This window comes from Tupaia chinensis, unplaced genomic scaffold (assembly GCF_000334495.1).
Source record: "Tupaia chinensis unplaced genomic scaffold, TupChi_1.0 Scaffold000051_1, whole genome shotgun sequence".
In the NCBI taxonomy this organism is placed as follows: domain Eukaryota; kingdom Metazoa; phylum Chordata; class Mammalia; order Scandentia; family Tupaiidae; genus Tupaia; species Tupaia belangeri.
Genome location: NW_006159509.1, coordinates 914,321 through 986,409, shown reverse-complemented (window position 1 = coordinate 986,409; position 72,089 = coordinate 914,321). Strand labels below are relative to the sequence as shown.

Sequence of the window (72,089 nt, the reverse complement as noted above, 5' to 3'; positions counted from 1 at the left end):
TTCCAGAAGTTTTACTATGATATATTGAGCTGTCAGAAAAGTTATGATGTGTTTTTCTATGCAAAATGCGTCATGACTTTTCCGAGGACCCAGTATCTTAGGATGGATATGTTTAGGTTTATACTGCTTTGAATTTACTGAGATTCTTGAAATCATAGGTTTATATCTTTGGCCAAGTTTGCTACCAGTATTTATCAGAGTACTTTTCAGCCCTGCCTTCTTTGGTCTCTCATTCCAGGATTTCAATGACACAGATGTTAGATATTTTGTTATGGTCTCAAAGTTTCTAAGGCTCTATCCCATTTTATTTGGTACTTCTGTTGTTTATATTGGGTATTTCTGTTGTTCCATAGTCCAGTTCCATAATTCTTTCATCAGTCTATACAATTCTGCTGTTCAACCTATTAAGTGTTTAATTTTTAAAAATTTCAGCTAGTATATTTTTAGTGCTAAAATTTGTTTGATTGTTGTTTTTTTTTTTTTTTTTTTTTGGAGGTTTTTGCTATATGGGGGGGAACATCACGAGGTTTTCGCTATAGGGCGTGTACACTCACCAGACAGACAGAGAGACAGAAAGCGAGAAATCACCTCCCAGGGGGGATGGCCACGCCGCAATCTCTTCTCCTCCATTCTCCTCTCGGGATCTTGGGCACACATGCACACGCACCCAGCGTGAGTTTTAAGCCACCGGGTCCGGGACGCGAACCACAGTCAACTACGTGGGAGTCCAGTGACATAGCCATTACGCTAACTGTTGGTCCCTGTTTGATTGTTCTTTATGCCTTCTATTGTTTTTCTGAGACTTTTCCTTTCTTCGCAGTGACTTTTTTGAGAGATTTTTGCTATAGGATAGAGAGAGAAAAAAAATCACCCCCTGGGAGGATGGCCATGCCACAGTTCCTTCGCTATTATCCTCTTGGAATTTTGGACATGCACACACACCCATCCGGTGTGATGTTCAAACCTCTGGGTCCAGGACTCAAAGCTCAGTTGCCTCTATGGGAGTCCAGCACCTTAACTACTGTGCCACCTGCTGGCCCCATGATTTTATTATTTATTTATTTATTTATTTATTTTTCATGTTGCAAGGGCATTCATAATTTCTCTCTAAAGTTTTAAGCCACCAGATATGGGACTCGAATCGTGGTCAGCCACGTTGGAGTCCAGCAATGTAATCGTTGCATCATCTGCTGACCCCAACTAGGAGCTTTTTAATGATCACTTTAAAATCTTTGTCCAATAGCGCTAAGATTTTTGTCTCCTTAGCATTGCATCTATTGATTGCCTTTTTCCATTCAGTTTGAGATCTTCCTGGTTCCTGGGATGATGAGTAAATTTAAACTAAAACCTTGACATTTGGGGCCAGCAGGTGGCTTAGTGTTTGAGGCACTAGACTTTCACATGGCCAACCATGGTTTAAGTCCTGAGCCCAGTGGCTTGAAATTCTCACCAGCTGTGTGTGTGTGTGTGTGTGTGTGTGTGTGTGTGTGTGTGTGTGTACGCGTGCATCCCCAAAATCCCAAGAGAAGAATGGAGGAAAAGGAACTATGGCATTGTCATCTCCTGCCAGGTCGGTAATTTCTTGCTTTTTGTCTCTCAGTCTTTCTCTTTCTCTCTAGCAGGTGCACGTACCCTATAGCAAAAATCTCTCTGAAAACAAAACAAAGCAAACTGGACATTTAGAGTACCACATTACAAGATTGAATTTATTTAAACTTCTGTTTTAGCAGATTGCCACTGGCACCACCCTGGTAAGTGAAGGAGAGGATATCGGTAGTTTCCGGCAAGGAAAGAGGGGAAATCTGTTTCCAACATAATCTCTATTGACAACCACAGAATGGAAGCTTCTCATCAGGTAGAGGGGGTAATTTCAACTATCCACAAGGTCTTCACTGATAACTCAAAGACGGTTAGGGGTACCTCATTAGTTCTCCACACAGTCTCTACTGATGACACAAGGGAGAGTTTTCTGGTTACTACTGGATTGTGGTGAAAGTCCTGACTTCTGCTATACAATACTACTCTAGACAGGAGAAGGGCTGCCTCACTACTGCTCATTCGGGGTAGAAGTCCAAGATTCCAGTGTAGTCTAAGGATCATGCTGTGGGGAAGCCAGCCTCTCCTCCCTCCTTTGCTGTCCCTAATGCCACTCCAGCAGATGTGCTAGGACACCTCCTTTCCATCAGATGTGCTAGGACACCTCCTTTCTATCAGATGCACTAAGACACCTCCTTTCAGGTTGGTGAGATGGCAGTCTAGGCTGCTCTCTTGATCTTTATTGACATGGATGGGGGTGGGAATGCAGATTTTATTTCTTATTCCTTTGGTGTTTACTAGAGCAGAGTGATTATTGCCTAGAAGTGCACATTTTTATTTAAAGAGAGTTTTTTTGTTATAGGGGGTTCACTTGTTGGAGAGAGAGAGAGAGAAATCATCCCCTGTGAAGACAGCCATGCTGAAATCCCTTCTCTTCCATTCTCCTGTCAGGGATTTGGGCACACACACCCAACATTGAGTTTCAAGCTTCTGAGTCTGGGACTCAGACTCCGGTGAGCCATGTCAAAGTCCAGCACCTTAACCACCACACCACCTCCTGGCTCCTATAATACATATTTTATATGAAAATTTTGAAGGCTTTGTGTATAAGTCAAAAAAGAAGACTGAGAAAACTAACCACCAGGTCCTTCCTGAGGTCCCTAGCTGATCCGTATGATTCTCTCCACTCCTCGGTCTTCTTACATTTGCTGTAGTGTATATATATATATTTTTTTCAGGATTTTTAGTTGTATTTTTGTTATATTCCAGAACAAACAGTTCTGGAATTTTAAATATTAAATACTCATCACCACCTCATTCAACTAACAGAATGCACAATGCCATATGCTATATACAAATTTCATAACATATTCTATAGTCTAGACAACCAAAACAGTTTTAGTAAATGTTGTATTCAGTTATTCCTTCTGCATATTCTTTTCCCTTGCTGAAGTCCTTTCCCAAACATGTGACATGAGTTTTTTCTATATTTTTCGTAAGCTTTGAGTGATTATAAAACTATATTATATATTCTATGTCAGCTTTTTTTTTTCAGAAAATGGGCTATTCTTTCTCCTCTCTTTCTTGTATAGAAAAAAAAAGGCAGACAAATTCAAAATAGAAGTCATATATGCTATGAAAATTCATCTTAAAAAATTACATAGAGGTCACTGACCCCTCATGGCATAAATGGCAATATAAAGAGAGCAATTTAACAGATCTGAGACAGAGAGAAATCCTTCTTCAAAAGGAGCTCAAAAACATTATAGGAGATAGCCCAGATTTAATTGGCAAGTGCTTAAGGGCTGCTCTTTGAGATACTCTTTCCTTCAGCTCTGATAAGAAGTGGGAGTATTGGCAAGAAACCACTTTGAAAAATATGATGTTAAGATTAGGGAGCAAAACTATTCAATGGCTTTCCTTTGTTATGCCCTGCTAGCTCATAAAGAGTTGAAAGAGTGAACCTAGAAAGCAGGTGACCCTACAGGATATCCCTAGGAGTGAGATCAGGACACAGCGAGTGAGTACACCCAAAAAATGAGGAACATGCAGTAATTGAAGAAAATAAGAGCTTCACAGAGCTGGAATAGTTCTTGGAGTGAGCTTGTACTGATAAAAGAGAGAGAGAGAGAGAGGCATTTTAAGGCGGCTTTTTGGGTTATTTCTACTTTTAAAGATGAAAGGTGCCATATATAATAATCAGTGATCGAGCTCCTGAAGAGGGGAATTCTTGATTTGAAGACATTCTTGATCCTTTTTAAACAGAACTGGAGTGCACCTATATAAAAATGAATTAAAGCCCAAAGGCAATAAAACCTGAACAATAGCTGCTTAAAAAGCTACTCTGGAAGACAGATCACATAAACTTTGCAATAACAAATGTAAGATTATTTCAAGGCAGAGTTCAAATCTAGTCCATTAGAAAGGAAAACTGAATAAAATAAGATCCAACATGCAAGTGCATGAAAACTGTTTGAAGATGTTACACATCTTGAAGATGTCTGACAAAACAGACAGGAAAAAAAATAGCAATAATTTAAACTCAATAAAAAATATATACTCTATTAACTAAAAGAAATAAAAGAATTGGGCCAGCAGGTGGCGTGGTGGTTAAGGATGCTGGACTCCCACATAGCCACTGTTGGTGGAGTCCAGGATCTGGTGGCTTGCTTTCTCACTTTCCCACTCTCTCTCTCTCTCTGTGTCCCTCTCTGGTCAAGTTAAAATAAATAGATGATAGATAGATAGATAGATAGATAGATAGATAGATAGATAGATAGATAATAGATAGACAGATAGATAGATAGATAGATAGATAGATAGATAGATGATTGATAGATAGATAGATGATAGATAGAGTTAAATAAAATAATTCTTTAAAAAGAAACAAGGAATGGATCAACTGTGCTAAACCTACCAAACTTGAAATTCTTTTAAAGTTTAATTATTTTTATTTCTTCAGTGCAAATCAGAGGGGCAGTGAGGCAGCATCTGCAAAAGGATCTTGCCATATTGCAATGCTCCATCCCCTTCCTCAGCCTTCCAGGCTCAGTCAGGATCACCTCAGGGGCACCAGTTTAGGGTTTACTCAGAATCCTAACCATGGTCTTTCCTGTGGCCCCAGCACTGCAGATCAGTGCCCTACCACCTGTACTATTGCAGCTAGGCATGGGATTTTAAGAAGCAAAAAATATTAATAGATCTTGAAACAATGCTTAGAGTAACAAGAGTTCATTTTTTTCCAAAAGAGAGATTTTTGCTATAGGGTGCATGCACTTATCAGAGAGAGAGAAAGATGGAGAGACAAAAGGTAAGAAATAACCCTCCCCCTCTTCACCAGGGGATAGCCATGCCATTATTCCTTCTCCTATATTTTCCTCTTGGGATTTTTAAGTCACCAGGTCCAGGACTCAAAACATGGTCAACTACATGGAAGTCCAGCCACATAGCCATTATCCCATCTGCTGGTCCCAACTAACAAGAGTTCTGTACGCCATAATAGTAAGCTGTAAGTGAGGTCATCTTCACACATTATTCATATTAAGCAGTGCAATTATTTAAAAATTTGAACACTGTAGATTCGATAAGAACTATGTGGAATTTTTAAAATAATAATAAATAATTAATTAATATAATAAATAATTAATGACCAGAATACATTCTAAGAAATGCAGCATTGGGAGATCTTGTAGTTTTGTACACATTGAGTGCATCAACAAAAACCTAGATGGCAGAGACTATCCATACCTGGGCTATATGGTTTAGTCCATCACTGCTAGGCTACCAAAGTGCATGGCATGTTACTGTACTGAATACTGTGCACAGTTGTAACACAGTGCTATTTCCATATGTAAATAGTAAATACTGTAAGAGACAGGAAAAAATATGGCATAAATATGGACTGTCTTGGTATGCCCCAATCACTTTTTTTGCTTTATTATTATTATCTGGTTATCAGAAAAGTCATCGTTCATTTTTTTATAGAAAAACATACACAAAACATACACTTTTCTGACACCCAATATTTATTTTATAATTTCTTATTTACATTTCATTGTTGGATGTAATATGGATAGAATAGGGCTTTATAAAGCATGCAGGTATTGTGTGATAATCAAATCAAGGATATTATCATATTTATCATCATTTAATCAACATAATAATTATACATGCTGATGGGGTACAGTGTGATTCTTTTTCAGTACATAAACACTAAGTAATGCTCAAATAAGGGTAACTAGAATATATATCATCTTAAACATTTGTATTACTCTGTATAGGACACATTTAGCATTCTCCCTTTTAGCTAATCTGAAGTATAAATTGTTGCTAACTATAGTTATGCTACTGTGCATAGAATACATTCCTCTTATCTAACTGTAATTTCATACCTGTTAGCTAGCATTTCTCATTTCCCCATTCTTCCTAATCACTATTCTATTTCTCTAAGGTGAACATTTTTAGCTGTCACATATGATTGAGAACATTTGCTTTCTCTCTTTCTGTGCCTGAGTTACTTCACTTATAACATCCTCCAGGCTCATCCATGTCACCTCAGATGACAGTATTTCATTCTTTTTAATGGCTGAATAGTATTCCATATTTTATACATACTCATACTACATTTCTTCATTTATTCATTTATTGATGATACTTAGGTTAATTTCATTTCATATCTTGGCTGCTGTGAATATGCTGCAATAAACAATGGAGTACAGATTTCTCTACAACGTACTGGTTCCTTTCCTTTGAATACATGCCTAATAGTGGGATCGCTGGAATTCTATTTCTAGTTTTTTGAGAATCCTCTCTACTGTTTTAAATAATGATTGTACTAATTTGCATTCCCACTAACAATGCAAAACAGTACTCCTGCTTCTCCACATCCTCTCCAGCATTTGCTTTTTTTTTTTGTCTTTTTTAATTATAGCCATTCTAACTAGGATGAGATGATGCTTCATCATAGTTTAATTTACATGTCCCTAATTATTTGTAATTTTGAGCCTTTTTTCATATACTCATTGGTCATTTATGTGTGTTCATTTGATAAATATCTATTGAGATAGTTAATTTTTAATCAACTTTTTAATACTGAATTGATGAATTCCCTGTGCATTTTGGTTATTAATCCCTTGTCACGATTAATAGTTTTCAAATATTTTCTCTCATTTGTAGGTTGTCCCTTCATTCTGTTGGTTGTTTATTTTGCTGTGCAGAAGCTTGTTAGTTTGATACAATCTCATTTATCTATATTTTTTTCTTTTTAATTTTCTTCATGTACTGTTGAGATCTTATCCAAATACTCTTGCCCAGGTCAATATTCTAAAGTATTTAATAATAATAATAATAATAATAATAATAACCTGTTTTCATTGTCTATAACAACCTATGAAGTAAGTACTATTACTATTCATTAACTGGTAAGAAAATCAAGGCAAAGAGAAATTACAATAATTTGTTTAAAGTTCCATAGCTAGTAACTAACAGAGCTAGAATGTAAATCCATAAATCTGTCTCTAGACCCTGGGTTCTGAACTGATGTAAGATACTATACTTCTCAGTACTACTAGAAGTAAAGTTAGTAAACACTATATATGATAACAATAGAAAATAAACTTTTCTAATTAAAAAAAATATTGCCAGAAAGCATGTACAATCACAAGAAACAGAAAAACAGAAAGAAAAAAAAGAGAGGAAAAAAGTGCCCTCTAATGAGATGTGATTAAATCACAATCTCCTATATTTCTCCATCCTGTCAGGATTCTAGGCACACAGCCTACATGAACCCAGCAGGTCTGTCAGCCACCATGGCCTGGATTCAACTTTTGGGTTGTCAGAAAAGTTATAATGTATTTTTGCACAGAAAAAAATACATCATGACTTTTTCTACAACTCAGTACATGATTAGCCATGTGGGATTTGGTTTTCTTAACCACCAGGCCATGGGGCTGGCCTTCATTTTTATTAATAAATTATATGAAGGTATTTCCGTGATCTAAAACTAACTAAACAAATCAAGTACTAGCTGATAAAGCATGAATGAAAATTCAATGTCCCTTTAGAAGAGGTTAAGTAGAAAACTAGGTAGGATGGCTAGGATAGTTTATTTTATCTTTTAGATCTCAATGAGAGTAGGCAAAATTTCACACAAACCAATCCTATTGTTCATCTATTTACATTGTTTTCTTGTCTTCCCCATTTTTCCATACCCATTCCTCTCCTTCACTATATACTACCATTCTAACGTGCTTAATATGCACTTTTTGTTTATATATGTTCTTGAAAAAAGTTAAGCTTTATTTTATAAAAGTGTAGAATCAATTGAAGTAAACAGTGTTATTAAATAGAGCACTCTTTTTCACTCGGTGATTTATTTTGAGATCCATTCATACTATTATAGATTTATCTATTAAGAGTTAGTTGCTTCTAACCACTAAAGATTACCCTGTGCTTAAAAACCCACCAGATTTAACCTAACTTGCCCACTGATGGGCAGGCTGACTGCCTCTAAAACTGACCCCTCGATTTTATCATAATGAATATCCTCTTGCTAGTTCCTTTATGGTCCTGTAAAACAATTTGTTTGGGAAATAGGTCCAGGAGATGATTTGCTGCATCTTGTAAGACATAATTAATCTGGCTAAATTCTGTTAAATTTATCTCTAGGATGGGTGGAGCCCTCCATTTCTGGCAACTATGGATGAAAACCTTGTATCTGCACATCCGTTCCAGAACTTCACTTCATCCAGGCTCTCTACTAAAATATAACTTGGTTTCGGGTAGCCATTTTGATCTGTATTTCTCTAATTATTAATGAATATTTAAGATTCCTCCTCTGATCCTTACCTTTTCATACCTTCCATGTATTTTTCCACCAAAGTTTCTATTTATTCTTTGGTGACATTTGGAAGCAAGGCAAAGCAGCCATGACTCAGATTAATCAAAAGAATGACAGGATAAACCTAGGGTACTCTAAGGATGGCATAGCTTACAAATGGTATACAGAGTCTTCATGAGTAATTGTACTTTAAATACCGATATATTATTTCCATTCACAAAAGGAATGGTCTTAAATAGCTTAAAGTCAAACTTTCTATAGAACTGCATAGATATTCTGGAGGCACCTGTTAAAGGAAAGAGAGATAGGGGCCAGCAAGTGGTATAATGGTTAATACGCTGGACTCCCATATGGCCAACTGTGGATTGAATCCAGGACCTGGCAGCTTGAAAGTCACACCAGGTATGTGTGCAAGAAGAGATGGGATTGTGGCCATCTTCCCTGGGAGATGATTTCTTGCTTTCTGTCTCTCTAGTAAACATACATGCCCTATAGCAAAAATCTCTTAAAAAAAAAAAAAAAAAACAACCTGTGACGTATATTAACCTGGAACTACCTCCCCAGCAAAGCTCAGGAAACCTTTATCACTTACTTCAATTAAAAGTGACAGCCTCTATTGGAAGAGCAGGAAGAACTAAAGTATAACTGATGCTCCTTCATTAGTATGGGAATGGATGAGAGGCCTTAGATGATGCTTTCTGCTTTTCTTGCTCTGATTTGGTGTGGCAAGCCTGATCACAGAATAAAGCTCTTCTCACTTTCCCACTGTCATCTCTTAAATACTCATGGGCAGAGGTTATTTTGCCTGCCATATTCAGTTATTTTAAAAATTCCTTTTAAAAACTACCAATTACATGGGTAATTTAGGAAAGTCTTCCAAACCAGTTACTATATGATGTCCACCACTCTAAGTAGGAAAGATAAGATAAAATAACTATCAGGAGAGTGGAGTTCTGGTTCCTATATCCACTGCAGAGAAAACTGGGCTATCTGGGGCCCACGGACTTTGAATTCCAGAGGCAAGACTTAAATTATTTCTTCTCTAGTAATAGTTTATTCTCAGCAAGGTGCATTGCACATGGGGTGCTGTATCATTTTCAGAAAGTTGAACAGATAGATTACAAATGATGGAAAGGACATTTGAGGTGGAGGCAGCTCTTTATCAGCTTATAAATTAATTTTATGAGCTCATTTGATGAGTTTTAATTTCCTCTTTACAGGGTCTTATCTAGAGAAACTATTTAATTCATGTTGGCCTTTGATAATTGTATTAGGTTTTCTGTTCTCACTGATAAATACGTATTCTATCATTTGACATTTATATGGAAATAGATCATGCTTTCTTATTTCTGAAATTGAACATAATGTAGTGAAATTTTAGTTAAAAGTTTGTTTTTGTTTTAAAGTCCATGAAATATGATACGGAAATTCATTATCTTTAAAAAAAAAAAACAGTGAGTTTCTAGAAACTAAAACATCCTATTTTAATAGATTAATTTTTGTGTATTTATACACTGTGCTTCCTTTAATATGTATAAAGATCAGATTTACAAGCACAGAAAAAATTATATCCCTAAACCCACAGGATAGTCTTAGCCTTATGTTTGAGAATGCTAAAAATTCGTCACCATTGCTCTCTTTATCTATTTAATTTGACTGCATGTTATATATGTTCAAGTCCTCCATCCACTGAATATTGATTATGTATGTCTGGCAGGTTACAGGTTTTAGATGTCTAAAAGACAAGTTTATTTCACTGTGATTGATCTAGTGAGGCAGAGAGGACTAGTATTGTTATTACCTAATTTAACTTCTCTTTTAATTCCCTCATTTGCAAAATGAGGTTAATTATGACATGGGTTACTTACTACCAAGACCATTGATAATAAGAATTTCAAAATATTAATTGTAGCATTGTGTTAAAAGTTACTTAATCATATATAGCTATTTGTGTTCTGTGTAAGACTACTAAACAATCTTGGAGAATTTATACTCACACTGCAGGGCTAAAACCATGGCCCCACCACGTAACAGCTGTATGAGCTTTGGTGGTTTACATAATCACTTTCTGATTCAGTCTTCATATTGTTCATTTTTATATGAACATATCACTCATAAATTAATCATGGAGCTTTTGTAAAAATTAAATGAATCGATCCCCCTCAAGTGCCCACAAATGCTCACAACAGTCTTGATATACACTGAGTACACTCAGTATATATATGCCAGTTTTCATTATTATTAGTAGTGTGTCACTATTTATACAGTTAGGTTTCTGTTTTAAAAGAATTATTTTATTTCACTTTATTTATTTATTTATTTTGTGTTTTAAAGTCCACGAAATATGATACGAAATTCATTATCTTTTAAACGTTATTTATTTATTTATTTATTTATTTATTTATTTATTTAAATCAGAGAGAGAGAGAGAGAGTGTGTGTGTAAGAAAGCAAGCCACCTGGTCCAGGACTCAAACCGTAGTCGGCCATGTGGGAGTGCAACACCCCTAACCAACATACACCTTCTGGCACCTATATAGTTAGGTTTCTAAGAATGAAAAGATTACTTTTTTTTTTTTTTTTGAAGCTTTTGCTATTGGGTGCATGCGCTCACCAGAAAGACAGAGAGAGACAGAGAGACAGAAAGTGAGAAATCACCCCCCAGGGTGGGTGGCTACACCGCAATCCCTTCTCCTCCATTCTCCTCTTGGGATCTTGAGCATGCATGTACACACGCCCGGCATGAGTTTAAGCACCAGGTCTGGGACTCAAACTATGGTCAACTACGTGGGAGTCCAGCAACATAGCCATTATGCTACCTGCTGGTCCCTGAAAAGATTACTTTTACAAACTCATATACATCATAAGCAGAACGATAATATGAAATGATGTCTATAGCTTGATCTAGTATAATTTAGATAATTCAGTGTCCAGAAGCGTATAAGTCCTCAAATTTTTCCTGATATGTAATTCTACCTTTTAAAACAGAGATATCTGCAATTCAAATAGGCCATGCCATTTTCTAAGAATCTTACCAGATTCTTCTTGGCTTAAATTCCAATCTAAAACTCTAGGTGGGGGTTGGGGCCGGGGTGGAGGTGGGGAACACCTCTCCTTTAAGCATGCTGAACACAATCCACTCAGGTGAATATATTCAGAGAATGGAAATTCAATGATCTGTGTTCAGTAGTTGATACATTATTATAATAAAATTACTCACAAAAAGCTCTTAGTCTCTCAAAAATGCTCAAGGACTATTTTAGGATGTTAGTACAAGCTCTATAAAATGTGTCCTTTTCTGTAAGAATAACTAATCAACCTAGTTCTGTTGAACAGGGACAGTATCTTTCATATCCACTACTTTATTCCCAAGTCCTAATTTAATATCTGAAAATTATCTGAGATCAACATCTGCTTTTAATAAATAAGTCCACTCTCATGGCAGCTATTATTCACTGCTTTCTTTTCATAAATTGGTCATTTGTCCTTTTTTTTTTTTTTAAGAGGTTTTTGCTAGACAGAGAGAGACATAGAGACAGAAAGCGAGAAATCACCCCCCAGGGGGGATGGTCACGCCACAATCCCTTCTCCATTCTCCTCTCGGGATCTTGGGCACGCATGCACACGCACTCGGCTTGAGTTCTAAGCCACCGAGTCCGGGACGCGAACCACGGTCGACTACGTGGGAATCCAGCGACATAGCCATTACGCTAACTGCTGGTTCCTAGTCCTTTGTCTTTTAACCAAGGTTTGCTGACTATGGCATGTGATAATAGACACGCTGTTTCAACTCCCCTTTTCTAATTCTGACAACCGATTGACACTGGAAAAGAAACTTACATAGGACCAGCCAGTTTGAACTCAAAACTAATCAAGTTCTTATTCTAATAAATTTAATTAGGAAACACAAAGATGCAAACAGAGAGTCTTATACCCAAAATGGTAGAGTGCAGACACAGGGACCAATGAGGAGTCACCTGAAGAAGCCTGTAAAGAGTGAGAGGACGAAGCAGGTAAACCAGAGGAAAGCAAGAAAAGTACAAAGAGAGAAATTGTGTCTTCTAATGAAAGTAGAGAGATGTCTTGGTTACTGGTAGTCCAGTTCTGGCCTCTAAAACACATGGAGTAACTTCATTTTCTATCACGAAGCAGATACATTTTTGTTTCCTTGGGCTTTTCAGGGGAGTGCGTAGGTAGTTTAGTCAAAGTCTCAGGATATCGCAATCCTCCCGCCTCAGCCTTCCATGTAGCTGGGACTGAAGGTGTGCACCACTGGGATTGACTTTTTAGGTGAGCTAGGATTGAACCTCTGCCTCCTATGTTGGTACTGCCTGCTACCAACCACAACCAGTGAGCATTACTCAAGTATTTCAAAAGATTATCAAGTGTAAAAGGTTGGAAGGCGCTTTCTATTTGATAGCCCTTAAGGAGGCATTATATTTTGTTCTGGTAAATCAGGAAACTGTAAATTCTAAACAGAATGCCAAGGTCACTTGAGCTACTTTTAAAATCACGTTCATCTTTTTTAGAAACCAAAAAGGATTGTTGAAAATGTTAATACTTTGGGCCAGCAAGTGGCATGATGGTTAAAGTGCTGGACCCCCAGATGGATGACTATGGTTCAAGTCCCGGACCTGATGGCTTGCTTTCTCGTTTTCATTTTTTCTCTCTCAACCTCTCTTTCTATTATAAATGATCTATAACAAAGTAAAATAATAATAATAATAAATTAAATAATTCTGAAAGAAAAATTATGAATTTTTACCTTAAAAAATGTCAATACCATATCACTTTATATAATCATTTTGTTCCATTTATTTAGTTCTACTCTATATTTTGTTCCAATTGAAGTATCCTTTTCCTATTGGCCCATTTTCTATTTCTTTTTATTTCTATTTTTAGAGTCCTTTTCAAGTTTTTCATACTACCAATAAATCACCAAGCTAAAATTGAACACCTAATAAAACGAACACATTCTTTCTCTTGCAAACAGTCTTCTCTTGAGTTCCCTTTCTTCTAATTAAATTTATTTTTGATATATTATTTTTAGAAGGTTTTCTGGTAGGGAAAAGAGTTGTATGTTTCATGCTGGAAGTGATATTTCTATTTCTTAGACGATTATTTAAAATTTCCTGTATCTAGATTATCCATATTTGCTATTTGATCACTTTCTACCTCACTTCAAGGAAGCTAACTTTGCTGACCTCCTATTTTCTCAATTTATCTTTTGATCAAGTAGATTCTCCTACACTTAAATCTCATTATATTTATAATTCTATTTCACCAAGTCTGTCACCCACTTGACAGTATTCTTGTACTATATATATTTAATGAACATAATATAGATAGTCTTAGATCTAAGTTTTTAATTACAACAAATAAAACAATGCCAACACCAAAAGTGCTTACTGAATTTTGTTATTCCCTCATATTTAAATTATAAGCCTTTTCTATTTTGTTTTCTTGTCACTCACTTCTGGTTTATCCTAAGTGCTCTTTGATCCAAACCACATTTCTACAATGTTCAGATAAACATCCTCGGATATAGAAACTTTTACCCTCAATAAGGTGAAATCGCATTACTTTCTGTACCTTGTCCCCTATCTTCTAGAGCAATCACATTCATATAAATGCTAGTTTAAGTTGACAGAACGGGACACTTGGATGAGTTATTGCAATAATAGGTAATGTACTCACAAGTAAAAAAGACTGCTTTTTACTCTTGTGAAGTCTTTTTCCTCAGGCATGCTCTATATTTGCCCTTTTCTAGGCTTTGGGAATTACTCTCATCTTTACTAAACTCTCTGAAGTAATGGATAAAGCTCTTTAGAGACTACAAGCAATTTCTCAAGTGTGTCAAGGCATTAGCACATGTATGATAGACTACCTCTAATTTGTGAACACAACCTTCAGACAACCCCATCTGTTTAACAATGGCCACTTGGTCACTCCTGCCAGATACTTCCTGCAGTAGCTAGCAGACTATAGGTGACCTTGTAAGGGAAGTCAAGAGCTTTTAAAGAAGTTTGTTTTTACATTTACTCACCTATTTCTTTCATTGAATAAGAGAGAGAGGCAGAAAGAGGGCAAGAGACAGCACTCTTAACAGTGTCATGACATCACAATCCACCCCATTTCAACTAGCCCCAGATCATGGGCACACACATGCACAGGGTACTCAGAGAGGTCTCTAGATGCAAACCCAGAACCTTCCCACATGGGTCAACATTGCATTTTATACAATCATCTGGCCCCTAAAGAAATTTTTTAAAGGTCTTTTCCTAATTAGCTGGAAACAAATTCCCTTTTCCATCATTCTTTTTAAGAATCTGATTTAGCTTAACCGTGTGATTAAACACATTTGTATATACCTTTATTCCATATATAAGCTGCATCCCACTTTGTGTGTCTATACAGCTATTCAAAGTATTCCATTAAAACTTTAACAGAAGGTGCTAAATTTCTCTTGTATAAAATGATGAATAAGGAATTAAGATATTTAATAGTATACACCACCCATTTTTCTAGATATTAACTTTGATTACATCTAATAAATCTATTTACTAAGGCAAATATTATATGCTACAAAAAATACTCTCACTTTGAGAGTCAGCTGTACAATAAACACAGAAGAATCATAGATTTTTCTTAATTGTCCCAGTTAGTTGATGTCTCTGTCCTCAGGTTAGCATGGATACAAATTTTTGAACATATGCAAAAGATTTAAGAAGATAAGGGACAAATCCCTAATTTTGCTTGCCAAAGCAACCCACTAAACCATTATTTTTTTTTTTACTAAGAAGTCTTTCCTTATAACAAATTCTATGAGAACCCACTCAAAAACAGGTTTTTCTAAATTTATTTTTGTAAAGAAAATATAGTAAGCAGAATAGTTTGAATGCTATCAAAGATGGTGCTTTAATTTCAATATGTTATAGTGACAAATAGCCTGCAACAAAGTAAAGACATACAATTTATCTTGTAACTATTCCCTTGCCCATTAGCTTGGCTAAACAGAGAAATAAAAAACAATTGGATCAGGAATAAAAAAAATACATATTGATTTAACTTATATTTTTAAAGATTAAGTCTAGTGAAAAGAGTAGACTACTGACATTGTTTTAAATGGCATACAATTTCTACTTAAAATATTCTCTATAAATGTGTATACATTTTCTACTTAATCTATAACCTAGCACACTATACAGCAAACAAATTATTCATTAAAGTATATATACAGGATAGCTCCATTTTAGTACTCCAAAAACTTGAACTTCTGGTAAATGTCTACACATAAAGATACTTTCAAAGTATTTTTAAATTGAACTTGCTCACATTTTTTTTCTGAAAATGTGTGTACATGCAATAAAAAGGAAAAAAATCATAAAATAAATGTATTTTCCCCATTTGGACACAAAACAAAAGAACAAATCAGAAACTAATGATATTGATTACCTTCCAGGGTGAGTGGGAATAGGGTGGAAACATAGACAGAATTTGTGGGAAATAACATATCCCTAACTATATAGCTTTTAAAATAGTTCTACAACTTTCGGAACTATCTAAATGTTTCATGTACTTAGAAACAAGAAAATAGAAAAAATTAAGAGTGAAATTCTAAAATAAAAACAAATGAACTGGAACTGTATTTTAAATTACAAAGTAACCAGGCCATACTAAAGGAGTAGTAGAGAGGGGAAGAGGAAAAGAAGTAACAGTGTCGACTTTTGAACATAATATTTAAGCTATGTATCCTCACAATAAAGAAATGACATAACTCTAAATGCTGAACTCTAACTCAAAAAATAATTTTTCATAGAAGCATAGATTAGCAATTCAATAATTATTTGTTATTGATGTTTTAGAAAATTAAACATCACTGCACCATTTGTTTTGGCCAATTCTGAAAATACAAAATGATCCCAGAGAAGTAATTTTCATTTCAAAATCAACATATGGAAAAGCTAACAAGCTTTTTCTCTTATTTTCCATACTTCCCAGCTAGGAATAAAACACGAGATTCCTGAGTTCCCTTCGGTTTCAAGTGATACACATAAACTTTTATAATTGTATTATTGACACTCTTTTCTGACAGGTTTGAAGAGAGGGCTGGTATATAAATTCTTCCTCCCTGTATGACTGATCCAGGATACCTATCCAGTGGAAAGTAAATTAGTGTATCATAAAGGTATCTGAATCCTACTGCTTATTATAGCACTATTCACAATCACCAAGATAGGAAATCAACCTGTGTCCATGACGAGATAAATGAGTAATGAAAATGTGATATCTATCTATCTATCTATCTATCTATCTATATATCTACATAGATATAGATATACACATGCACACACACATATATACATTTATATATAAATACTATACATAAGCACAATGGAATACTATTCAGTCATTTAAAAAAATGAAATTCTGTCATTTGTGGTTAAATGCACGAGTCTAGAGGGCGTCATGTTTAGTGAAATAAGCCAGGCACAGAAACAGAAATACTCCATGTTCTCCTTCACATGTGAAAAATGAAAAAAAAAAAAAAAAGACCTCATCAATCTGACTACATAAGGCTGGGAAGGATGGCAGTGGTAGTGTAGGGAGGGATTAGAGGGATACTGTCAATGAAAATAAAATTACAGATAGATAAGAGAAATAATATCTAGTGCTATAATTTACAGTAGGAAGAATGTGGTTAACACTAACTTACTATATGTCTCAAAGTAGCTAAAAAGGAGGATTTTGAATACTACCATCATAAAAAGGAGGATTTTGAATATTCCCATCATAAAGTAAGGATAAATGATGAGATGTTGGATATACTAATTATCATGGTTATATCACTGTATTGCATGCAGGTATTGAAAAATCACATTATACTCATATAAATATGTACAAATATTATACATTATTTAAAAATAGAACTATTTTAAAATATCAAATTTAAGAATTTTATATTCAACACAAAATCAAGATGTAAGGTATCTGTGTGTTTGTAGCAACTTAACAACATGGCATTTCCTACTTGTTCTTAGATCATTTCAATAGCCCTACCAATCCCAAATCTCCTACCCAGAGTGACCAAAAATTTAAGTCACTCTCACTCTCCTGATATTAAAATGTCTAAAGAACACACGCTGAACTGATTTCTTCTACAGAGCTCAAGGGTCACAGCCAAGGTCATGAGGTTATTTCAGTCCATTATCAATTTGGTTTCCGGTTCTATGGGTTACTCTGCAGTGATGCTTTAGAAACTATTAATTACTGGCAACCTCTAATCAAAGTGATTGTATTTTTAAACTTAACTCAAATTCATGTTGACTCTTAAGCAAAATGAGAAGTAGTATTTCAGCCTGAGATTTTGAGTCCTAATAAGAATAAGGTATGATTGGCGGTAGAATCTGTGGACATTGGATCTTAAGTAAAATGGCCTGTCTGTACATTCTACTAGTGTTCTTAGGTAAATAAAATAGTATAGCCATAGAATGTAGTAACATTTTCCACTAGTTTTAATGACAGACAATCCAATCTGTAATCAGATATATAGAAGGTTATATAAAATTAATCCTTAACAGGAACAGCAGATGGCATGGCGGTTACATTGCTGGACTCCAACATGGCCGACTGTGGTTTGGGTCCCAGACCTGGTGGCTTCAAAATCATGCCAGGCATGTGTGCATGCATGCCCAAGACACCAGAAGGAGAATAGAGAAGGGATTGAGGTGTGGCCATCCCTGCTGGTGGGTGATTTCTCACTTTCCCTCTCACCATGTCTGTGTGTCTGTCATGTCTGTCTGCACATCTCTGTCTCTCTGTCCCTCTCTCTCCCCTCAACAAATGCACGTGCCTTATGGCAAAAATCTCTAAAATAAATCAATAATTAATTAATTAACTCTTCCTAATCCACTACAGTTTTATTTCTTATTCTCAAATAATTTGGGGGCAAAGAGAAATCTAAGAATGATCAAAGAAATTATTCATGCCTTTTTGCATCCACAAGGAGTATATCTCAGCTATATGAAACCACTGCCAATGTTTTTCAAAAATAACCTGGTACACAGAGCAGTGTGAAGAAGAGGTGAGATTCCTGGACCAATCGAAGCCTGCACACTGTTGTACTCCCTGCATCTAGTGTTTACATCCCACTTCTGTCTCCACCATACCCAAGAAAAGTGCTGACAGGGATGCTAAAGGAGATAAACCCAAGGTGATGGATAAACCACAAACAAGATCTGCAAGATCTGCGCAATGTGCTCCTCCAAAGCCAGAGCCCAAGCCTATATAGGCCCCTGCAAAAGAGAGAGAGAGAAGGTGCCCAAAGAAAAAAAGGGAAAAGCTGAGACTGGCAAGCATGGGAAAAGCTGAAGGTGCCAGAGATGCCGAGTACAATGTGCTCATTTTTTGCTAACTGTATACTTCTTGTGACTGTACAGTTGGTCAAGGTTTATAAATATTCAGAATTTTGTTTAACTATGTTTGTATATTTATAGTGCTAGAACATATTTAGAACACTTTATTGTTGTCTTGGGAGGCAGGGACAATTGTTACTAATAGAAGCTGTATTGATGTGGGGGACAGCTTTTTCTTCTAGGTTTTCTTTCTTTCTTTTTTTTTTTTTTTGGAGAGTTTTTTTGCTAAAGGGTGCATGCACTCACCAGGAAGACAGAGAGAGACAAAGAGACAGAAAGACAGAGAGAGACAGAGAGATGGAAAGAGAGATATAACCGCCCAGGGGTGATGGCCACACTGCAATCCCTTCTCCTCCATTCTCCTCTCGGGATCTTGGGCACACACGCACATGCGTCCAGCATGAGTTTAAGCCACCGGGTCTGGGACTCGAACTGTGATCAACTACATCGTAGTCCAGCGACATAGCCATTATGCTAACTGCTGGTCCCTTTTCCTTTTATCTTTGAGAGACTCCTCTTAGAACCCAGGAGAAGGGATTTCCTGATGTTGACGCACACAGCCACCTTGGCACAGATGCCTTGTAGTGTGGGAAACTTAACATCTGTTTTTATGTCCTCTCCTTCTCTGCCTTTAGCATAGAGCTAACTCTCTTAAACCAGAGACCTGTTGGGACCTGACCTCAAACTACTGGTTATTAGTATATCAGTCAATGTGAACTTGTCAATGACATTGAAATGGTACCCCTCAAAAGAGCAGCAATCCATTTTCTATCTTCGGGTTGATAATTCTGCCATTTTTGTTTCCCAGAAGTCAGGGTCAGCTCGTGAAAAGTTGTTAAACACTCTCAATGTGAAATATCAACCCTCACTCTGAATTTTCCCTGTTGAGAGTATCAGATGAAGACTTCGTTGGTTTTTTTTTTTTTTTTTTTGAGAGGTTTTTTTTTCACTATAGGGCGCGTGCGCTCGCCAGACAGACAGAAAGAGACATAGAGACAGAAAGCGAGAAATCACCCCCCAGGGGGGATGGTCACGCCGCAATCCCTTCTCCTCCATTCTCCTCCTAGGATCTTGGGCACGCACCCACACGCGCCCGGCGTGAGTTTTAAGCCACCGGGTCCGGGACGCGAACCACGGTCGACTATGTGGGAGTCCAGCAACATAGCCATTACGCTAACTGCTGGTTCCCGACTTCGTTGGGTTTTAGGGCGGCTTTTTGAATTTGGTAGTCTATTGAAGAAGGCAGTTGGAAAGTCATCGTGTACTGTCAGTGATTGTCTACCCATGTCCTACCTGAAGTTCATGAATGTTGATGAAAAGTACCTTTAATAAAGCTGGATACAGTTTTGCTTTGAAGAAAAATACAGTAAATACATTTAAAAACTTAATGATATTTATTTTTAATGAATTATTTCTATAATTTTGCCTAGAACTTAACTTTTTTCCATATTTCTTATCCTCTCTTCTTTTTTGCAAATACTGTCATTTTTACTAGTAGTAAATAGGATAATCATTTATTAAAACATAAGATCTGAGAACAGCTGATGGCATAATGGTTACATTGCTGGACTCCAACATGGTCAATTGCAGTTCAAATCCTGGACTTGATGGCTTCAAACTTGCATTGGGGGCATGTGCTAACATGCATGCCCAAAATCCTAAGAGGAGGAGGGAGAAGGGATTGCAGTGTGGCCATCCCCCCTGGGGGTGATCTCTCTCTTTCTGTCTCTCTGTCTCTCTCTGTCTCTCCCTCCCTCCCTCTCTCTCTCTCTCTCTCTCTCCGGGGAGCACATGAACCCATGCACCCTATAGCAACAATCTCTCTCTTAAGAAAACAACAACAAAAAACACACACTAAAGAGTTTGGCAAAAAAACTCAAGAACAATTTTAAAAAGTTGTACTGTTACTTAAACAGAATTAAAATAAACAAATTTCAATTATATAAAACTACAGTATTACAAAAAAGACTATTCCAATTATTATAATCTCATTTCAAAATATTCAAACAATATTATGATGTAATTTCAGGTATTTATACTACGGAGCTTTCATATTATGAACACATTAAGAGATTTTTGTTTCCTTTCTTTTGCTCCTACAGTAATTTCTTTGCAAAACTGTTGCAGTTTTCATGCCTCAAAGTTATGAGACTTCTCTTGAGGAAGAAACACTCACTGTAGATTCCATACAGATTAAAAGTTCTTGTATTTTCCTGGGAAAAACTGATAAAAAAATAAGTTTAAATTTTAGAAGTCTGAGAAATATTTCTTTGAATTCATTCACAATTGAGGAGTCATGTGTTTACATGTATGTAGGTGCCAGTGCTACCAAGTTGATTTAAATGTGTATTCATAGATTAAATAAAATAATCTCAAATGTTCTCAAGTTTATATGGCTTGGGTCAAATCTTTCATGAGTAAAACTAGTTTAAGCTGTTGATAAAATAATGTTTTGCAAACTGTTGGCATGTAAATTAAGGACCCTAATGAATGGGTTCTGTCCTTCATAGTGCCTCAGGGTGCCATGTGAGCACTGAGGACACAGCACTAGAGAAATACTGGGAAACTTCTGTGTACAGTAGCTCAGAGTCCTTAGCCCAGATGAGACTAGCTAATGTCAGGCTACCTTGATTTTGCTTTTTCAAAGGAAAATAATAATGGCTTCAATAACCTACCTTAATTTCCATATGCAACTCAAGTATAATGTAATGGTTAGGAACAAGTGGATTGGGTGGATGAGTGTGGGATAAATGTTTATTATTGATATTGATAAAATGTCTTACTCATGTCTCAGTATTGAAACATTAATTACTAAATACAGATTTGAGTCTATGTACCTTGGTATCTTGTTTTTATATGGAATAGCAAAGCTAAATATATTTGAATCTGTTGAGAATGTGTTATGAGAAAAGTATGATCCTAGATATTATAAAAATGGTGATTATATTCTGACTGGTATATGGAAACTAAAAAAAAATTTAAAATTCTATATCCAAAGTGTACAAAAATGTAAGATATGTTTTGGTAAATGAAAGATTATAAAGAGGGTGTGAAAGTAATTTTTTATTTGTTCAAGAGAATAATTTTGAATAGTTTAAATATATTTAAAGATTATTTCAGAGTGAATGGATAGGAAAAGGAATGCTACAGGTATAACTAAAGGAATATTAAAAAGCTGGGGAAAATCTCATAACCTTTCATATTTGACAGACTTCCCAGATCAAATTTCAGGTTTTAAGTTTGGGTTTTTTAACCTCAGATTGAAAATTTCTGAAAGTACTCAAATATCCAAGATAGACAAATTAGACTCAGCTGGTATGTTAAAATTATCTGGAAAACATTGTCAGGTATGAGATGGTATTTGACTTTGAGTTATATTTGTATAAACATGTTAGTAATGTGTGTTCTTAAATTTTTGATAAGTCTTTATATATTGTTAGTCATAATAATAAGGTTCAAATTTGTCTATTGTGGATTAGGATAAACTCTCATTATATCATATCTTTTAATCATGGCTATTTTAAGTTCTGTCATCCATAGCTAATTGCTTTTCTGATGTTCCTTCTAAAAACATTTTGTAATTAGCTATACTCCAAAAATTTCCTCTTTAAGGAAATGTATGAAAAACTCCCTGAAAAATACTCTTGAAAACATGCTTCTGAAAAATTTGAGATGACTTTTAATTGACATAATATTCAATGCTTCGTTTTCCAGATTTAAGGAAAGTTATGTATAGCTTCAGCAATTTGTTTTGTTATTTTTGAAAACAGAATTGAAACATGTACTTTTCTCCCTTTCTGATTCCTCTAGAATTTATAAGGTATTCGTGAGTACTCTCATTTTGAGGCAATGTAGTTGTTTGTATAAATTCAATCATAGCTGTTGTTTTACTACAGGAGTTGGAGACACTGGTTATTTCCAGGGCTTTGGCTGGAATATCATATGTTTATATATGACCAAACAGCTAGAGAACTAAGGTTAAGTTTATGAGAGCCATAAAAGCCCCTGAAAAGTTCGCCTGGTACCTTGGAAAAAAATGAACAATTCTGCCTTGCAGGTAAGTAAAGAATGTTACTTCTTAAGAGGCTCAGAAACTTTTAAGCACAGATACTTAAAGGCATGGTCTGATGGTGAATTCAGGACTTGGCTTTCTAAGCCTTAAAGGGTGTTTTAAAGGGTGTAATCTGAAGTTCCTTATAAAAAGTTTCAACAAAGTCAGTTTATTCTGTATTCTGTTGAGCTTTGGGCAGATAACAAAGTGAAATTGAGACTAAACTTATTTAGAAGTAAGTTTTATTAACTTGCTTCTCTTTGGTAAAAGGGGGTAATGGAGAGAGAGAATATGTTTCAGAAGAAAACTATAGTGTAACCTGTTATTAAATTTTAACTGTGCATTATTTTGAGTTTTTATAATTTACCAACAGTTTGGGTTGAATCCTGAATTGTCTCCTGATTGAGCAGGAAAGACTCTGCCTAGTAACAAATACTTCATATTACACATGTATAAATGAATCCTCAGATGCAGAAAATCATCCAAGTAAAATAAGACTATACCAGGTCTAGGCACTTGGAGATGTAAATAAAGGTATACTGATCTCCCTCCTCTAGCCCCCACCCTTAATAGTGATTCTGTTGGATATGTGGGTTTCTCCCTTTCAGGGAACTGACTGAAAATGACTCTTTGATGCATGATGTTGACACTACTCTTAAAGACTCTACCATTATAGTGTTCCCTAGTGCCCTGAAATCTCAAGTGTTTGAGACTGGTTAAAGGACAAGAATCTCTCCCCAAAAGACCTGCATTGAAACAAATGTGTACGTTATATCAAAAAAAGGAGATAAAGGGCTACACTTAATGCCAGAAAATATCTGGTACATGAGTGGAAGGAAGGAACTGATTATGAGATGAAAACGTGTGAGTGACTCCCACAGTGGGGGCCTTGGCTTCCCCCTGGGATGGCTTGGTCCAAGTACCTTAGGTTTTTGCATGGATACAGGAGACATGGACAGAAGCTATACTCAATCCAGCCAACTATCTCCACCTACTACACTGGTGGACCAGGTCTCTCCATTGGACTTCCTCCTGGTTCAGGTCAGATATGACTGGTGAAAAAAACTGCTAATAGTTCCTGCTGTTATTACAATATTAGGAGTTTTTCTTTGTTCCCTGATGTTCTGTTGCTGCAGCATATGCATCAGTTGTCAGGAGCATCTCACCCAAAGATGGCTGAGTGCACCTCCAGCATTGTGATCCAAACAACACCGTGGCTAAGACCTCTCTTGAAATAATTCATAAATATTTTAATTTGCAAATTATGAAGTTTCATTCCTCAACCCCTAATGTTGCTTCCATATATCAATAAGAAGTAGCTAGAATGAGCAACATTCCTTTCCTTACAGATTGAGGAAGGATCAAAAGAAAAAGGAGGAATTGTTATCAGCCAAACTAGCCTGAGACCAGATGCTAACTACTGTTTTGTGAGTTTGCTTGTAGGGGGAAAGCAGAGGGAAGGGTAAGTGACCTAAGGTTAACACTCACCCACACCCAGTGCAGCAAAGAAATGTAGATGCTAGGGAAAGCAGTGACCAATCAGAACAGTGCCAGTTTCAATAAAGAGCCAATGGAACAGCTGCTTGAATTGACCAATCAGAGCAGCACAAGTTTCAATGCTTTACTTGCACACATGGGACTTAACTGAAAACTTAGGTGAGATTTATTTCCCTATAAAAGTTCATATACACTCAGGAAGGCAGACTTTTGAGCAAGATGGCTTCCTGTATCCAGAATGTTGTTACCCCAAATAAAGCCTTCCTCCTAGATAAGTCTCATGGATCAGAGTTTGGTTTTTCTGGCAGCCAGTGACTGATTACTAGTCCATACCTAGTTTGGTTTGGCAATGGAAATAGTAAAGCTTATGTATGATATTCCATTTCTTTGATATTGAAGATCTTTTCCAAGACCAATGATCTTTCTAAATTGAAGTCTGAAAGGTTGACTTAAAATTTCTTAAAAGCTGTATCAAAAGTTGGGACAAGCAGATGGCATAATGGTTATGTCACTAGACTCATGTAGTTGAATGTAGTTCAAGTCCCAGACCCAATGGCGTAAAACTCATGCCACGTGTGTGTGCATGTGTGCCCAAAATCCTGAGAGGAGAATGGAGGAGGAAGGACTGCAACATGGCCATCCCCCTTTGGGGGTGATATCTCACAGTTTGTTTCTCTGTCTATTCAGCAAGCACACAAACCCTATAGCAAAAATCTCTCTTAAATAAAAGAAAAATGTTATATCAAAAGCATCTAGGTCATGTCATTCTTCAAATCTGTTGTATACTATATTCTATTTGTCTTGCAAAAGCAGTACTGCAATTTTTCTGTTTTTTTAATAATTATTTTATTTAACTTTATTTGTTCATTTGTTTATTTCAATTTGACCAGGGAGAGAGAGACAAGGTAAGAAAGCAAGTCGCCAGGTCCAGGACTCAAACCGCAGTCGGTCATGTGGGAATCCAGCGTCTTTAACCAACATGCCACCTGCTGGCCCCACTGCTGCAGTTTCTAGTAAATCATGGTCAGTACAATTGGTTGTATCTAAAGTATCACATGAAAGCTTGAATGCTGGAACTCAAAACCTAGTAAAATTAAGAAAGCTCAGAGCTAGAGAAAGTAAGAAAATGTATGATTCATGTCCTCCAAATTCTGGAGTGTTTGTTTCTAGAAAGCAAGGCAAGCAAAGTCCTGTGACTTGCCTCATGATCTTAAGAACTGTAGCTATTCAGATGGTCCAGCCTCCCGCTGTCCTCTTCCCATCAACTCACTGTGGTTCCTTTGCTACAAAAATCAACAAGACCCTTTGATAACCATGTGATAGTTCAAAACCTATAGTTCTGTCTCTACATGTTTATAGTAAACATTATTTTCTTCGAGCTTTTAGATTTTTTTCTTTGTCATTTGAACAATTTTCAGTATATAAGAACAACTGCATCTTGAATATAAAGGAATATCCAGAGCCAACAACCATCATTCAAGATCATTTACATTTATTTCTTCCCTTTTCCTCTTGTGCTAGCATTTTGCTTAAAGACTACTTCTACTTCACACTTTTATTTTAAATTAAATTCTACTAGAAAGGATATGCTATGTTTTAAATTAATTAGTTCCCTTTTCCTTTCATCTTTTTTTTTTTTTAATACTAAGACATGATTAAAGTTAACGATGCAGCAGGCAGTCTGTAGTTGCAACGTGAGAATGGCTCCAGCAGGCTGGCAGATGAATGGTTACCCACTCGTGTTGCCTTCATTAAGCAAGAAGGCATGAAATTCACTTAAATGGCTAAGTCTAGATTTCCACAAACTGAACGGAATTTATTTCCCCAGGCTCAAGCTAAGTTTATTCCATATTCTAAGTTAAATAAATAGATCTCCAACCCTTCATATCAAGTTTTAGAAAAGGTTTAGGGAAAAGATTAAAGCCAATCCTTATGACTGTGGACAGGATGATTTAATCTCTCTCTTTCCTGTTTCTTGCTCTCTTCTTTGGGTCATTAGTCCTTCATTACCCATTCAGCCACAAACCAGGAGGGGAGACACAGAAGTAGTGTACTGACATTCTGGGAAAATTTACAAATACAACAACTAAAATAAGCCTGCAAATGTGCATTAAGGTGAATGGTGGCTCTAAAACCCATGTTCATATCCTATCCCAACACCTTGTGAATAAAAACTTAGTTGGAGGTACCAGTAGGTAGTATAGTGGCTAAGGCACTGGACTCCCACATTGTCAACAGCGGTTCAAGTCCTGGACCCAGCATAATTTCATTAAACAAGTAGTTAATCCTTCCAACATCCTGTCCTCTTAGTTCTTTGACCTCCTTTGCTTTCATGACCTTTCTGTTTATACTCTGAACCTTGTCATGACCAATAATTCTGATTTTTCCATTATCTCAATTTCATTCATGTCACCCTCTGACCACTGTTTCAACTTTTCTAAGCTTACCCCTTCTTATATCTGGATATCCCAAATCCTTTGATCTTCACCCCCGAGGATATTTAGCCCGTCCTATACTTCTTTTCTTTGTCTCTCAACTTCCTGGCATTTCTTCTCTCCTGGCAAGCATCCCATGGCTGATTCATTTGAATCATTCCCTTGCCACTTTCTTTATCACACGTGCTTGGTAAAATCACAATGTTGGTTGAATCCAAATCTTTTCCTATTTCATGTTCATGCCTGTGCAGTGACTGTGGCTGAAGAAAGAAGGAATCATAACCATGAGGAATGAGGCACTGTGAATTCCTGACCAGAAACCTAGAGCATTCCTTCTGCTGCCTGGCGGTCTTACACAGGCTCTTACTCCATTCAGTCATTCTCCCATCCCTCCTAAAACCTCTAACATTTACTTTCCTTCCCTTCTCTAAGCAGCTGACCTTGTCTTCTATTTTCCTGAGAAAATGAACGCAATCAGAGGAGAATTTCTCCAGGCTCCCATCACGTCTGGCAATCGTAATGTGACTACCAGAATCAGTACCCATATCCCTGCCCTCCTCCTAATACTCTAGATGAGCTGTTCAAGTTCCACCCTTTACTTGTGCATGGGGTTACATTCTTTCTTGCTAACTGAAGGACATTAGCCCAGCAATTCTCTCTCTTTCCCCACATCAGTAATTCACTGCCTCTTACAATGGAACAATCCTATCAACATACACACATGCTGCCGGATGTCCTACCTTAAAGAACTTCCTCTCAAAATTCTACAATGGTTTCTTTTTTAAAAAAAGAGTTATTTGATTCAACTTTATTTATTTTATTTTCATTTGGCCAGAGAGGGAAGGAGGGGTGGAGGTGAGCAGTGAACGAGAAAATGAGAATGCAAGTTGCCAAGTCCAGAACGTGAACCAGTTGGCCATGTGGGAGTCCAGCACCCTTAACCACCATGCCACCTGCTGGCCTGCCTTACTTTTACTTTTAAAATGGATTAAGAATAAGTGTGCACTTCTTGCTGCTTCCATGCCCTCTGCCCTGGTCATTCTCTCTCACCCAGACTTATAACTGGCTTCTCTGCTTCCACTCTATGCCCCACTTACCTTGTAAGCACAGCAGCCAAAATAAGCCTTTTTTTTTTTGAGAAAGGTTTTTGCCATAAGGCACATGCACTTGCCAGAGAAAGAGAGAGCAAGAGAGAGAGAAAAGGAAAGTGAAAAATTATTCCCCAGTGTGATGACCATGTCACAATCTTTTCTCCTCTACTCTCCTCTTGGGAATTTGGGCAGGCACACACATGCCCATGGCGTCATTGTTTTTAAGTTGCCGGGACTAGGACTCAAACCACAGTCAGCCATGTGTGAATCCAGCACCTTAACCTCCATACCAGCTGCTGCTCCCCAGAACAAGCCTTAAGAGAGACTTTTTTGCTTTGGGCACATGAGCTCACTGGAGAAATAGAAACAGAGAGAGAAAGAAAGTGAGAAATCACCCTTCCAGGGCAGATGGTCATTCCATAATCCCTTCTTTTCAGTTCTTCTCCAGGGAACTTGGGCATGCGTGCACAGGTGCCGACATGATTTTCAAGCCTTCAGGTCCAGGACTTGAACTGCAGTCGGCCATGTGTGAGTTTGGTACCTTAACCACCACCCAACCTGCTGGTCCCTATTTTTAATAGCTATCTCGGGTAATAGCTGATATCTCAGTTGGTCATTGTACAAGAGTAAAAATAATACTGTCTGAAAGATGTAAAATAAGGACCAACCACTCATTGTCTCAGGTTTTAAATTGCTGACAAAGGGACAATTTTAATTTACCCAGATATGTGTAGATCAGATCTAAGTACTGTGAAATAAAAAACAAAATATAAGGGTTTTTGGTTGTTTTTTTTTTTTTTTTTTTTTTTTTTTTTTTTTTTTTTTTTTTTCAAAATGAAACCAAAATAATTGCAGTGAGTGAAACTCTCTTTTGTTTTCTGGTTGTTATTGCTGCTGTTTTATCCTTATGACTCCTGTTTTGGGGTGTTACATATGAACCCAGTCCTGTCCCAGAAAGAAACAGCTATTCTCCAACCTTTGAACAAAGACATAAAATTCATGTCAAGACCTTTTTAAGTGATTAGACAGTATCTCCTGCCCTGCACTATCTGCCTTCTACTTCAGACTGAACATTCTCAAAAGTACCAAGTGGCCTGTCCTTCACTGTGCAAGGTTTTCTTTATATACACTCAGTCACTGTATACCACTACAGCATGTAAAATTAATTTTCCCAGCATGAGGACACTGTATTTTAGTCCAGTTAAAGATATTACCATCTACATTATCATCAATGGGTAATTTCCTATTTTCGCGTCACTGCACAAGACTAATACTAGGTTTGAAGAGAAGAAAAAGCTCCCAGTTAAATTTGAAAAATCAAAAGTTAAAGATCTTTATTGCCAGTTTCACTGAAATACTTGAAAATTTCCCACATCATCAGAGCTTAGAAGGGGGGAAAGGAAATAGATTACAACTGACCACAAACCACTACTTGGTGGTTGCCTCACCAAGTATTCTAAGTCCAGGGAGGAATGAAAGGGCAGTAAAACTTTCCCTGTTCCTCAAAGGAGATAAGGGAAAGGGAAATTGACAAAGGAGAGAGGAATTAAGCTTAGTCTAATGAACCGCCCACAGGGAAAATTAGCAAGGACCATTAGGAAATTAGAGGAGTAGGGACAGGTGAAGCCAATGGAGGATGTTCATCTCCAAGGACCAGATGGGATTGAACGCCGACCAGAGTGCGAGAGAAGACTGATAGTGACTCTTTTTTTCTCAATGGCTTCTCTTAAGGTTTTTGGCATCATGACAATGACAGTTTGTGACAGTTTTGTTGGTACATTGGGAATTTACAGCTTAAAAACTTAGAACCTACTACAAAATAAAAATGTTTATGCTATCACAGTCCTTTCTACATTGTTACCATGCAGGCATTTCTATATGTAGTCATCCCCACTGAGGGTTTTTTTTTTTTTTTGGTATTATTTTCTGTATTCTTATTTCACTTGTGCAGGGAGGAAGTGACCCATTATCAGAGAGCAGAAACAATAGAAACAGATATGATAGATGTGTGTCAACATTATTTGTGTCTAACAGCAGAGGTTCATGGTATTGCTATTGGCATTTCTTTCCATTTAAGGAAAGGAAGGGGGATTATTCTGAAAAATGCAGAATTACAATCTTACAAAGTTGTGATTTGGGGTCTGTACCATAAATTCTCTATCAATTGTTTTAGCTTGGAAAGAGAGACTAAATGTATCTACTTCAGTTTTTGTTTTATTGTGTTTTAGAAAATAAATTAGCAGTTGCCTTTCACTTCATATTCCAGGTCAAAACTCCAGCCAAAAATATGTGGTATTATGTTAGTAAATACACAGCAAAATATGCAGAAAGGGAGGTAATGAATAAATACAACCATCATTAACATTCTCGCATTTGCTCTCCTTTAAATCAGTTTTCTACGTATTTATACTTGCCTTGTTCCATTCATGGACTCCATTTTCAATCCCCTAGTACTATCCTTAGCCACAATTCTCATTCTTTGGTTAGTCCCAGGTACAATGCTATTTATCCTAGATCATAGCTATGCATTTGCCTTTAATCACCTAGTATCAGATGGGTTTCCTCTCGCTGCACCTCTCCTCAGGAACGTTCTTAAACTCCTCGTTCCAGCACACACACCTTCATGCATGTTCTTGTGGCATGAGGTTGAGAGTATGTTTTATAAGTTTTTGTTTGTGTCTTTTAAAACATCAAGGTTTTTCATCTTTTTAAATCCCTTTCTGTCTTGCTCGCAAATTCTCAGTAACTGCATCCCAATAACCACTCTAATTTCTAACCGCCCATGCATGCCCTATTCCCTCAATCAAACCCTGCAGCTTTCTGAATATTTAACTTATTTTTGAATCTGGCCTTTCTTTCTTATTTTGTCTATATATTCAACTCTGTAGTTCTTTGGTAATAAATCTAAACATACATGTGTTTAAAAATAAAAGTGTTTATAAATCTTTTTAACCTGATACTTTTGGTCTAGAAAACAGAATAAAGACTTATATTCACAACCTGTAAGTTAATTCTTCACACTAATTAACTTGAAATTTAAATCTCTCCAATCCATGTTTTGATTTAGTCATCAAAAGAAAAAGCATTGCCTCTTCTCTACAACTCTATCCTGGAGATTAGGATATTCAAGTATGTAAATTTCAAATTTTAAACCAGTCCTCACTCTGTCATTGAAAAACCATTAAATTCAGGAGAAATGAATAAATTCAAAACAAGAAAATCAAGGTAAGAGGTGTTTCTACATTGACATCACACATGTCAATGCATGGAAACAGGAAAAAGAAAAGTTAGAGTTCTTTTTTCATTTTTTTTTCCTAGAAGCACAGTGCTTACATTAATAAAGGCTAATGCTATCTAATTTTTCCCTTACACCGTCTCTTTCACCCCAGTGCACATGTGCCAGCATCCCAACATCCCAGAACAAAAAAATGACAGTGTGGTTAAAGCAAATTGACAAATACCATCGTATATCCTAAAACAAATCTCAGACTGCTATAGACTGAATGGTGTAACCCTCGGATTTTTATGTTGAACTCCTAACTCCCCATGCAACTGTTCTTGGTAATAAGGCCTAAAAAGAGTGAATTAAATAAAGTTAAAGGAGTTCACTAGCCACTTGTAAGGATTAATACTGTTATAGAATAAGATACCAGAAAGCTGTCTCCTGCTCACTCTCTTTACATGAAAACACACACATGCGTGTGTACACATACGCATGCACACACTGAGGGAAGACCATGTGAGAACATAAGATAGGCAGTCATACACAACCCAAGAGAGAATCCTTAATAGAAACTAAATCAGCCATAACCTTAATCTTGGCATTCTAGCTTCTTGAACTGTGAAGAAAAAGATTTTTGTTGTGTAAACTATCTGGCCTATTTCATTTTGGTACCATAGCCCAGGAAAACTAAGATAGGAATAAAATGTAAACTTTTCAATTCTATTCTTATTCACCTTCCACTTTGTAAAAATCTCTTGCATACTTTTACACCAATTTGCTTTCACACATATGTTAGACTTTCCTCCCCATTACATACACAGAATCTTACAGAGAATACGGAAGAGTAACTCTATGATTTGTAGAATGCATGTTGCCTACTTCCATCCTTTCAAATGAAAGCAAGATATTTTAAGGTTATTTTAGCCCACAAAAAATGTATTTGTTTATATCTTCATGGTAAACCCTGAATGACTTCAACTAATCCTGGAACCCCATTCTCTTTGTTAGTAATGAATATGTTTAGAGGTGGGCATGTGCCTCAGTCAGGAGTGCTATGGCTATGAATGTCCCCAAAATGCATATGTTGAGATTGGGTTGTGATGGAATTATGAGGGGGAAAACTTTAATTATGATGTTGAAAGATGGGGCCTTTATGAGGAGATCAAGATTAGGGTCATCAGTGTATAAAATCTGTCAGTCAAGCGAATCTCTCCCTTAAGGTCATCAAAGTGAGGCCCCCATTACAGCATCCTTTATGAGGACAGGGCATGAGACAAAAAGACTTACGAACATGAACATGTGCTCCTATTCTCTCACAAGGAGATATCTTCCTTCTGCAGCCTTCAAACGTCTGTAGCAGAAATATTCTTACTAGATGTGGCCCTTGAACCTTAGACCTCCACATTGTAAGCTAAATAAACCCCTATTTGTATAAATTACCTTAATTTGGGTATTTTTTATTATGAGCAATAAAATGGACAAGAACAAGGATTTAACCAGGAAATCATAAATACAGCAAGTATTTGCAAAATAATTTCAAAGCAAGGAAATTTTTATACAAGCAATGAAGGTCCTAAGAAAATATATTGAGTCACAACCAATCATAAGCTGGAAAGATCAAGGAAACAGAACATTTAACCAGAGTCCAGTTGCCTGGGTAAATCAGTCTGCTCAGGATGCTATAACAAAATACCACAGACTGGGTAGCTTATAAATAACAGAAACTAAGTATTTTCAGTTCTCAAAGTTTGGAAGCCTATGATCAAGGCACCAATAAAGTTAGTGTCTGGTGAGGACCTGCCCTCTAAACAGTCCTCTTTTTCTGTGTCTTTACATGGCAGAAGTGCTAAAAGGTGTAAATAGGCCTCTTCTATTATACAAGGGCTCTAATACCATTAAGAAGGCCCTCCTGGGACCAGTAGTTAGCATAATGGCTATGTCGCTGGACTCCCACATAGTCGACCACAGTTTGTGTCCCGGACCTGGTGGCTTAAAACTCACACTGAGCGCATGTGCATGCATGCCCAAGATCCTGAGAACAAATGGAGGAGAAGGGATTGTGGGCATCCCCCCTGGGGGTGATTTCTCGCTTTCTGTCTCTCTCTCTCTATCTGTCTGGCGAGCACACATGCCCTATAGCAAAAACCTCTCAAAAAAAAAAAAAAAAGGCCGTTCTATGACCTAATCATTTCCTCCAAGCTCCCACCTCCTAATACCATCACCTCAAGGATTAGGATTTCAGTCTATCATTATTACAGGAGGCAAAACAATCAGACTGTAATAGGCAGATTTCCTGTAGAATTCAGACTCACTGCCCACAAAGCTAGTAGATGTTAGAAAAGTGGAGGTCACAAGTACCTGCTGGAGATATAGCTGGAGGGAAGAGAAGAGGAGAAAGCCTGGTTTTCTCATCTGGCAATCCTTCAGTCTCTCACCAATGCCTCTCTTTGATCAAATCTACCCAGAAACCCAGTTGTCCCAAAAGTCTGAGAAACACTCCACAAAAATCAATCCCTCTTGCAATATATAGCACAGTAGGGGAAAGGTGAGGAATCTATACAAGTAAACAAGCCCACTGTTGACAACATACATGACCCATTTCTGGCCAATGTACTTCTTCCAGGAAGCACCTACCAAAGATATTCCTTGCTATAAAAGGACACTCAAAAAAAGATGACCTTTTCTTGTACTGAGCACTGTTACTCTGTATGATGCCTAGAACTGCTACAAGCAACTTGTGACTACAGGATAACCAGAGACCTGGAGGACTATGAAAAACCAGCATCCTTAATCATAATAATTAGCCAATGAATTGACTCTTCAAGCTATTCTACTTTAAAACTTTGTGGATTATTTTAATTTTTGTTATTTAAACCATGTGGCATTGGTTTTGTTTGTTTCTTAATGCCAAAAACATTCTCAATGATACAATCTGTCTTCCAGCATTCCCTTTGGAAATTCTTGCCAAATGCCTCAAGTAGAACTGTCACAGTATACTAATAATTAAAGCAATAAAAATAAGCAAAACATGAAGCAAGATAAAAATCAAAGCAGACAAATCATTTAAGTCAGATTATATGTCAGAGGTACTGAAACAATGCATAAAGCCTGCACAAGACAGACTAAAAATATCAAAACGACTAGTTTGAATGGGTGTTATCAAGTCAATAAAACCAGTTGCTCTGCATATGTGATTGTGAAAAAATGACTTGCTTGTTTCTATCACATTAATTTTTAATGTTGTTATTGACTTAAGTGCCAGATGCTTTGGAAATGGGTGGACACTGCTGCAGAGATTAATTTGGGACAATAAAAATGTCCCCAGTGTCAGTAGTGAAACAAGTGCCCATTTTTTGACAGAAATGTTAGAATTTGAATTTTCAGTTTAATCTATTGGGCCATCAGAAGTCAGGACATATTTTGAGGTATTTTTCTATGGAAAAAAATGTCGTGACTTCTCTGATGATCCAAAAGTTTCATTTACCCATGTTTTAAAAAAAGAATGCCTTGGGAAAGCTTTTTATTCTGTTGTCAAAGATACAATTTGCCTTTTAAAAATATTATATTCACATTATGACATGAACCTTAGTGTTTTATACATAGAGGATAATTATATTAATATATCCAGAACTGGGATGAAGACAAAATCTAACTATATATTATTATACATAGATAATAAGACTAATTATAATATTCTAATAATAAGACTTAGTAAAAATAATGCCTCTAATGTGCAAGAAGGTAAAACGAAGTGATTATAGGCACTGAGGTCAGGTTATCTTAAACTCAAACCCGATATTGTTCTGAATGGGTTCTGTGAACTTGAGTCACTTAATCTCTTCAAGACCCAATCTTCTCACCAGATAAAGGGGATAATTTTGTTGCTTCACACTCTAGATTTTTTTAAAGAATTAAATTTTACTATATAATATATATATATATATATATATATATGGAGAGAGAGAGAGAATGTATACATATGTGTATAAAAAATACTTAGCACAATGTAAGTGATAGAATACAGGCTCCATCATGAATAAAAAAGAATTTTTAGAAAAAAATAGCATCTATTTTCTCATGTATCTAGGAACTGAGTCCAGAGGCTGGAACTCAGCATTTTTATCTCCAGAAGCTGAGAGTATCTATTACACAGTAACTATATAATATTTGCTGAGTATTTTTTGTTCTTATCCTTTGCTTTCTTCATTTTCCCCTCTGAAGTAAGATGCATGAAGTCACATGTAGGAACTGTCACCAGCCTTCTATCAGGTCAGAACAAGACCATTTGTGTGAGAAGTGTGCTTGGGAAAAATGTGTTTTCCACACCATAATTTCAAAAGCAGTTAAAACTTCCTCTGATGGAAAGTAAAAAGCAACTTTTATTGGAGATAGTTTGCATTGCCTTCCACAATATTTTCTGCCAGGGAGGAAAGGCATCTGAGAACTTTAATTTTAAAATACCAAACACTACTTGAGAAAAAAAAAACTGTGGAAGAGAAGAAAATGAATAACTGCAAAACAAAGAGGGATGAAAGGAAGTGTGACAAAAGACAGATGGTACTGATGGGAATTAGTCTGACCTGTGCAAGCACACTGTTAGCTGAATTATAACCACCAAAGTCAAAATACTCAAAAAGCACTTTAAATGTTTCTTCCACTCAGGAATTCTTTCTTGGCATTTGAACTCTGAGTTTGATGTTGCATAGGGTCATCAGAGAAGCTAAGTCTGGGCAATAAACAGCCCTTCCGAGAACTAGTTAGAGTACATGTGTATGAGCATGCATGAGCACACACACACAAACACAGACACAGAATAGCAAAAACATAGGGCACCCTTAGGTTAAAAAATGAAGTAGTCAGTCACTAAAGTTTTTATCTTGTCTTCATTTGTTCATCTTGTATTTTTTTTTTTTTTGAGAGATTTTCACTGTAGGGCCTGTGCGCTCGCCAGACAGACAGGGAGAGACAGAGACAGAAAGCGAGAAATCACCCCCCAGGGGGGATGGTCACGCCGCAATCCCTTCTCCTCCATTCTCCTCTTGGGATCTTGGGCACGCATGCACACGCGCCCGGCGTGAGTTTTAAGCTACCGGGTCCGGGACACGAACCGCGGTCGACTACGTGGGAGTCTAGCGACATAGCCATTACGCTAACTGCTGGTTCTGTGTTCATCTTGTATTTAAAGATAAATTTACACAGAAGGTGAATTCCTCTAGCTTCAACAACACTGCTTTTATTAAGTATTGAGATTCCAAGGTTTTGATTCTGTTGAGAATTTTTCTTGTTGATTTTCATTACTATCTGAACACGTGAGTTTCCAGATCAGCTCTGTCACCCACAGAACATAAACAGAGGATGCCTGCCTCTGACAAGATTGTAAGCTCTCCTTCTGTGCTGTGTCTTGGAACAGTACATCCATACCATCTTGCTTCTAACAGCACTGACTTTGTCCAGTAATTCTGATCATTTTGGGTCTAGTACCAACCCCCTGGTTTATTAATATGTTCTATTCTCTAGGCTAGTCTTTTGAGGCCAGAGCCTGCTTAGCTTTGCTTGTAAATGTTAAGAACTCCAGAGGCTGACAAGTGGCACACTGTTTGAGGTACTTGGACTACCACATGGCCAACTGTGGTTTGATTCCTGGATCGCAGAGCTTGCTTTCTCACTTTCCCTTTCTCTCTCTCTCTCTCTCTCTGTCTGTCTCTCTCTGGTCAAATTAAAAATAACAATAATAATAAAATAATTTTTAAAAGATAAGTAAAGAAGTCCATCAATTAATTAGTCATACATATATGCAAGAGTAAACGAATTACCCAGATATGCTTCTGAGAACAGAGCAATTTTATTTTCTCTGGAAACTTTGATATTAACTTACATCCATACTTCTGACCCAGTCTATATTCTCAACTGCTTCTTAAAAATATTCATCTCAGATGTCCTATAAGTACTTCTAAATATTCCCTTGAGAATTACAGTACCAATTACAATTGCAGTCAGAACTATCTAACTTATTTTTTTAATATTGATACATTTATGTAAAGATCTAAAATTAAAAGGATTGCAGTTATTGAGTTTATTTCCCAGAGAAGTCTATGGTTTTTGATATGTATTTCAATTTGCTGCAACAACTGGAATTGTTATAAAATACCGTAAGAAAAGAGCTGCAAGAAACATATTATAGTTAAACCAAGTTAGACCGATAGTTTATTAACCTGCTGAAGCAAGGAAGAGTGGTCACAGGAAGGATTCTAGGATATCTCTGTAGGAGAAAATGGGGAAAGCCTTATGAAAGCGATGAGTGGGACCGAAGAGTCAGAAGGGGCCTGGGAAATAGAGAACCAACCTGGAAGGACTAAAGTGGAACTGGGGAAACCATTAGTAAGAAAACAGTAATCCTCACAAAGAAGAAAAAATTTCAGTCCATTTTCAGCCATAGTGTGGCCAACGGAAAACATTGTTTATGTGACTTTGGCCACATGCTGGTAGGATTTCGTTTTAGATTATGTGAGGAACCTTATAATCTGACTATCAGCGGGCCAGAAGAGTTCCCAGGGTCTTCTTTCCTTAGAAATACAAAGTTAAAATATATGTGGAATATTGTGTTTTTAAACCTCCTCTGAAGCTCTGTATCTGTGTTGGAAATAGAAACTGCTTTTCTGTGTCAAAGTGACCCACATAGCTGAGATACTTCAGACAAGAACGATATTTTCTCTTCTCCCAAACACAATTTCAAACAGCAAAGTTTTTCATCAGGTATGATTTTAAAACAAGTTTTCTTGGTATGGCACACTTGATATTAGCAGAAGCAATTTTTTAAAAAGTTCATCACTATGAGTTTCTTTATTATTTTAAATTTATTCTCTAAAGAAATTACTTGGGTTTAAAATCATAATTGTCAGGAAGAAGCTTAACCAAGTGAAAATTATCTCATTCTTAGAACAGCAGGACTCGCTTCATTAAATATTATAATCTTACTATACAAAGAGGGTTCTCCTTTCTTCTCTCAAAATTCTCTCCACTTAATAAATTACCGGCTATTTTTGCTTAGTGGAGAAAATTCATTTTTAAATGTTTTAATTCAAAGTTCTGATTTCTGTGGGTTTTTCCTTAATGCTTAGTGATATGAGAAGTCATAATTATTTCTCTAATCTCTGTAATTTTATAAACTATTAACTGTCTTGGTTAAACTGTAAAAGATTAGGAATATTTTATCTAGAAGTGTTTTTTGTTTATAACCTCATATTCATGATCTCCCCTAAACAAATGCATGAAAAAGAAACGCACTTTCTACATTTTAGCGAGATGATGAGCACTATGTATTCTCAATTCAGTAGAGACCTATTATGTCTCAACTACGAGCCTTCCAATGTGCAAAACCTCTTGGATGCCAAGATGAACAGACCAAATAGCTTTGTCTGCCTTTCACAATGTTTGTCTGGGATTTCTGAAACAAAATTTGATTCTAAGTTCTGCAACAGTCAATATTTTATAATTGAGTATTAGATTTTAAAAAAGCAAATCCCTTATGGGCCCTGAAAGTATATGACCGTTGGCTGACGTGAAGGCATAACCCAGGTCTTGCCAGTGCAGAAGATCTCACAGCAGAAATTTACATTACTTAACAAGATGCTGAGAGCAATTCAATCGATAAGACTAAAAATACATCTTGTCTTGGAAATCACAAGAGCATTAATCTTTTTGGTGTCATTGAATTGTCCCCATCAGATTTACAAACTGATGTTCACAACAATAGGGTACTCCCTTGTACTGGGGGAAAAAATGAGTATGTTTGTTGCTTACCAGCAAAAAGAAAGCCAATTATATATTATACACGAATCTATGCTGCAGATACAACTAGCAAACCAAGAGTAATCTACATGTTTTTAAGTGTTGTTTTTCAACATATTATTGACCACTAGTTATTACACAATATAAAATTTTTAAAGAACATTTTTAAACAATTACTTAATATGTTGCTAAGATTCCTGGCAGAGAGCAAAGGAACTAATATTTATGAATCGATTAGATTGAGAAATGATGACATATTCTTATATTTTACTTATTTCATTATTTTTTAGAAGTTTTTGCCTTATGGTGCATATACTCACCTAAGAAAGAGACAGAGACGATAAGGGAGACAAGTGAGAAATCACACTCCAGGGGAAAATGGTCAATCCACAATCCCTTCTCTGTTCTCCTAGGATACTGGGAGAACACACACGTGCCCAGTGTGAGTTTCAAACCACCAGGTCCAGGACTCAAACCACAGTCAGTCATGTGGGTATTCAAGGACATAACCACTATGCCATCTGCTGGCCCCCATGGTCTTTTATTTTTAAAACTTTTTAATTTTTATGGTCTTTCACCCTTAATGTTTTTACACTTGAAAAATGTTTGCTTTTTGAGCAGGAGGAGGCTTATGTTAATTCCTAGCTGCCAGGAGAAGATACTTAACCAGTACAAGGGAAATGTAGCCATCATTCATTTATGAACATTTTTGTTTCCTGTCTTACTAGTAATCCTTGATTCTCCAATACTTTACCTCCCACATCTGCTCTTTGTATTCCACTAACACAGTCTTTCAGTCAGCTGTGAACTAAATCTCGCTTACTATCTTGTCTCTGCTTTAAGGTCTCCTGTATCAGGTTGGTTACTCACAGACCTTTACTCTCTATAGTCAATGGCAGTTAATTCTGTCCCCTCTGCTTTCAGTTTAGTAAAATTGAACTGTACACAAAATCCAATCACTTCTCAACACCTTCATGGCTACCATTCTGGCTCAAGCCACCGTTAACTCTTGTATTGTGTATGTCCCCTTGCTTCCACAGCAGACAGGTAAAGTTTTTCAAAATTAGTTGGATCAGTGTCACTTTCCTACTAAAACTCTCACAGTCATTCTCTAGTTTACAGCTAAATTAAAAATCCCAAATCTTACAATGGCCACAAGGCCTTATTTGATCTGTCTGTTCTTAACTCTGATTGCCCATACACCTAGTCTCCTAAACAGTTACTTTACTCTAACACTCTTCACTGGCCTCCTTCCCATTCTCAGCCAGGCCAGACATATGCCTTTCTCTGATTATTCCTTATGCCCAAATATTCTTCCATATAATATATGCTTGCTTGATCTTCATTCATGTATCACTTTATTTATTTATTTATTTATTTTTTTTAGGTTTTTGTTATAGGGTGCATGTGTTCACCAAAGAAGTACAGAGAGAAGGAAAGTGAGAAATCACTCTCTGTGGGGGATGGCCATGCTACAATCCCTTCTCCTCCATTCTCCTCTCAGGATTTTAGGCACAAACACACATGCACTGGGGTAATTTTTCAAGCCTCCAGGTCCAAGCCCGAACCATGGTTAGCCATGTGGGAGTTCTGTATCTTAAACACCATGCCGTCTGCTAGCCCCACATATCACTTATTAAGGAGGCATATCTTAACAATTTCTCTAACACATAAAACATGTTTCAAGTAGTATACAGTTGGTTTGGTTTTATATTCAATTTTGTAAACTTGGGGATTTAAGGAGATTTGCATTTTATATATTGGGTTGTCAGAAAAGATATGACATATTTTTTCCATGTGGAAATGCATCATCAATTTTCCAGCAACCCAATATTATGCCATATTCATGGTACTATATACCATATTGCTGTTTATTGTGCCTATTTTATACTCATTTTCCCCCTAAACTTCTGTTGAATTTATCATGTATTTTTGGATAGTCCATATTAACTCTATTAAATTATAGGCACATATCACTTAATGATGACAACATTCCAAGAAATGCATCATTAGGTGATTTCATCACTATACGAACATCGTAAAGAATACTTACACAAACCTAGATGGTATAACCTAGTATATGCCTAAGCAATATCACATGGGTTATTGCTCTGCCATCATACATGGTCCACTGTTGACCAAAACATCATTATGCAGTACATGACTATATTAATTACTAACTTATTTACATAGGTGATTCCAACATACATCTTTGATTCATTACAATAGAATCAATAAAGCAAATTATTATCCTTAACATTTTTCTTAAGCTTTAGAAGATCGTAACTCCAGGGGCCAGTAGCTGGCAAGTGGTTAAGGTGGCTGGATTCCACAGAGCCAACTCAGTGGTTCGAGTCCCAGACCAGATAGCTTGAGATACATGCACAGAGTATGTGTGTGCGTGACTAAAATCTCAAGAGGAGAATAGAGGAGAAAGGACTGCAGCATGGCTGTTCTCCCAAGGTCTGATTTCTCACTTTCCCTCTCTGTCAGTCTCTCTTTTTCTGACTAGCACACGTACCCTGCAGAAGAATTTTAAAAATATAAACACCATAACTCCATATTCTTCACTGGCAACTTTGGTGTTGCATTTGTCATACACTGTATATTTTACAAGACAGTATTGAAGTTGTTTTGAGTAAGTATTACTCACTCATATTAATCTACATATTTATCATTTCTATTTTTTTTTCTAAGTTTTTCAGCTGAAATCATTTCATTATATCTTTTAGCATTTATTTTACTTCAAATCAGTTAGTAAAAAATTCTCTCATTTTATGTTTTTCTGAAAATGTCTCTATTTCATAGTCAATTTTTTTTTTTTAGTTTTTCCATAAGGTATATGTACTTCGCAGAGGGAGACAGAGAGGGAAGGTAAGAAATCACCCCCCTAGGGGTGATGGCCATGCTACAATCCCCTCACCATCATTCTCCTCCCTGGACCTTGGACATGCACACACATACATGTGCACAGCATGATTTTTAAGCTGCCAGGTATGGGACTTGTACTGTGATCGGCCATGTGGGAGTACAGTGCCTTAACCACTGTCATCGGCTGGCCCACAATAGTCATCCAGTTCATCTACTGATATGCTGAATTCATTTTTTATTAAATGGTAGAAAAATATATTCTAAAACTGTAGGCACTCTAGATGCTACAATCATCACTTTTGAAATTGTTCTAAGGTTAAAAAATTATTCTTTTCTTCCCCTTAAAATTATTTTGCTATTATGTAATACAAAGTTGGAAGGCTTAGCTTTGTTTCACAACTATAACTAAACTTCATAAATTATAGAGATGGTTCAAGCTAAATCCACTGTTGTTCAGAAAAGAAGGTACAGATGTGAGGCAAAATAAAATATGTCTCGATTTATGGACAATGTAAGATGATGGAAAATCTTTGGGTTTGATCAACAGCTACATTTATTCCAATATTATTCAGTGCCTGGGTAGACAGCTCAATGAGGAAACAGAAAAAGTTGCAATACCTTTCTTTTTTATCATGAAAGGGAATTTTGTAAATGATGGTGCAAGGTACTGAAGAAAGAACGTGCTTGAAAATTTGATCTAACTGTGCCAGTTTTGACACATATTTCTGAATTTCTGATTTTTTATGATCACAAATAACAGTCTCCTGCACAGTATTGTTAGAAAGACCAAATATTGTGTTTATGACAGTGTGGGAAATAAATTCATGGCAATATTTAGGAGCATTTTTGGTTTTGTTTCACTTTATTTTTTAGTTTTTTTTCGGCCATAAAAAAACGCTCTCTCAATGGAAAGAGAAACAGAGAAGGAAAGTGAGAAATCACATACTCCTCCCCAGGGAATGGCCACACCATAATACCTTTTCCTCCATCCTCCTCTCAGAATTTTGGACACAAATGCATACACACATGCATTCATGCCTGGTGTGATTTTCAAGCTCCCAGGTCTAGAACTCAAACCATAGTCAGCCAGTGAGAATCTAGCATTTTAACCACCACTCCACCAGCTGGCCCCTTGTTTTGTTTTTTAAATAACTGATTTGCACAAAGAATTTTAAATATGTGCTATTCATTAGTTCCAATGATAAGAAAAACTCCATATACAAGTACTGCATTATTTCATATTATGTAATAAAAGTACATACATATGTAATTTTATTATTGAATTTCTAAGTATAAAAATATTTATCAAAACACCTATGCCTTTTAAACAAGGTTTTCTGTAAAACAGCTAGCTATATCTTCAACATTCCTATGGGGGAAAAATTGATAGTTCAAAACTAAGAAAAAATTTTAGAAAAAAAAAGATTGTTCAATAATCACTTTTTATCATAATTTCTGTTTTACTTATATTTGTTGTACATCTTTGTGGGGTAAAGCATGGTTACTCAAAGCAATACAAAGTGCAATAATCAAATCAAGGTTATAAAAATATTCATCACCCTCAACATTGAATATTACATTAAGCATATTCAATATTTGTTTCACCATTTTGGTAGTTTCTTTTGGATGTGTATATTGGAGTTACAATGATATTTTAACTCTGTTGTGGTATACCATTCCATACCCTATCCACCTTCTTTACATGTATTCCTATGTCTGTTAATCAATTTATCCTAAGGCCTCACCAACATCCCACTCTCCATACAGTTTTTGGTATCTGCCATTACTCTACTTCTATGCCAGCTAGTCTTGATAATAACTAAAATCTACTATGGGATTATATATCTGATAATCAATTGTGTAATAAAGAACAGCTTCCTAACATGCCTTTCTGTTTTCTTTGAAGGATTTTATGAATTGACTTTTCCATTTCTCTTCTTTGCCTCCAGAACTGTCCTGGAACCTAAGACTCTCTTATTCCAGGCTTACCACAGAACAGTTTAAATCCTTTCCATATATCATTTTCCCTAAGGACCTCAGATGGTCTTGTTTCTATATATTTTTATTATTAATAACTACAGTGTAATATAACATTGTACCAAAATATCAGCAAACTCTAAGAAAACTTGACGGTCATTCATATTAGCCATCTATCTCTGATTTGTCTTAAAGTAGAAATAAGATTAAGTCTGATAATGCTTTGCTTTCTTCAGTTGGGAGACAGTCCTGATAATTTTCTCAATGATAATTTTCTCAATCAGACAGGCTATGGAGTTAAACAGTTCAAAGAGCATTCATTTACATCAGAAGAAAAATTTCTCAGTACAGGAAAATCAAATTATATCACTGGTTCTCATTAACAACCTAGAAAATATACCACTTTTTATTTATTTACTTATTTTTATTTTTATTAATTTTTTTTTAATGACAGAGATTGCATATGTGCTTGGTATGTTTTCAAGCCTACCTGGATTCTGAACTAAGGTCATCTATGGCTTTTAGTTTTGAACAGCACTTGCATTTCTGCTGGGTTAAGGCACACTACTTTTTTTTTTAGAGAGAGAGGTTTTCGCTATAGGGCGCGTATGCTCACCAGAAAGACAGAGACAGAGAGACAGAAAGCAAGAAATCACCCCTCCCAGGGGGTATGGCTACACTCACACCACAATCCCTTCTCTTCCATTCTCCTCTCAGGATCTTGGGCACGTACACACACACACATGCCTGGAGTGAGTTTAAGCGACTGGGTCTGGGACTCAAACTGTGGTCGACTACATGAGAGTCCAGCAACTTAGCCATTACACTATCTGCTGGTCTTCACACCATTTAACACTTGGTCACTGCCATTTTCCAAGAAGAAGCACACATTTTGACAAAGATAGAAACTCATCTTGGATCCTCGAGACTAGGAATACACACAGAAAAACAAGTGAAAGAATTATTAGTCTATGGTAATTATCAAGACCAAAACAGGTCCAGCAGTGTCATGGTGGTTAAGGCAGCTGGATTCATGTGGATGACTGTCAGGTTTGAATCCTGGACCTGGCAGCTTGAAAAACTCACTGGTACATATATGTGTGTGCCCAAAAATCTTGAAAGGAGAATGGAAGAAAAAGAATTACAGCATGGCACTCCCTCATTGCTTGTTGGGAAGGGGGGATCAGTGCTTCCTGTGCTCACTCTGTCCCTCTCTCTGTCTCTTTCCAGTGAGCACATGTACCTTCTAGCTCAACGCAAACAAATAGAAAAACACTTCTTGGTTTTAAAAAGTCCTTATCAATAAGATGGAGATTATGTGGTTTATATGCTTCACAAATAACAAGAGAAAATTAATTAGGTCCTAATTGACCTATCTTATTATTTCTCGTACGACAGAAACAATAATTTATTCATGATAACCTGAGTACTCTGCCACTGTTGCTATCATAGGACAGTCACAAATCTGCAGCTAACTGTTCTAACTACTCTCCAACATTAATGAATACACAAATAGAATCATTGAATTGCATTCAGTAAGTACCCTTCTGGCCTAAAATTTGCAACACTGATAAGTTAATATACAAGTGTGATGAGGTACCAATTTTATATGATAGAAATGAAAACAAATTAAAGCAGACTTCCTGCTGCTCAGGCACTTTCTAGAGTTATTTATAAGAAAGTAAAAAGACCATCAGTTGTCTTATCTCATGGTCGTTTGTTAATAGAATGACTGAACTATTATTTCTAGACATAATCTAAGGTCAATGCTTCATTAGAATAAAACTCAACACCAGTGTCATCTCACATATTTTCTACAAATTATGACAATGGCATCTATTTCACTTCATTAGCTTCTGTGTCATCATCAAATGATTCTGTCATGCATGGTCTCTGATATGTTTATCAGAAATATATATATAGGAAGATACCAGTGACCTTAGTTCCCAAAATAATTTCTAGTAAGTTTTAATATATAGTTTCTTAGGCAGTCATAACATGTTTACCTCCTATTTACTTAATTAAATAATACTTGATGTCAAATGCCCAGATGATTCCTCAAGAAAATGAAGGAATATATTTCATGTAGGCAAGATAATAGATCTTAATAACAATTCCTAACTTTAAAAATATTAATATCAGTTGCATAAAATATTATAGAAAATACACTATCTGTTAGAATTGCTTAAAAACAATTTCTCTGGTTGTCCTCACAAAGTAAACAAACTTTTCAAAATACAAAATGTCAGCACCTTAACTTGTTTTCTTAGAGTAATGGTAATTCTGAGAAATGGCAAAAATGAAAGCTTTCTTAGATGATTAATATTGAGCTGAGAAAATATTTACCATATTAATTATTAATTAATGTCTAACGAGTCATCCAATTAAATTTTAGCACTTTAAAATACCTCATAAAGTTACAAACATATTCTTGGGAAATTTATTAAAGTAGTCATAAAATTCTCCTCAGACCAATTTAAATAAGCTTAATTTAGGAGCCATACTCATTTTCCCACTCAGGTGATCTTGTTTTATTCAAGCTACAAAATGAGTAATTTGGAACTAAAAATAAAGCAAGGGAAAAAGCTCAGGATTGCTGAGGTCTGTGATATAGTTGTTTTCATTTTCTTAACTATACCGCCTCCCATTGTTGGAGGAGTTTCACTACCATTAGGTTGTAGTAGAAGGGAAAAAGATAACCAGAGAACTGGGCAGTATGCCAGAGACCTGTCTTCAGGCTTGTCAACTGTCCTTCCCATGGTCGTTAGCCATGGTTCCTCAGATAATAAAAGTGCCCACAAATAGGGACCAGTGGCTGGTATAATGGTTATGTCATTGGACTCCCATGTAGTCAACTGCAGTTGGAGTTGGACCTGGTAGTTTAAACCTAATGCCAGGCTGTGTGCACATGTGCCTAAGATCTGGAAAAGAAAACAGAGAGAAGGGATTGTGGCCTGGTCATCGCTCTGGGGAGCAATTTCTTGCTTTCTGTCTTTCTGTTTCTCTACGTGTCTCTGGCAAGTGCGCATGCCCTATAGCAAAAATCTTTCTTAAAAATGAGAGTCTGGTGTGTTTATTAAAGGGTTTATTGAAGACAAAGGTTTATTGAAGAAATCGTATGAGCAAGATAGTCTTAATGTAGTCTTCAAAAATTTGTGCCCATTTAAACTTCAAAACCATCCCCTGGACGCCAAACATTTTCAGGGAAAAAGTGAATTGGAAAAGGCTTTTGAACATCCGTTCCAGATGTACCCACAGAGCGTCTATCACAAGGAAGAAATTTCCAAAAAGTGTATCCAGGGGCCATAAAAGGGTACTGAAGAAGGGAGTTTTTCCCAGAAAACAGAAATAGAAGGAACTAATTTAGGAGCTTTGCCTTCTGATTCCTGAGTCACCCTGGACATTACCCTCCTTACAGAAATAAGAGATGAGTATAGTTCCATAATGCTAGAAAGTTCTATCAAAGAGAATAGGGTGCAAAGAGATGCAACAGTAGAAGGAAGGCATGACAGAGGAGACGTCCAAGCGGCTTCTCCTTTTGCTTTGAACATCTCCTTTTCTATCATGTTATTACCCAAGACCAAAGTGCACAGAAGAGCCAGACACTGGGGCTGGCCTCATAATGTAGCAGTTAAGTACCATGTGGAGGCAGCCAGATTCCACCACATGGCCACCTACAGCTGGAATCCCATCCCTGGCTGCTTGAAAAACTATCTAGGTGCATGGTACACACTCACAAGCCCGGGAAACTGACAGAAACAGGAAATAGAGAAAAGAAAATTGTTGCATGGTTGGGCCCCACTGAGGAGTGCTTTTTCTCTGTTTTTCTCTCTGGCATGCACCCTCTGGCATTAAAAATAATAATAATTTTTTTTTCTATATGGCAGCCACACAACAAAGAAAAAAGGGAAATGTTGCTGCTGGATCTTAGCTATAAAAATATCATTATTTGTTCATATATAAGCCAGACTGTTTTTTTCTTTTGCCAATAAATATTTTTAAATCTTTATAAAATATGAATCTTGAGGCCAGCAGTTGACAAAGCAGTTACTTTTAAGTATTTTAAGTATTTAAAATATAACATAAATTTTGAGGGACCAGCAGGTAATATAGTGGTTAAGGTGCTAGACTCCCACATGGCTGACCACTGTTTGAATCCTGGACTCAGTGGCTTGAAAATCACACCAGGCACATGTGTGTGCATGCCCCAAATCCTGAGACGAGGATGGAGGAGAAGGGACTGTGGTGTGGCCATAACCCCTGAGGTGATTTCTCACTTTCTCTCTCTGTCTCTGTTCTCTCTCTGTCTCTCCAGTGAGTGCATGCAGCCAATGGTAAAAAAATCTTTTGAAAAATTATAAATTAAAAGTAAAATATAAAATAAATTTTGAATAGTGAAAGATTGTAATGTTAAAAATGATAACTGATAACCAATAGATAAATGTATTGCAAAATGATCGCATTAATAATGTAATAGTAAATAATAAGGTAATATTTTAATTATTAACTCCCCCCCAAAAGAACCTTTTTAAAAACTACTATTTATAGGAAGACTTTATAAAAAAGTAAAAATCAAAGTAATTATTAATAATTACAGGACAACTTAAAATGTAAAAATTTAAGTTAAATCTAAGGATATTTTGATTTAATCATGTTCTTAGAGCACCAAATTTTATTCAACCTAACCAGTATTTCCTATTACATTCCAAAAGCTATGAACTATGAAACTTTGGTTCCAGAAAAAATCCATTAAGTTTTAATCCATCATGTTTTCATTTTACTATAGAAATCAGATTTTTTTAAAAAGGCTTTAACTGTTCTTTTGACCTGCATTTCATTACACCAATCCAATTTTGAACTAATTAAATTTATTTTTCAAAGTTTCTAATTTATTAAATTGAAAAGTGCTTGATCCATAGTGCTTCCTCCTGTTTTAGAAAACACTGACCTCATACATTACTTCTAGGTTATTTCTAACTACCCTTTTCCTGCCACTGGTAGAAGTAGGGCACCTTCACTTGTTATAATTCAGTGACGCTCAAGAGTAAGACAGGAGCCCCTACAGTGAAGTACTTTCAGATCTCCTTTATTTATTTCTTCCAATAGTCGTAACATCATCTACAGTTTCTCTTTTTAATTAGAGTCACCTAATGATTAACACTGTCCAATTTACATCCAATTACAGCCAATGAAAAATTACAGGTGGATGAAAGGCTAGGTGGAATTATTTGCTTAGCGATGGGTATTGCATAGCTGTAAGGAAGAAACAGTGCCCTTTCAGTGCCAGTCAGTGAAAATATGTGTGGATAACCCTCAAACTTAGATTGTTATCAATCCAGACTTTACATAAGAATATTTCATTCAAAACAAGTGTGTGATTAAGAGAAGTCCTCATAGTCCTTTTTTTCTTCTTTATAAACAACTTTATTGAGTTGAATTGGCATATACTACACCAATTATTTAAATTTGATAAATTTTGGCATACATGCCTACCTGTAAAACTGTCACCACAATCAAGACAGCGAACATATCCACCACCACCCAAAATTGGTTCTTGCTGCTTTGTAATTCCACCCTCTCTTCTACTTTTCCAGCTCTTTCTCCAGACAACCACTCTTTGCCATCACTTTAGAATATTTATATTTCTGGAATTTTATGTAAATGGAAACCTAAGTATGTTTTCCTTTTCATGTCATTGTTCACTTAGCATAATTATGTTGAGATCCATGTATGCTGTAGCATGTACAATAGCTCGTTCTTCTAATAAAATGAAAAACAGAATTTTTATCAATTTGCCTAATGGTGAATATTAAGATTGTACTCATTTTTTAATAAGACTTTTGTTTGTAACTTCATGTCCTTTAATAAAAAAAAAAGCATGCATTATATCAAAATTGCAAAAAGGAAAAGAAATACTTTATGAAGGACTTCTATATACTCATCTATTTAATCCCATGGTTAATTTCCTACCCTAACACAAAAATGAAGCTTTTTCTTTCTTTCTTTTCTTCCTCATGCTTTGAAAGGGTAACTGCCATAAGATCTAGCTTAATAGAATGTGCCAACTATTACTTGCCAGAAAGTTGTAGCTTCTTACTAGCCTGATTCAGCCATTGGTATTCCTTTTCTCCTGGCCCAAAGGTCACTAATCCCTACATTTAAAAGCAACTTTTCTCTTAACTTGTAATCTCTCTATGTGTTTCTCTTTTATTCAAAAAATCTACTTTAAAACACCTTAAATTTTAAGCACTTTAGAATTACTTAAAAATAATTAAGGAATTTAAAGTTATTACTTTAATTAATTTAGCAACTATTTTCTGTACAGGAATGTCTAAAAGTTAACTTAAAAATTATATAGATAGAGAATAACCCAATACTAAGAAGGGGATAAATGTTGAGAGCAAATACATTCTATATCAAAATAAGATCAATTCTACAAAGCACTTATAATATTAAGAATGCAATTTGTACAGTAGAATGATTTGATTTGTTTTCAGTATGAAAGTACCTTTAATTTCTTTACTGCTGGTACAATGGTATCCAAGTCATCAATTTCTAAAATTTTAAGTACATCATTAGTAAATGCCTGAAATTCTGGGAAAAATTCATGTTCTTTCAATCTGTTGATAATGCTATGCAAGTATTTGGGTCCTCATACCTGCTTAATCTGCTCATTCATATCCTCATTGATCAGGCTACCTAATTTTCCATTGTGCTTACCAACACACACAGAGGACAAATGAATTCTAGGAGGTTCCTCATAGCATTGTTGATCTCCCCAAGTCTAGTATAAACTTCGTTCATTCAGGGATAGACTCCATTTAAAGAAGGCACATCAGATAACTTTTAGAAATGACAGACAATAGCTTGCAAAGTTTGAAAGTGTAGCATATTGCTGTCCTTTTTCTTATTTTCAATTTTTTCCAACATAGCATCTACTATAAACAACAGATCCACGACCTTGATATCTTCATTTTCATCCTCCTTCTTCAGTTTATGCCAAGGTACCAGTTTCAAAAATACTGTAGTATTTTCAAGGACTTATATAAATCCTTAAGGGATGTCAATTGATTTGCCCACATTTCTATTATACAAACAAGATGCTCAAATCCACAATCTTGAACAAATTTTTTATTGAAATTTTGAGCTCCTCCTTTGCTCTGTTTATAAATTATTACTGGAGGTCTAGGGTTATGAATAATTAAATTGATGCTACACAGTCCCTAAAAGTATGTCTGGTAATTAGGGCTTGTTGCTGATTTGCTGGGTTTATCTAGATTAGGCTGCACTAATTTTATCTATTACAATTAGAGCCATTATTAACATTCCTGTAAACAACTTTATATGACCATATATTTTAATTCCCATTAGGTATAAATAGAATGACTGAATCATATATTAGGTGCATTTATACAATTCAGAGGGTTTTATCATATTCAGAATGTCAAACAATCATCACCACTAAATTCAGAGGTATTTATTTATTTATTTATTTATTTATTTTTGCTATAGGGCACTTGCGCTTGCCAGAAAGACAGAGAGAGATAGAGAGACAGAAAGCAAGAAATCACTCCCAGGAGGGATGGCCACGCTGCAATCCCTTCTCCTCCATCCTCCTCTAGGGATCTTGGGCATGCATGCACACACACCCAGCATGAGTTTAAGCCACCAGGTCCAGGACTCGAACCATGATCAACCACATGGGAGTCCAGAAACATAGCCATTATGCCAACTGCTGGTCCCCAGAGTATTTTTATTACCTCAAATAAAGCCACTCATATTTATTAGCAGTCACACCCTATTCCTCCTTCTGTCAGTCCATGACTACCTCTAATTTACAGATTATCTCTCTATTTTCTTGGCTGCATATTTTATATAAATTGAATCATATAAAAGGTGACCTTTTGTATCTGGCTTTTTCACTTAGTATAATGTTTTCAAGGTACATCAGTGTTATAGCATTTATCAGTACTTCGTTAATTTTTAATGACTGAATAATATTCTATTGTAGGGGTCATCAGATGGTATGGTGGTTAAGGCACTGGATTCATACACAGCTAATCATGGTTTGAGTCTCAGACCTGGCAGCTTTCTCTCTCTCTCTGGTAAGTGCATGTGCCCTGTAGCAAAATTTTAAAATAATAATAATAATAAAATTAAATAATTCTTTAAAATAAATTCCACTGTATACATTAGGCTCAATTAAAAAAGCATTTAACAGATACAACAAAGTAAGGTAATTTGTTGAAAATGATGAATATGTTAACATCCTTTATTTGATCATCATAAGTCATGCATGCTTTGAGAAGCCACACTGTGTGCCATACAATTGGATACAAATAAAAAATTACAGAATTAAATTAAATTTTAATTTAAATTTTAAAAATATAAATTTTAGGGAGGTGGCAGGTGGTGTGGTAGTTAAGGGTGCTAGACTCCCACATAGCCAACCATGGTTTGAGTCCCAGACCCAGTGGCTTTCTTTCTCACTTTCCCTTTCTCTCTCTCTCTGGTCAAATTAAAATAAGTAAGTAAAGTTAAAATAAAATAATTCTTTAAAAATATATAAATTTTAAATAATAATGTTGAGAAATAATATTTTTAAGTAATCAAATGTAATAGGCTAATAATAATACACTTTCTGTCTCTCTTTATTAGATAAACTAACAACACTGGGTTCCAAGTATTTACTAGAAAGGTAATTAAGTATTACTATGATCAGTAAGTCAATTAATTTGCTTTTACTAATATTTATTGTGTGACCAAATTAGCCTAGCTTATAATTATCCCTTTATGAAACATGATGGGAAAAAGAACAAAATGAAAAATAAAGTGACACGGTCTACCAATAAAATATTAATAGCAAGATAAAAATTATACTTAGGGAAATGTAATATAAATCATTAATCAAGATATAATCACACTGATTAGAGAAGACTGGAATATTATTTAAATGAATGGCCACAAGAACACTTCAATATCAAGTGTACGAAATTAAAGTTTAAAAATTATTTGGAAACGTTTTCAGTTAATCTGTAATGTATAGACCCCCAAATCATCTTCTTTTCTCATTTTGTTTTAAAAAAAATCAAGAAAATGAAAGTTTTAGAAGCTGAAGTACCCTAAAAATGTAAATTCTCAGTAAATTTTTCAATGATTAAGGAAAAAAAAATGTTGTCCTGTCATTTCTATCTGCAGCACATGTAAAATTAGATACAGTGGACAATAAAATCTCAAGAAATTCTGAAGTCCATGAGTTTCAGCAGAGGGAGTTTACTCAATCCTCTGAAATTACACACTTTTATGTGAAGATAAGTAACACACTATTCAATCTCACCCTCAAAATTACTTTTTGAAGTAGGGCAATCATTCTCTAAAAATTTTGTGTGGAAAGGCAAGGTAGACATGAAGAAAGTGATCCAAAAAGGAGTTAAATAGATTTGACTAATAAGAAGAGCTAGAGTTTGAAATGATGACTTATAGATCTTATTAAATGTTAAATGCATACTAAATGTTTCTGTGAAATCAGCAATAATGGGCAGAGGGGAGCCAGATTAGTGCTACCCTGTATCAGAGTCATTTCACTGGGGAATATGAAGAAACAGTTTGACACCAAAAAGTTCACCCCCGTGACATGACAAAGGTGATAGTTTCTCAAAATTCTTTCAACTTTCCTGTTATCTTAGTATTACCATTGCAAACAAAACCTGCAGATCATAGAGTTTAAAAAATAGAACATTGTAATAGAAGAAAAACACTACGTGAATTGATTTCAGCACTTGTTCTCATTCTTCAGTGTATTCCTACTATCAAACAGTGTTCAGTGTTGGCATTTGTACCCTCAAGCCTAACTCTCTGGTCATCCACGTTAATACTAATGCTACATTAATACTGATCCTGTTACTAACAGCATTATGTTAATATTAGACTATGTACTAATAAGATTTTTGTTGCAATAAAATTTGAGTATATTCTTAAGTAAATATCTTTCAAATATAAAAAAGAACAATTAAATGCCATATGCAAATGGTGGTGTACTTCGATGGATTTTTAAAGGAAATTTATTTCTGCTATGAAATTAAAAGAAATGAGATATGGAAAATGTATAAAAATGGTGAGAATAAATAGTAAGTAAGGTAGTAATTTATGAAATATAAGTGAAGAGCTTATAAATATGTCAAGAATACAATGTGAATAACCAAGTAGCTGTTGAGCCATGGGTAGAATTCATCAGACATGTTAAATATAGATGGTAAGTTAGTAAACTATAAGACATGTGAAAGGCAGGTTAAATAAACAGAACATATGATGGGACTAATAAGATTTTTATGTACATATATGAAGAGATAGAAAGACTAAGTTATGTTTAAACCAACTCTAGACTGAGAACTATTCCCCCTAAGACATGCACAGATTAGTGATTCCTAACAGAGACACATATTGGCTCTGCACATGTTTGACTCTAGACCCATGAATACAATTCATGGTACTTCAGCAGACTCACTGGCAAGCTAAACCATGCCAAGCATTCATGCCTCTATTTTTCCTTGAGAGACAGAAATATATTCAAGGTACTTTCCATTTGTAGATTCCCTTGTTCCAACCTCCACACTATCCTAGTAACCACAGCATCAGCAAGGAAGGCAAATGGGACACAGAGAGATAGAGGACATTGCATATTCCAGAATTCTGCCTTCCAAAAGCTTGTATTCTACCCTATAGATGTTAACTTATCCAACTCAAATTTTACCAGAGGGCATATTCACTCACTGGACAGACAGACAGAATCAGACTGCAACCTTTTTTCTTCCATCTCTCTCTTTTTGGGGGGATTTTAGCCACACATGCATACACACCCAGAGTGTTTTCTCAAGCTGTCAAGTCTGAACCACCCAGTAGGCCATAGGGGATCCAGCTGCCTTAGGCTGGATGGCATAGGCTGGCCCCAATTTCTTTTCCTTTGTTTCTACTTTTTAACTTTTTATTTGATTTCCATTCCTTCACTTTCTGTAAGCATACCAAAATAGTATAAAAGTCCATGCATTCATCTCCAGACAAACAAAAATAAAAGATATGGAAATATGTATTATTTTACAATATCCAACCAGATGCTCAACTGGTACCATTTAAAATTCTTGGAGGAAATCGTATTACCTCTCATCATCCATGACCCTACTTCCTTCTTTCTCATAGTAACTCACTGGTTGTATTAAGAATACTTGATTTTGATGGGGACCAGCAGGTGGCGCAGTGGTTAAGGTGCTGGACATTCCCACATGGCCAATCACAGTTCGAGTCCCAGACCTGACAGCTTCCTTTCTCCCTTTCTCTCTCTATCTCTCTCCCTCTTTCTCTCTCTTTGTGTCTCTCTCTGGTCAAATTAAAATAAATGAATGAATAAAATTAAATTAAAAGGTCATTTAAATTTTATCAAAAAAAGAATACTTGATTTTGAATTAAGAGAATAGGAAGTATATATCCTATTTGTTGTTCCCCTAGAGCCCTCTGACTAACAAATATGTATTAGCATTATGGAGACTGAGAAGTCCCACAAACTATAAGATGGAGATCGAGGAAGTCAAAGGTGTAATTTAATCCACCTGGAAGGCCTGAGAGCCAGGGAAATTGATGCTAAAAATTCTAGTCCAAGGGCAGGAGAAGATAAACTAAGATGCCCCACCTCAAGCAGTAGACAGGAAATAAAGGGAAGGGAATATGAATCCTTCTTCCTCTACTTTTTGTTATATGGAGGCCCTGAACATAACTTAAATTTTACCAGAGGGCATATTCACTCACTGGACAGACAGAATCAGACTGCAACCTTTTTTCTTCCATCTCTCTCTTTTTGGGGGGATTTTGGCCACACATGCATACACACCCAGAGTATTTTTCAAGCTGCCAAGTCTGAACCAACCAGTAGGCCATATGATGCTCGACCACATTAAGATGAGCAATCCCCTTTCCTGAGTCCATGGATACAAATGCTAATTTCACACAGAGACAAGGCTTAATCTAGATGCTCCACAGCCCACTCATGTTGACACATAAAATTAATCATTACCGTTGAAGAAAGGTTAAGATTTAATCAACTTTATGAGTCAAACAGTTTTACATTTACCTGTGATGTCACAGACAGCTTGTCTAGTTGTGGACCCTGAGACAACCGTTTCATCAGGGAAAGTTATTACCTGATCCAAATTTTATTTAATAAAGTTATAAACCATTTTCTCAATATCAACAGAAAAATTATACCTGAACATAAAGAATATGTATCTAATTTTTCAAATATTGAAATAGCATTCAACTATTACTATAAAGGTCATATTAATAACAAACTATCCCAACTGTATAAATTTAAATAAAAAATAAGTAGACATTTAAGTAGGCAAAAATAAAATAAGTAGACATAAGCATGTGGCATGGTAGTTAAGGGCCCGCCTGTGGCATGGTAGGTAGACATAAGCATGTGGCATGGTAGCTAAGGGCCCGCCTGTGGCATGGTAGTTAAGGCAGCTGGATCCCACATGGCTGACTGTGTAGTCCAAGTCCTGGAACTGATCACAAAATAAGCATGCTTGTGTGCCCACAATCCCAACGGGAAGAGAGAAGGGATTGTGGTGTGACAATTCCCCATGGATGGGCTTTCTCACTCTCACTTTCACTCTCTCTCTCTTAAGTAAGCACATGTGCCCTCTGACAAAGTGGGAGGGGGGGAACACAAATAAAATTGATTTGCAGTTTTCTTTCTTTCTTTTTAAAACACGATTTTAAAACACAACATTGACATTATCCTCACAGATGTCCATCAACTGGCAGCATTTCAAATTCTTTGGGGAAATCTTACTATCTCTTCTCCATGAGCCTACTTTTGCATATCTCACCTTAACTCACTGGCTGTATTAAGAATATTTCATTTTGAATTAAGGATTTGGCTCAATTAAAATGTAAACATTCCTGGCAGTCACTTGTTTTAGGTAAAAGCCTTAATAGCTATAAGCATGGGATTGTGAAAGGCTGTCTCAGAAACTTGTACCCTGTGTCCCTGTTTCAGTTGACATTGAACTGCATATAGAATGGTGGTCTGGTAAGATTTTAACGGACCTCTAAAGTTTCTACCCTTAATTACATCATGGCTGTAGTAGCATCATAGCATAACACATTACTCACAGGTTTGTGATGATGTTGGTATAAACAAGCCTACTTAACTATAAGTTCTATAGAAGTATGACACAGACAATTATGTACAATACATAACAATAATAAACTATGTTCCTGATTTATGTGTTACCACCATTATACTTAATCATTATTTGAGAGTACATTCCTTCCACTTATAAACAAGAAAAAGCATACTCTATGCTATATTTAAAGTATGCTGGCAGGTGGCAAGGTGATTAAAGCCCTAGATCTCACATGGCTGACTCTGCAATTCAGTGTCCAGGACCCCAAGAGTTGAAAAACACCCAGTGACTCGAAAAACACACTGGGAACATATGTGTACAGGCCCAAAATCCCAAGAGGAGAATGGAAGAGAAGGGACTATAGCGTGGCCATTCCCCCATTTCGGGGTGATTTCTTACTTTCCCTCTCTCTATGTCTCATTCTCTCTCTCTGGCAAGTGTATGTACCCTATGGCAAAAAATCTAAATAAACAAAGTGTGCACTGTTGTCTCAGTGGCAGCCTTACACATCAAGTGTTTACCACATTTCTTGATTGCATCTTCTGTGTGCTTTATTTAATCTTACTGTTTTGTTCATCATGTGAGACATGACTTAAAGGCAGAAAACAGTAATACTGATGGCCCAGATTTGAGGATAACCAGGCTGTTTGTATCCTAGTTTTTAACAACAACCTAAAAAGTTTAAAAAGTAAAAGTAGGAACCAGCAGATGATGTAAAAAGTTATCTTGCTGGACTCCCACATAGTCGACCATGTTTCAAGCTCCAGAACCGGTGGTTTAAAACTCACATCATGCCTATATGTGTGCATGCACAAAATCTCAAGAGGAGAATGGAGAAGGGATTTCAGCACGGCCTCCTCCCCTCCAGGGGGTGCTTTCTCACGTTCTGTCTCTTTGTCTCTGTCTCTCTGGTGAGTGCACATGCCCTATAGCAAAAATATCTCTAAATTTTAAAAAAGTTACAATAAAACTAAAAAAATGCAAAAAGTTTACATTGTAGAATAAGAATATAAAGAAAATAGTTTTATAAAATTGTATGTTTTGTGTTTTTAGCTATTATTACAAGAGTTTAAAAGTTAACATTTAAAATTTTTCAAAATAAGTTTTAGTAAGCCAAGGGTCATTTATTATTGAAGAAACAAAAATATTTCCTTATAAATTTAGTGCAACCTAAGTACATAGTGTTTATAACATCGATGGTAGTATACATTAATGTCTTTGACTTTCACATGCATTCACTACTCACTTGCTGACTCACCCAGAGCACCTTGCAATCCTGCAAGCTCCCATTTCTGATAAATGCCCTATATAGATGCACTAGTTTTCATCTGTTACAATATTTTTCCTATACCCTGCTTAGATGCACAGATATCCACTACTGTGTTATAAGTGTCTACAGCTTCCAGTACAGTAACATGCTGTATAGGTTTGTAGCCTACAGTCAGTAGGCTATACCATATAGACTAGGAACACAGTAAGTTATACCACCTAGATTTGTACAACTCTATGAGGTGATAATACATGACAAAATCACCTAATAACTTATTTCTAAGAACGTAACCCCATCATTAAATGATCCATAAATGTACTATGTAACTTTGAAGTTAGCTTGGGCAACACCCATACAAGGAAATAAACAATGTGCTGAAAGAAAGAGAGGAAAGATACATGATGGAGACATTTCATGAAGGTTCTGAGCATGGAAAAAGCAAATCATCTAAACATATTTAAATTAATGTCTGACCTGTAATGAATGCATTTTTGCATGTATCTAGTCCCTGAATATAGACAATTTCCTTCCATGACAGCAGGACAGTAATTAATGCAGTGGACGTCCTTCCTAGCTCTCCTCCACTGTTATACTGCCCACTCCAATCCTAGCTCTACCTTGAATTTTAACTGTCATTTCTGGTCTGTAAATATCAGACTACATTCTATCTTAAAAGGCAAAAATCTCAAGTGAAAGTAGTAGGCAACCTTAGATCACTAGAAAAGGCAGAATCTTCCTCACCCCAAAATCTAGGACACAAAGTTAAATCTTTGTGATGTTAGGGTTATAGAAGCAACCCTAGGGAACCAGCAGTTAACATAATGGCTATGTCGCTGGACTCCCATGTAGTTGACCGCAGTTTGCGTCCTGGACCCGGTGGCTTAAAATTCACGCCGGGCGCATGTGCGTGCGTGCCCAAGATCCCGAGAGGAGAATGGAGGAGAAGGGATTGCAGCGTGACCATCCCCTCTGGGGGGGTGATTTCTCACTTTCTGTCTCTATGTCTCTCTCTGTCTGGCGAGCACACGTGCCCTATAGCGAAAACCTCTCCAAAAAAAAAATAAATAAAAAAAGAAGCAACCCTAGATTCATCTAGAAGATCTTCACTATTGAACAGTGAATAGATAAACATAGGGAAGAACCCATATCAATTCATTAAGGAGTTACTAGTCAAGAAATGAGAGTAGGGCCAGCCTCTGTAGTACAACCAGCAGCTTATCAGACAATGGAGCTAGAATCCACATGTTGACCATTGTTTAAGTTCTCTGCCAAAACACCTGGCTAGTCTTTGTGCCTTCCCAGAATCCTGATGGGTTGCAGGTCTAGAGGAAGGGGATCACAGCTGTAGATGATGCCTTTCTTGTTCTTTACTCTCCTCCCACTTTCTCATGCACATGCACACATTCTTACATGAATAAAAATAAAAACAAAGGCAATTGCAAGCTATTAATAAACTTAACTGAGGAAGTAACCAAAATAGGAAGAATACAAAGGAAATGCCAAACCATTTATAATTAGTGTGAAGTTTCTTGCTCACAGCAAGCAACATTTGAGAAGCAATTACTTTGAAAAAAAAGTTCGTACAATTCTAAGAAAAGTACTATAAATGGGTAAATAGACTGTTCTCATTCATTACTTCCATTAATAAATGTTTAGGAAGTTCCAGTCACATTCTAGGTTTGCTGCTAGGCCTTGAGGATTCATTAGGAATATTGTTCTCATCATTGATTAATCTGTCTATATACTTTATATTTGTCCTTTGTATGGCCCCAAATGAAAGAAGGCTCCACATATTGAGCTCCCCTACCCCTCCCTCCTCGCTTTGTCTCCCTAAGACCCAGCCGCTGGTCTGTCTGGGCCTCCTGAACATCTAACCATGTCATGTGACCATGACCTTCATCTCATATAATTGGCCTAAGGCTAGAGTCATTCCAAAGGTGTGAGTACCCCTCCTACAGTAACATCACTAGATTAGAAATACTAAATCCTCAACATACTCTTCTGATTCTGTTAATCAATAAGCTAACCTTTACTGTAACCTTCAAGCAATGCATGTACAATCCAGACTCCTGTCTTAGTAACAGGGAATTTGCACTAATCTTTAATTGACTCACAGGGAACACCAGGTGGCATAGTAGTTAAGGTACTGGACTACTATGGTTGACTGTGGGTCAAGTCCTGGACCTAGTGGCTTGAAACACACTGGGCACATGTGTGTATATACTCAAAATCTCTAGAGAAGAATGGAGGAGAAGGGAGTGTGGCATGGGTATCTCCCCTGGTGAGTGATTTCTCACTTTCTTCCCCTCTGTCTATCTATGTCTCTCTGGTGAGCATATGCATCCTATAGCAAAAAACTCTCAAAACAAACAATAAATCATTTAATTCTGAATGCTTTGTTCTTATATCAAACCTGACCCTACGCTTGTGGCCACATGAGCCGTCTCTGCCGGTCGGTCAGTGGGATCATGTTTCTCCCAGTGTCACTAAACTCACATCTTCTCCTACTGAACTTATTCTCTGGAATCAGTAAACATTATAGGCAAGCATTCTCAGATTTGAGGCTCCCCCAATACACAATCTTTCTTTCAAGTTTTGTTTTGTTTTGCTTTCTTTTGTTTTCCCTGTGACCAACTGGCATTTGTTCTATACCATAGTACTGTTTATACAATATAATCTTAGGGAGAAGTAACAAAAGTATTGTTAAGAAAATATGAACTAATGGGACCAGCAGATGGTGTAATGGTTATGTTACTGGATTCCCATACAGCTAACAATGGTTCAAATCCCAGACTCAGCAGCTTAAGACTCATGCCAGGCACATGTGCGTGCATGTTCAAAATCCTGAAAGGAGAATGGAGGAGAAGGGACTGAAGCATAGCCATCCCTCCTGGGATGATTTCTTGCTTTCTGTCTCTCTGTCTCTCTCCATCTCTCTGGTGAGCACATGTAACCTATAGCAAAAATCTCTCTTAAAAGATAAAAAGTATATGAACTGGTGAAATGTCCTAAGTGATAGACCCCTTTTCATTGTTGACCAAAGGTGAAAATTATGTTTAATCAATTTAGAGCAATGTTTCTCAAACTTTAATATGCTTAACAATCCCCTAGAGACCTTGTTAAATTTCAATTCAGTCCATTTAGAGTAAGACTGAGATTACATTTCGAACAAGTTCCAAGGTAAGGTTGAGGCTGTCGGCCCATGTACCATACATTCAATAGGAAGGTCATAGTCTACCACTACTGAAGAATTTCACATCTTTCGCTAACACTGCCAGTTGATATTAAACATAGCCATGATCTTATGTTATCACATGCTAGCTTTTCATCCAAATATATGCATTTGATAAAATTTTTTAAAATTTTCCCTATGAAATGGAGGAGAAGGGATCATGGTATGGCCATCCTCCCTGGGGGTGATTTCTCACTTTCTGTCTTTCTGTCTCTGTCTGTCTTTCTAGTGAATGCACACGTCCTATAGCAAAAACCTCTCCAAAAAAAAAAATCTTCCCTATGCTGCATACACTAGTCCTAGACTGTGGAGAAAATAGAAATGAGAATTCTACTGAGTTATATTGAGAAAATCAGAGCCTAGTTATGGGGCCTGAAGTATAAACAAATAATTATATTTTGGAATTATTGTAACTAAGTCCAAAAATGTTATTTTTATTATTTAAACTCCTGATTAGTCTCATCCCTTTATATAAATATTCAAATTTTCTAGGTTTGCTTACTTAGCAGCTGTTCAAAACAGTAGGCAAGAGGCCAGCAGGTGGTGTGCACTCCCACGTGGGGAATCATGGCTCAAGTTCCAGATGAGGTGGCTTGAAACTCATGCAGAGCATGTGTGTATGCATGCCCAAAATCCAGTGAGGAGAGTGAAGGAGAAGAGATTATGGCATGGCCATCCATCCTAGGGGTGATTTCTCCCCCCTTTTTGTCTCTCTCTCTCTCTCTCTGGCGAATGCACGCACCCTATAGAAAAGATCTCTCCTAAAGAAAAAGGAAAAAAAAAAAAAAAAAAAACAGGCAAAAAGAAAAGATGAAAGAAGCCCAAGAGAAGGAACTGTAAAAGAAGAAAAACAATTTTCTCTCTACCTTTCATAGTTCTTAGATGAACCAGGCACTCAGAAACAAAGGATAGATTACCAAGAGAAAAATAAACAGAAGCTTATGAAAATGTATATTTCATATTCACAGGAGATATTTAAAGAAAATTAATAAATCTCAAAGAAATTACTTCAAATTCTAGATTAATTAACATCATTAAGTGAAATAAAGAAAAAGAGGTACTGAAGGGGTGGGGCAGTAATACAGAGGCAAACGGAAGAGCAGACAAGGGTAAGGTTAGTTACACAGATTTAAGACAGGGCTTTCTCCATTGATAAGATTTTCGAGAGATTTACTCATCCTTTTCTTCCTGGTACAGAGAGAGGGACATCTTTATAAATGGAGATTTCTTTTATAGACATAAATTTTCCTTAAAGAAGGATAACTTCTACTCTTGTTTTCAGAGCTTCTCTTATAGCTGAAATATCTCAAAATAATCAGCTTAAAATAAATCTTATACCAAGGAGACATATTTTGAGGTGGCATAATCTAACCACTTACACTCATATTTTGAGGTCACATATCCTGAACCCCGTCTATACACATAATGGAGACTTGATCCAGAATAGACAAGCAACAAGAAAGCAAAAGTTTTAGAAGGGTTGGATGGTGAAGGGGTAATGCAATGTTCTGCAATGGTGAGCCACTTGGGAAGGGACATGGCTCCCATCTGGAAACATCCCTAAATACAGAGACATGAGTGTTCATGATTGAGAACAGGCTGAAACTGGAGGTAAATTGTGGCATGGAGACCCTTTTGAAGTTCCCTATCTCCACTCTCTCATAGGGAAAAAAAAACCAAAAAGGCCAATAAGTGGCATTGTGGTTAAGGTGCTCAATTCCCACATAGATGACCATGGTTAGAGACATAGTGGCTTGAAAAACCACATCAGGCATGTGTGCATGTGTGCCCCAAATCCCGAGAGAATGGAGAACCAGGAAGTGTGGCATGACCATTCCCCCCCCCCCCGGGGGTGATTTCTCACTTTGTCTCTCTCTTGAAAGTGCATGTACCCTATGGAAAAAAAAAAAAAAGATAATAATAATAAAATCAAGAAGACAAAAAGGAGAAAGAAAGGAAAAGGGTTCTAGTATATGCTTCAGATTAAAAATTTTTAACAGGATACAGTATGCAAAAGAGATTCTGGTAAAGTTATTACCTTAAGAGGAAAAACTTCCCTAAAAAATATACATGGGTTAGGAGAAGGGATTGTGGCGTGGCCAACCCCCCTGTGGGGTTATTTCTCGCTTTCTGTCTCTCTGTCTCTGTCTGCCTTTCTGGCGAGCGCACGCGCCCTATAGCAAAAAAAAAAAAAAAAAAAAAAATGGGTTTAAAAAAATGGGTCAAGAACATATTTGGAACAATTTGAAATAGCCAGTAATTTCCACCCTGGTATCTCTTTATGCAATGTGCACGTGGACTTGTATTATTTTTCAAAGGTTTTTCCAGTTTATATGTTTACATTTAGGAGTCCACACCAAGCTTTACCCTCCTCACGAGTACACAGTTGAAATCAGTACACTCCCTTGGATCAGGCTGTAGAGCAGCTATTCTTTCCTCTTTATACTCAGTCTTTATTTACTATTTCTCTGTAATTGTTACATGTAATCACATCTCTTCAGCCTGTTTTAAAATGCATTTTTTTCAGACATAAATGTATTCATTATTGGATCCTTCCTTACAAAAATAGTTATTCTGATTTTTTGAATAAATTTTACAGTCATTTTCAGCTTCATTCACCAATTTGAAACCCTTTAATTATACTCAATATTTAGAACCAAATATAGCATTGCTTATGAGGATTTGTAAAACAGATGTATGATTTTCCTTGATTTAAAACAAAGTGCTCTAAGAGATAACCTGATTTTTTTTTTATTTTAAGCTTTTTTTTTTTTCTTTTTTTAGTCTTCCAAATACCTAAGATGTGTTTCTAAGGAACAAGGCAACCAGAAAAAGCAGAATGACTTTATTCTGCCACTACGTATTCATTCATGGCAGCTGTGGGGATGGGACAATGTTCTACACTCACATGAACAAGCATCCTCATCTACATTGCTAATACACAAGTCTGAAAAAGATTAATGTTGAAAATCCAATACAACAGAAACTGTGTACAACATTCCACAGTGCCAGGCTTTGATTCTAAAAGGTTCTCCTTTCTTATTGGTCATGTCCTGAACTATGTAATCATATCCTTCTCCTGTTAGCTATGCCACTCAGGGGGCCATTTTTAAGACTCAGGAACCAGAGAGTACATGGTCACAGGAAGCATCCTACTCTTCTCTTCGATGTATATGCTGGCAGTATCCTCTGGAGGAAAAATGATGTAAGTCAAATAAAACAAGTTCCATCCATTTTTAAACATGTGACCACGAAAGTTCAGTTTTGTCTCCAAGCTTTCATCTAGAACAACTCCAGACCATTCTTCTCAATCTTTAATATGCATGGAAAGCATGTTGAGTGCATATTTCATTTTAATGGTCAAGGTCTAGGACCAAGATTCTATACATTTCTGAGCTCCTGGTGATGCTAGAGTTGCTGTTCTAAACACCACACTCTCAGTAATGATGCTAAAATCTGGTATAAAGCTTTAGTTCCCAAAAAAGCTGTGAAATAGAAACTAGAGAGTAAAATTAGTATAGAGTTACTTTCAGAGGTAGAGCAAGAGAAAGACTTGACATTGAATGTTTTTATAGTCCATAGACACAGGACTATAAAGGGTTGTGAATAACTATCGAGATTTGAAGGAATTTAAAAGAGATTATGGTAGCGAGATTATGAGAAAGTGGACTGAGTCTTTATCACAGAAAAATACCACTGAGAACTAATCCTCAACATCACCGCCAACAGAGAAGCTGCTGCCACTATCAGGAACTCTTGTAAAGGGCAGCTTCTGGGAATGATACACAGAAATCCACCAAAGAAATCAACCAGTAGGAAGAGTACTTTGGGTACTGTTTTTTTGCGGGCCCAATTTCTCAGAAAAATTGACTTCTGGATTTTGTTACCTTCAAGAATAAATAGATCATTATTTCTGTGCATCTGAAAGCAAAGCAGGAAAAGAGTCACAGTTTTCTGGCAAATATCCAATAGGCTTGGAAGCCCCAAATTTTGGCACAGGGTGGAGAGTACTCAAGTCAACATTAGAGGACCTCAAACATTCCTCAGTCTTTTCAGTTATAGAGTACAAACCCATCAAACAAAAGTGACATCAAACAGTAACTCCTCACAGTCCACCTGCTGCGAACTCCATGATATCACAGTTCAGATAGTCACTCCTTCAGCCTGAAATTCCAAATTCAAACACTCATCTTGTTTTGCCGACCTTCTTGTTTACTCATCCCTGTTACCCCATATTCCTCAGAATCCCAAACTACTATCTGCGAGTCATCAGCAGATTGCATTGCTGGCACATGGCGGGCTATTGCTAAATTAGTGGTATAAATCTTATTTAAAGTATTCCCGAATTCTTAGCCCATGGGAACCCTGCTTGTCAACTCTGCCCTAAAGAATTATTGTCCATGTATTATTCCCTTCTCTAGTTTGCCAGTTAGTCATCTATTTCAGCAATCCCATGCTAATGCCAAGATATTGGGACTTATTCACAAGCATTTTGAGAGATGCTTTATCAAAAGCATTGCTAAAATTAAGATAAATTATGCCTTTTCATAAATTAACTTAGTTACTTCATAAAAAAATTCAGATTAGTCTGCATGATTTATTTTTAGAGAATCCAGACTAACACCTGTTCAACAACCCAGATAACTGCTTTCATTATTTTAGAAGAGATTTAATAGAGTACCTCAGTTCTGAAGAAAAGTTGAAACAACTGACCAATCATCTTCTCTATTAAACATCCAGAAAAATCACAGGAAATTCTAGTCTATTAACTATGTACAAGAAAAGGTTTCTCGTGATTATTTCCTAATCACCATCTGTAGTAACTTTTAGAAATAATACTACACCTTTATTACTCTGAATAATTTGCAAATTATTTAATTGCCTAAAAAATAGGTAAGTAAATTAGTTATCTTTTTTACCCATTGGTTCCCTAGGTCTATGTGTCATTCATAGGATGATGATTTGTGAAATCTATTCCATACCTGGATTTATTTTAAGGGAGTGGATATGGAGGGCAGAGTTAGAATCAGTTATGAGTAAATAATGTATGAATCAATTTGCATATGTTTATGAGAAGCTGAGATGACAACTGGGGCTGTGAGTTCAATTCAGAGGACTTTAAGTTAATGTGTCAGAAACATACTGTTACTTCGGTGAGGAGCTATTCTTGGTTAGGAAGTTAAAGTACAGCAAATTATGAGTGAAGATCAACTTTAGATGACTAGTATCACTACAGTCACTAATATAAACACTAAAGATGGTCCCTGACTTAATGTTTAGACTTACTTTTTTTTTTTTGAGAGGTTTTTGCTATAGGGCGCATACGCTCACCAGAATGACAGAGAGAGACAGAGAGACAGAAAACGAGAAATCATCCCCCAGGGGGGATGGCCACACCGCAACCCCTCCTCCATTCTCCTCTCGGGATCTTGGGCACACATGCACACGGGTCCGGCGTGAGTTTAAGCCACCCAGTCTGGGATTCGAACCATGGTCAACTACATGGGAGTTCAGCGACATAGCCATTACACTAAATGCTGGTCCCTAGCCTTATTTTTTGAATTCATGATGTTGTCAAAGTGAAATGCTTTCTCTGGACACTGTACTTAGAATTTTGATTATTTTAAACTTCCATTTTTTAATTTTTGTATTATTATTTCTAGAGGGTGCGTGCACTCACCAGAGAGAGAAAACACTACCCAGTATGGAATAATCATAACACAATCCTTTTTTTCTTCCATTTCACTATTCCCATCAGGATTTTGAGCATGCACACACACATGTGCCAGTAGGGTCAGAAATTGAACTATGTGTGATCCAGCTCCCAGTGAACAGCACTCAACTAATGAAGTATGGAGCTGGCCCTAGAATTTTGATTTTGAATCTTTTTGAGTCCTAGCATCTGTGCTAGGACCTTCTCTTATTGGAAGATCAGCAACATTCTTTCAGGCAGTCTTCTTCCACCCGAATACAGGCATGGTTCCTTAAATCTTTCAAACTTACATTAACAACTCACTAGAACTAAGATAGCAGTTTGTTACAGCATCCAAGTTTAAACAAAATGGAAATCTTTAATAGGCCTTGTTTGAATCAAAATTCATTTAGGTCTAGTTTAAATCACCTTTGGGTCAATAAATGGTAGTTAGTGGGATACAAAACTAAGCAAAACACATCAGTCCAAAACTCAGCAAACTAAGAGGTTTAAGTAAGTCCTGACCATATCAAAAGCTTCACTACAGAACAATTTGCAATGAAAACACTTCACCCACTTCCCACCTTCTGCACATACATGATGTTAGTAAAATATGCTATAAATAATTTCTACTGTCCATATAAGGAATAGACATGTTTAGACATAGGCATGATAAAATGTGAATTTAAAAAAAGAAAATTTAAATGGTTTCTAAGTCTCAGATAACACTTAGAACAAATTAACTTTTGATTTGAAAATAGCACAAGTAGTACATGTTTCCCCTTCTCGTCCTTCCCCAAATCTCACTGACATGAAATAAAAATAAATCTGTAATAAAAGAGTGAAGAGCAAAAGGCAGTATCATAAATGTTGAGGCTATTTCACACATTTCTGAGCATTAGGAAGTTGGTGGAATAATTCTGACAGTTGGAAACAGACTTGAGGGAGCCAAAGACCAGCACACACCTTGAGAGCTGTACATGAGGTAGAAATAGTCAATCAGCAGTGATGGAGAAGTTCTAGGCTGGTATTAAGCATTAGGGGAGGGTCTTCAAAATTTCACTGAAAATACATATTATGCAAAGACCATGTATGGAATTAAAACTTATTTTTTTACTAAAATAAATGTATACTTTACTTCGATTTTTACCTGAACCTTTTGAAGTATTCACATGGGACAGAAGCTGGGAATGAAAAGCTAAACTAAAACAGGACACTTAACTGGAGATGCATATATGAACATCTGATTTCTCTTTCTCATCCTCACTACAGAATATAAGCAACAGTGTTTAACTACAAGCAAAACACCAGAAGGTTTGTCTCTAAGAAACAGAACTCAGAAACTGGGAAGACCTAGGATTACTTGTGAGAAGGGTTGGTACAACAGGATAAAATCATCCTGATACTTATAGTTTAGAAACCAGTACTCTGATAATCCTGGAAGCCAGGTGACCTAGCTAATTAAGAATTATATCCAGTGAAATACTATAAGAAGTTTTTAGAGCAAATGTATGTAGTTTAGACAATTCTTTTTTTTTTAAGAGACATATTTTTGCTATAGGGTGCTTGCACTCACCAGAGATACAGAAAGAGACAGAGAAAGCAAGAAATGACTTCCCCAGCGGGAATAGTCATGCCTCAGTCCTTTATCCTCTATTCTCCTCTCAGGATTCTGGGAATGCATGCATACACATGCTCTCAGCGTTAGTTCCAAGTCACCGAGTCTAGGAATCAAACCATAGTCAACCCCCTGGGAGTCCAGTCCCTTTACCACTACACCACTTGCTGGCCCCTGCACAAGCCTTTGTTCTTAATGTGTGAAGAACTATGGAACAATATAGGACAAAATTCATAAAGAGGAGATAACTAGATAATTAATCATTTAAAATATTTTTGAAGAAGTAGAGATAATTCAAGAAAAAGAAGAGTTTAAATAAAACTCTAATCAGTGTACTCAAGAGATGCAAGAAAATATTGAATGCATAAAAAAAAATTAAATGCCACTAGAGTAACTGGATAAAACCAGCACCAAACTAAGTGCAGTTGCTTAAAAGCAAATACTCATAAAAAAAATCAGCCAAACAAAGAGCTAGTTTTGAGAGGAAAAACTAAATCAATAAGACATTAGCTAGACTAACTAAAAAAAAAAAAAAAAAAAAAAAAAAAAGAGAGAGAGAGAGAGAAAGAAATAAAATCAATAATGAAAGAAACTATCAATATTACAACTTACGTATTTGAAATATACACAAAAATATTGTGAGTGAGTACTACAAGCAACTATATGCCAACAAACTAGAAAAACTAGATAAGATAGACAGAGTTTATTTTTTTTTAATTTTTTTTTTGAGAGATTTTCACTGTAGGGCGCGTGCGCTCGCCAGACAGACAGAGAGAGACATAGAGACAGAAAGCGAGAAATCACCCCCCAGGGGGGATGGTCACGCCGCAATCCCTTCTCCTCCATTCTCCTCTCGGGATCTTGGGCACGGACGCACACGCGCCTGGCGTGAGTTTTAAGCCACCGGGTCCGGGACATGAACCACGGTCGACTACGTGGGAGTCCAGCGACATAGCCATTACGCTAACTGCTGGTTCCCAAGATAGACAGATTTCTGGATGAGTTCAAGTTAACTAGATTGACTCAGGAGGAAATAGAAAGCCTGAATAGACTGATAACAAGTGAGGTGATTGAAGCAGTAATAAATAGTCTCCCAAGAAAGAGATGTCTAGGTTCAGATAGCTTTGCTTTAAATGGAGGAATGGAATAAAAAAGAACCAGAATGTTTCAACATATATAAAACAATAAATTTAATAGACTACATGAACCAAAAGAAAGAACTTATATGATCATATCCATAAACGCAGAAAAAGCATTTAATAAAATACAACAGTCCTTCATGATCAAGACTCAGCAAAACTGGAATAGAAGGGACATTCCTTAACATAATAAAAACCGTATATGACAGATCTACTGCAAGTATAGTACTAAATGGGGAAAAGCTAAAAGCTTTCCCTTTAAAAACTGAAACAAGTCAAGGTTTCCCACTCTCCACTGCTTCTTAATATAGTGTTTGAAGTTCCCACCAGTGCAAGCAAACAAAAGAATAAAATAAAAGACATTCAGATAGAAAAAGAACTGTCCCTATTTGCAGATGATATGATTATATACCTAGAAAATACCAAAGAATACATGAAAAACTTCTAGAAGTTACAAAAGAATTTAGTAAAGTTGCAGATACAAAGTCAATCTACAAAAATATATAGAATTGTTGTAAAAAAAAAAAAAAGGAACAGATTGAGACAGAATTGAAGAATACAATCTCATTTGTAATAGCTACAAAACAAATAAGATACCTAGGAATAAATCTAACCAAATAAGTAAAAGACTTTTATAAGAAAAACTATAAAAAATTTTAAAAAGAAATTGAGTACAATATTTTTTAAAAATGCAAGGACAGCCCAATGCTCTTGGATTAGAAGAATCAATATAACCAAAATGTCAGTTTGACCCAAATTCATTTACATATTTAAATGTAATTTTGATCCAACTATCTGAAACATTCTTCAAAGAAATAGGAAAAACAATTAAGAAAAAAAAAACCTTGTATTGTCAAGGCAATAATGTATCAAAATAATAAACTTGGAGGTATCTTACTGCCAACTTTAAAGTGTACTAAAAAGCAGTAATAATTAAAACAGTATGATACTAGCACAAAAATAGATACAGAGACCAACAGAACAGCATGCAGACTCCAGAAATAAACCCCAAATCATACAGTCAACTGATCTTTGATAGAGGGTATAAGATGATGCAGTGGAGGAAAGAAAGTCTCTTTGGCAAATGATGTTGGGAGAATTTGTTATCCATCTGAAGAAAAATGAAACAAGACGCTATCTCTTACCATTAACTAGAATTAACTCAAAATGGACAAAAGACTTAACTATAAAGCCTCTAGCCACAAAACTACTGTAAGAAACAAAGGGGAATCTTTTGAATACACTGAAATAGACAAAGATTTCTTAAATAAGACTGACCTAGGGGTCCCTAAATTAGATAAGTGGGATTACATCAAACTAAAAAGCTTCATCATAGCAAAGGAACTATAAGTAAAGTGAAATAACAACCCTAGGAATGAGACAAAATATTTGCAAATTATTCATCAGTTAAGGGATTGATATGTAGAATATATAGGAAACTCAAGAGCTCACCCCGCCAAAAAAAAAATTCTCCAATTTAAAAATGGGCAATTGAACAGACTACTCTTTAAGGAAGACTCGTGAATGGCCAAGAAACATACGAAAAAAGTTTAAAGTCTCTTGCTATAAGGGAAATTCAAATTAAAACTATAATGACATATCATTTAACCCCAGTTACAGTGTCTAGGATCAAAAATAAATAAATAAATAAAGAATGGCAAATGTTGGCAAGGCTGTGATGAAAAGGGAACTCTCTTACACTGTTAGTGGGAATGTAAATTACATTCTCTATGGAAAACAATATGGAGATTTCTCAAAAACTTACAAATAGAACTTCCATATGACCTAAAAATCTCACTTCTTGGTATCTACCCAAAGCAGGGCACACAGGGCACAGGTTTTTCATTTGTTTGTTTAAGGTTTTACCATAGAGTACGTGTGCTAACCTGAGAGAGACAGAGACAGTGAGAGGAAAAATGAAAAATTATCCCTCAGGAAGGATGGCTATGCTACAGTCCCTTCTCATCCACTCTCCTCCTGGAATTTTAGGCATGTCCACACACATACCTGACATGAGTTTTAAGCCACCAAGCCCAAGACTTGAATCATGACAGGCCATGTGGGAATCCAGCACCCCAATCACCATGCAACCCCCTGATCTCAGGGCAGAAGCTTTTATCTTCCTCAAGCACATCTGCTTCTTAGGTTGTAGCCTTAAGCCTGGTTTCTACAGAATCTCATTAAGCCATAATTAATTTTTTGCAGATTTCTAGGTTTAATATGGACTTATGTTGGT

At 36.3% G+C, this 72,089-nt stretch overlaps 1 pseudogene; it reads right to left on the bottom strand.

Annotated features, from left to right (window-relative positions):
• Nucleotides 1–50,214: 50,214 nt before the first annotated feature.
• On the bottom strand, nt 50,215–55,893 carry LOC106735882 (centrosomal protein of 70 kDa-like; annotated as a pseudogene).
• Between the last annotated feature and the right edge of the window lie 16,196 nt (nt 55,894–72,089).